The 68,763-nt window shown below is 45.8% G+C and overlaps 8 protein-coding genes across 11 annotated transcripts; 3 read left to right on the plus strand and 5 right to left on the minus strand.

Moving 5' to 3' along the window:
* Positions 1–392: 392 nt before the first annotated feature.
* On the minus strand, positions 393–1,256 carry LOC129595761 (uncharacterized). The gene is made up of 2 exons (XM_055492865.1): positions 627–1,256; positions 393–557 (listed from the first exon to the last, which is right to left on the minus strand). The coding sequence occupies exons 1-2, from the start codon at positions 1,254–1,256 to the stop codon at positions 393–395; spliced, it is 795 nt and encodes a 264-aa protein (XP_055348840.1).
* An 8,776-nt stretch (positions 1,257–10,032) lies between these two features.
* LOC129595797 (uncharacterized) lies at positions 10,033–11,822 on the minus strand. The gene is made up of 3 exons (XM_055492907.1): positions 11,521–11,822; positions 10,457–11,326; positions 10,033–10,401 (listed from the first exon to the last, which is right to left on the minus strand). Exons 1-3 carry the CDS (start codon positions 11,707–11,709, stop codon positions 10,198–10,200), a joined length of 1,263 nt encoding a protein of 420 aa, XP_055348882.1. The 5' UTR covers positions 11,710–11,822; the 3' UTR covers positions 10,033–10,197.
* A 2,791-nt stretch (positions 11,823–14,613) lies between these two features.
* LOC129595799 (uncharacterized) lies at positions 14,614–16,329 on the minus strand. The gene is made up of 3 exons (XM_055492909.1): positions 15,983–16,329; positions 15,024–15,914; positions 14,614–14,962 (listed from the first exon to the last, which is right to left on the minus strand). Exons 1-3 carry the CDS (start codon positions 16,172–16,174, stop codon positions 14,807–14,809), a joined length of 1,239 nt encoding a protein of 412 aa, XP_055348884.1. The 5' UTR covers positions 16,175–16,329; the 3' UTR covers positions 14,614–14,806.
* A 905-nt stretch (positions 16,330–17,234) lies between these two features.
* On the plus strand, positions 17,235–36,942 carry LOC129595777 (uncharacterized). The gene is made up of 4 exons (XM_055492887.1): positions 17,235–17,317; positions 34,496–35,167; positions 35,225–36,118; positions 36,637–36,942. The coding sequence occupies exons 2-4, from the start codon at positions 34,508–34,510 to the stop codon at positions 36,727–36,729; spliced, it is 1,647 nt and encodes a 548-aa protein (XP_055348862.1). The 5' UTR covers positions 17,235–17,317; positions 34,496–34,507; the 3' UTR covers positions 36,730–36,942.
* LOC129595762 (uncharacterized) lies at positions 18,084–19,431 on the plus strand. The gene is made up of 3 exons (XM_055492866.1): positions 18,084–18,712; positions 18,776–19,344; positions 19,392–19,431. The coding sequence occupies exons 1-3, from the start codon at positions 18,290–18,292 to the stop codon at positions 19,429–19,431; spliced, it is 1,032 nt and encodes a 343-aa protein (XP_055348841.1). The 5' UTR covers positions 18,084–18,289.
* Positions 36,943–37,709: 767 nt separating the features above from the next.
* On the minus strand, positions 37,710–39,900 carry LOC129595763 (uncharacterized). Its single transcript, XM_055492867.1, has 3 exons — positions 39,079–39,900; positions 38,134–38,982; positions 37,710–38,069 (listed from the first exon to the last, which is right to left on the minus strand). Exons 1-3 carry the CDS (start codon positions 39,763–39,765, stop codon positions 37,848–37,850), a joined length of 1,758 nt encoding a protein of 585 aa, XP_055348842.1. The 5' UTR covers positions 39,766–39,900; the 3' UTR covers positions 37,710–37,847.
* Positions 39,901–45,384: 5,484 nt separating this feature from the next.
* LOC129595742 (probable cardiolipin synthase (CMP-forming)) lies at positions 45,385–49,646 on the minus strand. 2 transcript variants are annotated; one of them, XM_055492841.1, is made up of 8 exons: positions 49,465–49,646; positions 48,967–49,298; positions 48,162–48,299; positions 47,418–47,547; positions 46,878–46,963; positions 46,390–46,458; positions 46,229–46,320; positions 45,385–45,687 (listed from the first exon to the last, which is right to left on the minus strand). In XM_055492841.1, exons 2-8 carry the CDS (start codon positions 49,243–49,245, stop codon positions 45,594–45,596), a joined length of 888 nt encoding a protein of 295 aa, XP_055348816.1. In that variant the 5' UTR covers positions 49,246–49,298; positions 49,465–49,646; the 3' UTR covers positions 45,385–45,593. The 2 variants fall into 2 exon arrangements, with proteins under 2 accessions (XP_055348816.1, XP_055348815.1); XM_055492840.1 differs by having other exon boundaries at positions 48,967–49,646.
* A 323-nt stretch (positions 49,647–49,969) lies between these two features.
* Positions 49,970–60,029, plus strand: LOC129595773 (uncharacterized). 3 transcript variants are annotated; one of them, XM_055492882.1, is made up of 12 exons: positions 49,970–50,693; positions 50,769–50,958; positions 51,134–51,877; positions 52,254–52,936; positions 53,255–53,932; positions 54,093–54,333; positions 54,814–55,427; positions 55,532–55,732; positions 56,271–57,913; positions 58,056–58,296; positions 58,728–59,549; positions 59,622–60,029. In XM_055492882.1, exons 9-11 carry the CDS (start codon positions 57,161–57,163, stop codon positions 58,766–58,768), a joined length of 1,035 nt encoding a protein of 344 aa, XP_055348857.1. In that variant the 5' UTR covers positions 49,970–50,693; positions 50,769–50,958; positions 51,134–51,877; positions 52,254–52,936; positions 53,255–53,932; positions 54,093–54,333; positions 54,814–55,427; positions 55,532–55,732; positions 56,271–57,160; the 3' UTR covers positions 58,769–59,549; positions 59,622–60,029. The 3 variants fall into 3 exon arrangements, with proteins under 3 accessions (XP_055348857.1, XP_055348854.1, XP_055348855.1); XM_055492879.1 differs by lacking the exons at positions 53,255–53,932; positions 54,093–54,333; positions 54,814–55,427; ... (3 more) ...; positions 58,728–59,549; positions 59,622–60,029 and having other exon boundaries at positions 49,986–50,958; positions 52,254–53,133; XM_055492880.1 differs by lacking the exons at positions 52,254–52,936; positions 53,255–53,932; positions 54,093–54,333; ... (4 more) ...; positions 58,728–59,549; positions 59,622–60,029 and adding an exon at positions 52,010–52,244 and having other exon boundaries at positions 49,986–50,958.
* Positions 60,030–68,763: the final 8,734 nt, after the last annotated feature.

Raw genomic sequence — 68,763 nt, forward strand, 5'->3', positions numbered from 1 at the left:
TACCGTAATTCCGCACTTCGACGTGCTGTTTGAAAGCTTTTGCTACGAGGAAGCCAAGATGCTGAACATCCGCGTTGCACGGTTGCGTTATCCTAAACTTAAAGAGTTCTTAATATGAGCCTTGTCCTAACGCAAAAGTGTTACATCAAAATAATTTTTATGCACACAGGATAAGGAAAATCTAGATATGGCCACGACCACCACGAAGAAAGTTGAAAACAGTTCAGTCCAAATACCAGACCATTTCTCTGCTATAGCTTTGCCCACATGCATTTACCGGAAGCAATCGAAAGCAAAAACATCCTTGTCACACATTAAGTCATCCACTGGTGTCTGGCAAAAACTGAAAAAATAACTGTAGCGTCATTTTGTGCGCAAGAATTGTGCGTTCATCATTCAGCTTGTCCTGCGACGATATCCGCCAGTCGGATGAGGGCATTTAAAGCAACATGGGACAGCTTCTCTAACTGCAAATTTCCCAGGCCTTCGATGCACCACTTCGTCCCACGATAGTGCTGCGTGGGTCGTGGATCAGCTGTCTGCGTCGCACATAGTACCTGAAAATTCACGCCATCCACCGTCATGTGCTTTATTTGCCCGAAAGACGATACCAGTAGCAAAATTACCTTGCATGCAGCAGGAGCAAGCAGATCCTCGCCAACCGCATTGCCCAGCGTAGCCAACCACCGCGTCAGCGCTTGGCGCTGCTCTAACGTGGGCAAGGGCAAACTGGCTTCCAACGCATCCCACACCGCGACTTCCAGATTATTCGCTGTCTCCAGTCCCGCCATAGAAAAGCAGCTAATAACTATAAATGGCGACTGCTCAGTATCCGGCCAGCCGCTGACACGGTCGATGTGAGCAATGCAGTTTTGCAGGCGAATTCGGTCGCATGGAAGGCTCCGACATGCTGCGATAAAATCAATCAGGCGGATAATATTATATTTATCGACGTGAACGTTGAACTTGCGCGGCGCTGGTTTGGGCCCATGCTGCACGCAGTCATCGTGCTCTATCTCTGAGTCGAAATTCAAACCGAGCTGGAAACTGCAGCGGAACCCGTCTAAATATAGTGCCGGCAGTCGCAATCCGGCTTTTTGTTCTGCAACATAGTGGATCATGTCCAGCACAATATGGATATCGCTAGTTCGCAGCGGGGATCCGCGATCAGCCACGATGATGCACTTTGTCGAGGAGCTTAGACATTTGAAAATGGGTGCCACCACAAAATAATCACGGCGGTCAGAATTTTCCATCTTTTTGGATTCCGCGGTCGTGATTATAATACTATCAGTCAAGAGAGGTGAGTCCAGTAAGCAAGAAAATGTTACGCACACACCCCGTAGTTCATTCTGTGTCAATGTGTCCAACTGGGAGAAGACCTCCAACCATAGCTCTCCGGACAAAGCATTCAAAACATCAAGTGGTTTCTCTTTTCCTAGCTCCAAGTTCGCTGGATTCGGCATGGGAAGGAAACGAGCAATACATTTCATTAAACTGTCATCGAATCCTTCTTCTGAGAATCCCTACAAATTTAAATCAAGCTTAGCGTTAGCGCACTTAAAATAATGATGAGATGCAGTTCTACCAGAATCTTGTCTTGGAGACATTCGCTGTTTGGATGACAACGCGGATGACTCTCAATGTACCACAAACGCCCATCCACAATCTCCACGAAAGCAACTGACCGCAGCATACCTGTATACTACCCATAACAAGTTTTCCTTTTTCGACGAGGTTCACCAGCGTGCCAGCCCACCAATCGCTGGGTACTCGCCGGCGGATTCTGTCGCTGAGGACAATATCTGTACAGGTCCTCACGGTGCCCCAGCGCACGACAGCCACATCGTACGAAGTGTGCACTGCCCCGCGCGCCAAGTTAACCATCTCAGCGGGATACCACTTCCAGGCACCGGAAACCGCCTCGCGCATCAGAACCTCTACGGGAATTGTGTCATTTGTCTGGTTGGATCTTGCGTACTCTTCGGCTATACCCTCTCCGTACATTAGCTCTGTGGCAGCAGGGCTTATGTCAGTAGTTGGAAGAAACACAGGGCTGCCAAATGGGAAGAATCGGCGTCCTTCAGTAGATAGCAAGTCCACGAAGAACCCGTTCTCGGTAACGTCGACCACTCGTCCGTAGCGTACCATGCCGTCATTGTCCAGAATATCCACACGGTTTATCTGTTCAACTCCGCTGAGCATTGTGGAGGACACCTGATAAACGGGTAACGAAACAGGTAACTAGTTTTCAGTTTCACAATGATTTGCAATGAGTGAAACTGGGAAGAGAACTTTCGGCGGAAGGACCAAATAGTTCAACCATATTCACACAGTCTTCCACGGACCGTCTTGAACTGATGTTTCTCTTACTGCTGAATTGTTGTGATTCCGAAATTCAGGATCCGCTCACCTTCAGAGTGCACACTGCACAATAAGCAGAGAAAAGCAGCTTCAGTAAATGGAAAATCGCTACGATGTAGAAAGGTGGCAGACCTACTCTTACGTGTTGTTGTATTTGAATGCAGAACTGAAGAGCAGATTAACGGGATATACTTGTTTGAAACATGCCACTATTTATGGCTACTTTGAAAATTTTTTCTGTGCCTTGTTTTGGTCCGTTTTAGAAGTGTATAGGCTCATTAGAAAGCTAAAAAATCGCGCTTTTTAACAGACAGATTTTCAAAAGCAGCGCTAAAAGCACAAATGTTAGAAACATTTTATGTTGCGTTTTGCCCTTAAAATCCCATCAAGCAGTAAATAAACATCTTCAGGTTTGATGTTTTCAGTTGAAACATAAAATTATTTTACATACTGGGTTTATTTGAAAAAACTTTGAATTAAAGCTAAAAGATGTGAATTTTTAAACATAGAACTAATTGTTCCCACCGATAAAACCACTGAGCGCTGGAGTTCGAAGATTCTATCGCAAAACCAAAGTAAACCCAGTATGTGAATAATTTTCTGTTTCCAGCGGTACAGAACATCCAATTCCATTGCGGCAATGGAATACAAAACGCGTAGAACTGTCCAAATATTATTCCTAGTAAATTAGGGTCTCCGTGTTTCGAAAATGGTCCGCTGCATCGGTGCACGAGTTTGAGGAGACAACCACGCTACCTGCAGGCTGCGCATGGCGTTCATGAAATCGCAGCCTGCGCACGGTCGTAGCGCTACGCAGACACGCAGCCCGCGTGCGGTTGGGTACACTTTGATTCGAAATGTGGTGGCAGCTACGTGAATCGAACCGTGCTGCTGCACCCGTGCGTCATTTTAGACCCCCGGTACTTTTTGGTTTTAGACAGATTTCTGTTTCTGTTCAGTTTCTATGCTTTTCAAAAGATCTCTCATTTTAAAGAGCATTTTTTTCTATTCTACAAAATGTAGTTACTGTAACTTCTCTAGGAATGAAGCAAAACAAATAGATCGCCTTAAGTAACTGACAGAGTGCGAATACATAGTCAACAGACTGAGCTGCAGCCTGAGCATGTCAAGTGGCACAAGTATGTCGTGTTCCCGGCCACCACGGGGATGTCATTCACCGAACCTTTTTTTAGTTTCTGACAAAGTGCGTTAACTGTGTTGCCGTTAATTATGTTGTACGCAGGCCCGTCATGAGACCTGTGCAATTTTCAAAAAAAACTCCTCCTACAGTTTTCATCGGAAAATTGTTCTGAATGCACCATTGGATTCGTCGAATTCTGAACAAAACGGTTGAGGCCGATTTTTGAAATTCGCATTTCCCCAGACCGTTACTGCGGTCGCCATGTCGACAGCCAGTTCTTAGGGCATTCCCCTGGCCCCAAGGGCAGTCAAAGACACCTTCTCGAGCCATTTTCAGTGATACAATTAGTATTTCAAGCGCAAATGGTTTCTCTATTTCTGAGGGGTCAGGGGGAAAAGCCCCAAAACTTGGGTTGTGACATAGGCGACCGCCCGGGTGGACGTGCTTGGGGAGGAACGAATTTTGAAATTTGGCCTCAACCGTTTTGTTCAGAATTTTACGGCGAGTTCAGGAATGTTTTCAGAAAAAATATGCGATAAAAACTGCAGGAGAAGTATATTTTTGAAAGTGCACGGGGGAATTCCCCAGAAGTCAGGCTGTCGAATTGGGGACCGCCCGTAGTGAGGTCTAGGGAAATGTGAATTTCAAAAATCGGCCTCAACCGTTTTGTTCAGAATTTCACGACGAATCCAATGGTGTATTCAGAAAAATTTTCCGATGAAAACTGTAGGAGGAGTTTTTTTTTGAAAATTGCACAGGGGTCTCGCGACGGGCCTGGTTGTACGTGTTCTGGCACAAATGTATAACGATGACAAGTTTCGCTGTAACTCCAACCGCGGCCGGAACGGATAATAATAATAATACCGACAGCAATCAGTTGTGTTGTCGACGTGGTTTCTCTCGATCGTGCGTTTTGGTCGGCACCAGACCTGGGCAGTTATGGAAAATTGACCCGCAGTTAAAGTTACGAGTTACAAGAAGCGTGCGAGTTGCGCTAAGAGTTAAGTTACTTATGCAGGAAAACCGAGTTCCGAGTTACACCGCGAGTTACGCTACCATAGACAATATATAGAAATTTTATGAGAGTTAAGTTTTCTTCTGAGTGGAGTTACGTTCAAGAGTTAAGTTTCAACTCAAACATAACTCGCGCTCAGTTAAATAGTTAAAACTAACTGCCCGGGTCTGGTCGGCGCCGATGCATAAAAAGTTACTCATGATCGATCGGCAAGTCTAAGTGCGGAAATGCAGCAACTTTTTGAAACTCGAAAACTAATATCGATTGTGCCGCTCGATTGAGTTACCGATATTACACGTTATTTGCACGTGCAACACCGGATATCGGGGTCAAAATGTACAAACTTTTGTAGAGTGATCCCATTGAGACTGGACTTACTGTGATTTCCTGTTTGAACAGTTACCCACCGTTTGCGCACGACCACCATTCGCCACCTGCTTTACCCCGTTTCCAGATAATTCTGCCGGCTTTCGTAGATCTAATGCACAACGTTCTGGCCTTGCCATCGACATCCGCTAATCTCAGTGTTATTGCCCTGCGATCCCGATATTTTCGGATCTTTGCTGTGGCGCAAAGCAAAGCAAGCAAAGGGCCCAAAGTCCGGGAAGAGGGAAATACTGCAAACTTTTGGTTTGCCGATTTTCATACGCTTGAGCGAAGACACCATCATAATTTATATGTAATTTTCTGACAGTACGGTCTGTACAGATTTCAAAAACCAGGAATCTTTTTACTCGTACATTAAGCAGAAATTGTCTGCTTTCCCGTGTTATTACATACAGAAGTAGTTTTCCCAGACGTAGAAGACGACGGCGACGACGTTTACATACACAAGTACTTCTACTAGTAGTACAACGTTAAGCTCCCAGTTCTGTTGTCCTTATCACAAATTCAAAGAAAGATTGTTTGAGCAGTTTCCAGTCTGTCCAACGCCTGTGGTCTTTATGTTGTCCTGGTCGCAAAATCAGTTTCACGAACTGGATTTCATCTTCGAGACAAAGTTTCCAAATAATATAAATTTATTTCGTTAATAAAGTCCAGTTCGGCAATCCCGAAGGTCAATTTCAAATCGTGCAACGGCCATTTCTTACCATTCAGGTCACATCCGTGTTCCTCTTATTTTTAAGGTTTCTCCTTCGAACGCTAGACTTCCTGTACAAGTTGACGCATAACATGTGTGCCTGATCAACTGTTCAAAGAATAGATGAGTTGCCATAGAGCTCGTGACGTCACGAACCGGAAAAAAAACCAAACCTCGGCAAAACCGACGGCGAAATTACCCGAAGCGCCAACAGAGATAATCAACTGCTCCAAATGTAGGCATTTCTAACCGGAAATGCGAGGCAGCAAGGGTTCCTAACAAAATCGCTTATAACTGTAACTTTGGTGCTGTTGGAATCTGCGCTTCTATGTTCCCCTTATACAAATCACCTAGTATCTAATTAATTTGGCACAATGCGCTTGTCGAAACTCAGTTTTGAAGGCAAGCAATCGAGGTACGAACATGGGCCGTATAGCGTTGCGGCTTACGGGCGAAATCGTTTCCGGTCCATCTATTTTTTTCACGTGATTAGAGATCACCTGTGGGCTGTGGCAGCTCATCTATTACAGCATGAGTATTGTAAGGTGTACCGCTTGAGATGGAAACTTCATCTGAGTCACCCGCGATGTATTCTAGCGCATTCATCTATTTAAACTGCTAGTGCAGTCAAGAATTGTGCGGATAGTCATTATGCCGGAATCATTCACGGTGGTCATTTTCAACAACATCGGCATCAGCAGTAGTTTTTCAGACCACCGTACTAATTGCGCAACTTGGAATTGCTGGTTAAACATTAACGTAGCCTAAACTGCCTAATGACACGGGGATTTCATCCAATAGGTATTTAATAAGTTGCTGGAACTCCATCAGATAAAACAATGCTATCGTTTCTCCTGGGCTTGAATCGTAGACAGAGCTTTATATTTAATTAGACCAACACAGATAAGTCACGTGATACACATTGTATGCCAATAAGAAAATTTCGATGTTTGACACAAAAAGCCATTGTGTACTAAATCTTTACACCAAAACCGAACGCTTTACTATTCCATTTCCTCTACGAAAAACTTTATTCTGTCATAGGATTACATCATTACAGGCAAAAACTAATTACGAGCATCTGAAATAACAATAAAACGTTATCGATACCTGGTGGCATTTGACGTCCATACAAACATCAACAGCAAAGGGTGCTGTAACTAGTTCTTTAGATTGATTAAATTGAAGACGAAAAACAAACTCAGGTACATCAAAGTATCAAAGTATGGCACATAACCAATGATATCTCATATTTAATCCGCATTAGAACCCCCAGGCATGACGAGAAAGTGCATCGCAATCCGGGACAGCTTATCCACCTGCAACTCGCCCAGTCCGTCAACGCACCATTTCTTTCCGCGATAATGCGACCGTGAACGCGGATCCGCAGTCTGTGTTGCGCACAACACCTGCCAAAATAATAAATGGAGTGGTCTGGCCGTAGCTGTTTGTGCCCGGTGAAACCGGTTGTTTAATTTGTGAGCTGTGAGCAAATATTCTGATTGTTATTTTATCCGAATCGTGTACGCTAGTACTGGATTGCATGAATAATACTTGCATTTCAGGATAAAACTACCCTTTCGACGCTTATTATCGCTCACGACCCAATAAAAAGTGCTTTCGTGGTCATACAAAGGTCATTGCAAAATCGGTAGCGAGAAAAATAAGGTTCTACCCAGTGAGAAAGTGAGCACCGGATTCTTTAAGGAAAATTTTATAGGTTTTTTGTTGGAGAAATGCACAGAAAGAAAGACAGTAAGGGGCTAAATTATCGAAGAGGAAGAAACGCAATGAGACCAGCACTGCATACACACACCAAGAAGTATTCCGGTAACTGCGTGGCCAGACAGGCCAGCGAGTAAACGCTTTCTGATTCGTGTTCAGTGTCCAGTGTCGGTCTCCAACAGTCAACTGCCTCCTGCACTAGTGTACTGTAACTAACGATTGCGTACTGTAACTAACAGCATTAAATAATGTGTATCTCACCTTGCAAGCCACACTCCTTAAATCCGATTCCTCTTGTGATCTTGCATCCTCTTCAGCTAAAAATGCCAGGATCTCCGTCAGTATCTGCATCTGGTTGTTACTGATTCCCGGCAAACACATTTCCAGAGCATCCCACACTGCGCCCTCCAGGTCATTGTTGTTCAGTAGTCGAGCCGCGGGGACATTGATAACCAGACTGGGGTAGTAATCGGGGACGACATACAGTTCCACGGTGCAGCTGATCAACTGTATCGAAGTGCACGGAAGAGCCCGGCAGGCTGCGACGAAATCGCACAAGTGAACGTTACTGTATCGCCTGTAAGGCTGACTGTTTACGCTGTTGGGATGCTGTCCACAGTCAGGCGGGTCCAGTTCGTCCAGAGAATCATATTCTGCGTTAATTTGGAAACGGCACTGGAAACCCACGAGACAAATCGCTGTTAATCGGATTCCGGCGCGCTGTTGCGCAACATAGCGTATCATGTCTGCGATCTTTAAGAACGTTACGTCCCTTATCAGCCACCACCAATCAGCGATAATGATGCGCCGTGTCGACGCGTGCAGGCATTTGAAGATGGGCGATGCCAAAAGATACTCCAGCCGGTCGGGATTCTCGAAACTTTCAAAGCTCGTAATGATAATGTTTGTCGTCAACAGAGGCGACTCCAAAATGGAATTCCTCGTTGGACAGACCGTGCGCAGCTTCGTCTGCATTATCGTGTCCAGATGGGAGAACACTTCCAACCATAACTCCACCGGCACTGCGCATACGCCGGCCGGACTTCCGGACGTTTCGGATCGCGGTATTGATGCTCCGATCACGCGCGGAAGACGTTGGATCAGCTGGTGATGAAATTTAGCAACAGGATGCTGCAAATACAAAAACATTTACCAGCTCCAGTCATCCCAGAGAGACGTACCATGTTTACCGCTAATCCTGCAAAATCGCCGCTCGATCGCCGCTTCTCCAGATAACAGAGTCGCGTATCCTTCACCTCCACAAATGCAAGTGGACGATGATGCAGCACACGGTCAAAACGCCACGGCGCACTGTGCAACAACCTCGGCAGCTCATTCGGCGATGACAACGCGCACAATTCATCCGGCAGCTTCACATTCCGTTGTACAAATGTCCATTTCTCAACACGTTTTCTCCTCAAATCAGGAGCATACACATACGAGAAAGCAGACGTTGATGGAACCCGGATGCGCTCACTAGGAATGATATCCCATCGAGCAAACTGCTCGCCCCATCGGACCACTGCCATACAAAGCGATCTTTCTGTGAAGAGGTAGATTTTAACCATACGAGCTGGAAACCATGTCCACGGAGCCGACGGCGTCTCCCGCATTAGAATTTCCACGGCGATGTTGTCTGCCTCCTTTCCGCACCCCGCAGCACCGATACTTTCGGTGATCGAGTGGCGTGAAAATTCACATAAAAAGACGCTGCTGCCAAAAGGAAAAAATCGGCGCCGTCCGGTGGGGCAGAGGAAGTCAACGAAAACCCATTATCCGTCACTTCCACCACGCACCCGTAACGAACTAGACCATTGCCAACCACAACATCCACACTGTTGATTTGGTAGATTCCGTTAGACATGGTTGGGGTTTAGTTGGAATAAATCAACAATGAAGCTTCTGCTTTACGCAAAACGGAAGATCTAAAATCTGCACTACAATTCGAGATAAGTCAATGCTCAGTGTGGCTTTTTTAGGATTGCTGAAATGTGAAATGTATAGTTTCGCAGTCTGTAATGCAAAGCTGCTTAACCGTGTTGGCTTTATCCCCGAGTGGAAATATGTAGCAAGTAAAAATGTGTGGAAGCCTGTCTTGCAAAATACGGTATGTACAGCATAATATACAGTAGCATTTCATACCGAGAAGCTGGATCTTGCATTGTCTTTATTAGGCTTTATAGTTTTAGATGTTTTTCCTCTTCGGTACGTTGTACAATAGAACAAGTCACATAAATTGCACTCTGTTAACCTGTGCCAGTAATCTTTGGCACGCCCATTATTTGCACCCCGTATGTAAAATGCATGCCCCTGGAGGTGGTACCTGGAATGTAGCTCGATGTTTAGTGATCTGCATGGGGTAACTAACTGTAAACAGCACCCGCTCGCGGTCTGGGCGCTCACTTTTCGTACTTGCGGGAAGTCGGACAAAACACTGCATGAAGCGCGCTGACCTGCTCATAAAATCTATACGACGCACGGCACTGCCGAAAAATGTGGAACATTTCACACTCATCGGCGGCTGACTGTAAAGCAGTAAGCACGATGAAGCAACAAAAACAGTGAAAACACACATTTTAAATCGTACGTATCTTATTATACGGTAAAATAATATGTACGAGTAGCGATGATTTATAATCAACGTAGTGTTACGTGAAAGAATATTATTAAGATTCGTGAAAAAACTGAGGTACTACCGATTTGCATCGTTCAAACAATAACCAAATAATTCCTTCAGTAAAATGTATGCCAGCTGGAGCAGTGTAATAACTGTAACGGAAAAAATGCCGTAACTGTGTAAACTGTAAGTCTATAACTGCTGATGCAGCACAAGTACAGCAAAACTTGAAATGCGCTACTGTACACAACAAGCTACTCTCGCCGGCAAATTAAACTGAAGGGATGCCTTTTGTCCGCTCCCTTATTACATGCCAGGAGAACTAGAAGCCCCAGTGCAGTGCGAGACAGCTTTTCCGGTTGCACATTCCGCGATCCATCAACGCACCATTTTTTCCCGCGGTAATATGTCGACGGACGCGGATCCGACGTCTGCAAGGAGCACAGTATCTGCAAAACCTAAAAACGAAACCAATGCTTGCAGTGCAGAACCACGTCAATTAAAGATCATTACCTCGCATGCCGCGTCTTGCCGTTTCGCTTCATCTTTCGATGAAGCGATTTGCTCGTTGGCAATCCAAGCCAGGAACTTTGACAGCGTTTGCATTTGCTCGTCACTAGTGGCCGGCAAATTCATTTCCATCGCTTCCCACATAGCGCACTCTAGGTCATCGGTGTTCATCAGTCGAATCACACGGGCATCGAAAAACAGAGATGGCAGGCGTCTGTCAGGCGTTCTATCATGGATGAAAAGCTCATGTGTGCAGCGGACGTAGTAAACCCGGTCGCACGGCAACCAGCGCCATGCTGCCATCCAGCTGTCGGAAAGCCCTTCACCACGGTTAGGCAAATTGTTAGAGTCTTTAAAATGCACTCCACAAACATCTCGTTGAGTGTCTTTATAATGAATCGTTCTGGTGGCAAACGAGATGCAAACAGCAACCAGATAAATCGCTGTTAATCGAATTTCGGGGTTGGCTTCCGCAACGTAACGAATCATGTCCGCAATTTTCAGGAAGCCCTCAATCTGGAGCCGCTCGCATCCGTCAGCAACAATGATACGACGTGTGGATGCGCTTAGGCATTTGAAGATTGGAGATGTCAGAGGGTAATCCAGTCGGCCACGGTCACTACTGCATTCTGAACACTGGGTACAAACGTTAGCAGTTAACAGAGGTGAATTTAGAACATGGTTCCACATTAAGCAGACAGTGCGCAGCTTGGCCTGCGTCCTCGTGCTCAGGTGGGAGAACACTTCCAGCCACAACTCCGGCGGCAATCCAGCATAAATTACCGTTGCCTTTGAAACTTCGGAGGCCTCGGACGTTTTGGTGATACTGAGAAGGCGTTCAATCAGTTTCACATGGAACGCATCGAGTTCTGCCTGCAAAAACCTTTGGTAGAAGTTCTCCGATTCTGATAATAGCAGTGGTTACTGTGGCCAGGTCAAAACCCACAAATAAAACGCTTACATAAAATAACGAAGTAATAACGAAGTTCACTATTTAAAACAAAATAATAACGAAGTTCACTATTAAAAGCTGATCATTTAGTACATCAGTATATACAAATACTAACCGCAGCTAATTCGGGTACTGTCTGATGATCGACGTAAAACAAACTTCCATTCACAATCTCCACAATCGCTCCAAAGATATTACGCGTTCCCAGGTCGGAAAAACATCGCACCTTTTCGCGGCCCAGCTGTTTACGCAGTTCTTTGGCTGACATTGACGGAAAATCATCAGGCAGCTGCATTCTCCGCATTACAAAAGTCCGACTTCCAACGAGCTTGGCGCCCGTACCGTTGGGCACGGGCCAGCGTAGACGCTCAATGGGAACGATTTCCGAACGAGCATAATTTTCGCCCCATCGGACGATAGCCGTATAATTATACCATCCGCGGCTTTTTCTGGTGCAGCGCGCTGGATTCACAACCTCAGCCGGCACCCACGTCCACGGATCCGAAAGGTTTTCGCGTTGCAGCAGTTCCACCGGGATATGACGTTCTGGTTGTTTTTCCCAGCTACACACCAGTTGACCTGGATCAACATTACGATCCATTGCGAGAAGGAAAACCCCGCTGCCGAAAGGAAAGAAGCGACGTCGTGCGCGGCTGCACAGAAAGTCCACAGTGTATCCGAGGTCAGTCAAGCCCACCACTCGTCCATAGCGAGCCACTCCATCGCTGTCGACCACATCCACACTGTTTGTGCGATAGACTAATCTCAGCATGGCTCTGCAACATATGTGTAGGAAATGCGACGCTAACACAGTTAAACATTCGTACAAAACTTAAGCCAGAAAACTTAGACATGTATCAATAAGTCTCGGACGCACAACAGTATTTAGCATACTAACGCTTAAACGCAGAATTAGAACAACTTCACGAATTTTTGAAAAGTTTCGCTTTGGCGTTTGTTTAAGTTGTTTCAATATAATCAGGTCGCGACAGTACCACAGGAACGATAACGATGTAATTAGTGCGCTACCCAGATAATTCGAAGTGGCTATGTTGAAGCAGTGTTTGCAGTAAAACAGCCTTAGCTATTTTGCCGCACTATGGCCGGCAAAATAGACGGGTCGGCCTACTTTACCACTGCCCGCCCTTTGCCTTTGCCTTTACACTTTGCCCTTTTCAACTTTAGCTTCGACTTTGCCGGCGAGATTACCTTCACCGTCCCGGATGACCTTTGGAAAAAAAGGTTGCAAAGCCCGTCCCGTTAATTAACCTTTAAAATATTAGCGTCGCCACTTCACCGTTTGAAAAATGCATCTTTCTGTCGCTGTTCGATGAGTTAAAATTAGGCATGCAATTACTGGCCATTACCATTCATATGTACGAAAACATAATACTACTGTATGATTGTATCCACCCGGTAGACCTGCACCACAGAGTCTTTTAGACGGAAAAGGACGCGCACGCTGTTCGGAGGCCGGTGCTCAACATAGCGTATGCCGCATGCGATGCCCGGTCGGGAGCAGGCAGCTGCCGGATGTGAAAGTGGTGCCAGTCTATCGGACGCATACAGTACGAGTGCAATACTATGTTATTGTGCAGCAGTGGCGTTTTAAGCAATTTTATTGCTGATTTTACTGGCATTGCACCATTTGTGGACCCTCCGGTTGTCGAGCGACAACGTAACAGAAGCACGCGTGCGGTGGCCCATGCCACAGGCTGTTTTAACGTAAATCTTTGAAAATTCATAACTTTGTTCATTCCTCCATTAAATTTTTATGCATAGTCTTTGAAAAATGCAGAATAATACACAGTATCAGGCAAAAGAAATGCTTTTTAATTTTTCTTTCAGGATTGTGCGCTGTTAGCCTGCGCGGCTAGCATAGCCGCCTATGGAGGATTTCCCATAGGCGGCTATGTTAACCGCAGAGGCTCATACTGCATTACCCTAAAGAAGAAACAGAAAACATTTATTTGGGGCAACAGCCTGTGGCATGGGCCACCGCACGCGTGCTTCTGTTACGTTGTCGCTCGACAACCGGAGGGTCCACAAATGGTGCAATGCCAGTAAAATCAGCAATAAAATTGCTTAAAACGCCACTGCTGCACAATAACATAGTATTGCACTCACAGTACCTGTAACAGCCAGTCTTTGCCGTTGTGTGGTCTGCGTACAGTATTACAGTTTCATACCATAAAGAATCTAACTGCCTACCAACGAAACAATTTCAGTACAGTACCTTACTCTGTCTTAATAGGATACGCGATACTAAACGGACTGTTGTAAAATGTGGCCTGTGGGTGTCTGTACCTTTTTTCGTGAGGATCGGAATAATAAAATTGCATTATATCTGTATATGCATTTTTAAATTTTATGCTTCGAACAGCAGGAAGAATCTCTGTGCTGTGGTGATAGTCGCATTTTTCAAACGTGAAGTGGCTCATTTTTTTAAGGTTAATTTAACGGGATAAGCTTTTAAAACGGTTTTTTCCAAAGGTCACCGGGCACGGTGAAGGAAATCTTGCCGGCAAAGTCAAAGCAAAGGAGAAGACCCGGACTAACACTGCGATGCATTCCGAGGAGGAAAACCTTGCTGTCGAAAGGAAAGAAGGGCCGTCGCGCGCGGCCTCACAGAAAGTCCACAAAGAACCCCAGATCAGTCACATCTACCACTCGTCGTCACATATACCACTACTCCATCGACCATCGCAACCCACTACATCCACACTACCTGTCTGGTGGACTCCGCTTATAAACATGCTTAACCTGGTATCGTGTTCATCGCAATGAATAAGCAATTAGTGTCATTTGAATTTTGGATACAGAAAAAGAGACCAATTTACGAAATCGTTAGCAGGACGCAATTAAATTCATTCCATCGAATTTTGCTGTGGAGCATGGATTTTTGGTTTACGGGAACAAAAACCTTGTAACGAGTGAATGCGAATTGTGTTGCATGCCAGCTCATTAATATGGAACACGCTCAAAATTAAAAAAACGGTTTCCGATTTTCGTATCCAGAGTCTAAGTAACGTGTGTGATCATAAACGTGGTTTTGACCACAAAGCAAATTTGCACGTGCTCAACTACGGGTAGACTGCGGTACAGAATGCATCAAAAATTTGCCTAAACGGGAGTCCAAAACTCATCATTCAGGATTTCAGTAGTTCACGAAATTTTGTAACCGACAACCTTCCGTAATCGGTAGTTGAATTTAACTAAAAAAAACAAGATCCGCTCTGCCATCTTTGCTAAAATAATACGAATATCGACACGACTACTTATTCAGCGGAGTTTTTGCAGTAACTAAGTTACAACAGAATTAGTAAGAACAACAGTCAACGTTGTAAACAAGGAGCTGCATCTGAAACCCAGTCGCTGACAGCATCCCTCCCACGGCCAGTTCATTTTTTACCGATTTCGGCCAGACGGATAAGAAAATGCACAGCAATGCGGGACAGTTTCTCTAACTGCAAATTCTGCAGTCCATCGATACACCACTTCTTCCCACGATAGTGCAGCATCCCTCGCCGATCCGCTGTCTGCGTCGCACACAATACCTGCAGAATAAAACCATTCATATAGCCCGACGGAGAATTGCAGCAAAATAAAGTACTGTACCTTGCAAGCAACTTGAACAAGGACGTTTTGGTTAGCCGCAGAGGCTACTGTTGTCAGCCACTGCGTAAGCATTTGCTGCTGCTCCAAAGTGGGCGTTGGCAAACCTATCTCGAACGCTTCCCACACCGCGCATTCCAGGTTGTTTGCTTTCTCCAATCGAGCCATAGAGACCTTGCTGGTGAACTGCGGCTTTAACATGTCCGGCCACCCGTTCACGTGATTAACGTGGACACTGCAGTTTAATAAGCGGATTCCATCACATGGAAGATTCTGACATGCCGCAATGAAACCATCGAGGCGAATTACATGCAGTTCATCAATAATCCCGTTGAACTTTCTGGGTGCTGGTTTAGGCCAATGCTGCACACATTCGTCAAGATCCCACACAGAATCGTAACTCAGACCGATTTGGAAGCTGCAGCGAAAACCCTGAAAGTACAGTGCTGGCAGGCGCAGTGATGATTTTTGCTCCGCCACATAGTGGATCATGTCCAGCACTTTATAGATATCACAGTCGCTCAACAACGGCTTGCGATCAGCCACGATGATGCGCTTGGTCGAAGAGCTTAGACATTTAAAAATTGGAGTCACCACGTAATAATCTCGGCGGTCATAATTTTTCATTTGACTGGATTCAGTGGTCGTAACAACAATGTTGGCCGTCAGGATAGCGGAGTCAAGTAAGCAGGAAAACGTTTCACACACAGCCCGCAGTTGATTCTGCTTTAGCGTATCCAACTGCGAGAAGACCTCCAACCACACCTCCACGGATAACGCGGTCAATACACACTGTGCTTCCTCATTTTCAAATTCCACGGTCGCTGAATGTGGCACGCGAATAACACGCGCGAAGCATTCCATTAAGCTTTCGTGAAATTTCGTTGAAGTGGCCTGAAAAATAAAGCGAGACATTTAACTAGAGAAAACACACTGCGACGATTAGAGGGCGTATTTCGTACAGTACAGCTGTCAAGAACTTGGTCGGCGGCACAGTCCCGTCTAGGACGCTCGATAAACCATAAGTAATCATCCAGAATGTCCACGAAGGCAACTGACCACATCTGTAATTCAGTGTGATCCATCCAGCCACCCGTCATCTGTCTACGTATTTCTTCAGCCGACATGGAGCAATACATTTTCGGTAACAGCATGCTACCCTTAACAAACGTCCCTTTCTCAACACGTTGAACACGTTCGGTGAATGCGGCAGCTTGTTCTGCAGACGCGTCACCGGCAGTCCACCAGTCGTCTGGTACTCGCCGACGCACTCGGTCGGCAAGGACAATATCCGTACGCACCGCTGCAGTGCCCCAACGCACGATACCCACGTTATAGGATTCGTATTCTTTACCGCGAGCCAAATTAGCCATTTCAGCGGGGAACCACTGCCACGGACTAGAGGGGGTTTCACGCATCAACACTTCCACGGGGATGTTCAGGTCCAATGTGGCGTACATGTCGGCCACACCTCCAAGTCCGCCCATGGTAGTTGTGCCCGTGGAATGCAAGAAGACGCTGCTGCCGTACTGGAAGAATCGGCGGCGCTCGGTAGATAAGAAGTCGACGAAGAACCCAGTGTCCGTAACATCGACCACTCGCCCGTAGCGTGCTACTCCGTCGCCGTCCACAATATCCACACTATTTATCTGATCGATTCCGCTAAACATGCTGAAGGGTATCTGACACTGACAGACGATCAACCGTACACGTAGGGCTTACAACGGCGCACTGGAAGTAAAACGTATGATATTATGAAACCAACTTTACAGCGTCTATTGGAAGCGTTCGTACTGAAAATCAGATGAATCAATGACATCAGTCAGTGATTCATCTGATTTTCATAGTAATAATTATTTCGTTTCAAGTACTGTTGTTCCGCTTGAATGATCCTCAGAAGTTGAGAACTTACCATAAGGAGACCACCTTTTTGTACCAAAGTTATGCTCCAGGGATAAAGTCAATAAAAAGCCGAAATCACCTACAAAAAGCGAAAACACAACGAACCTCACGTACAACGAGCTGAAGGCTAAAGCGTTTTATTTATCTGGCTTCGTGCTTCATCTAAGAATCAAGTCTCAGGCTGACTAGATCGCAGAAGTGCAGACTGCAGACCAAGAAGCGCGCTGTTTGCTTGATTTTCTCCTTTGCCGAGTTGGCTCTGCTTCTGACGGACAAATTGGTCAAATTGCGCCAACCTTGTTTGACAGTTAATTTATTAAAAATTGCGTAAAGAATCGTGTTGCTTTTATTCTCGGTAGATCGAAGTGGAGCTGAAAGCCAGCAAGCAGTTGAAGGTAAAAGTTTGCGTCACTTATGCCTTCGATCTTTAGCACTTTTAGTACTCTCACAGTCAGGAACGCTACTGGCTGCCATAGCGTCCACATGTATCGTATCTGAAGTTTGAACTTCATTTGTCGTTTCCCAGGTATCGTGTACAATTTCAGCGGAACTGGCCAGATGAACAGCGTGGATATTGTGGGCTATGACGGTGTTGTGAGCGGAGAAGCGGCTCACGTACAGCGATAAAGTCATTCAAAGGATTTCAACGTATTGTGCCGTGGTGCAGTGGTACTGCCTACGCGGATCTAACGACGTAGCCGGGGTTCTATTCCCCCATCGGCGCCTTTTTCAGCAGTTTCTCGGTTTCCCTCGGATTGCGCCCTGCTGATTTGGTAGCAGATCGTGGTTGGATCACGGACCTATGGTATGAGACTAGTGCGTTAGCCTTCCTTGACGAGCCGGGAAAAAGAGAAAAAGAAAAGATGCGGTTATCGGGAAGCCGCTGCGGTTATCGGGAAACCGCTTGAAAACGGATAAAAGGATGCGGTAACTGCAGCCGCTTAGGAGGATCGCTTAGTCTTGCCACGAGGACGTGGCGAAAGCTGCAAAGGGGGCGTGAGGAGAGAAGCGGCTCACGTACAGCGACAAAATCTTTCAAATGATTTCAACGTATTGCGCCGTGGTGCAGTGGTACTGCCTACGCGGATCTAACGATGTAGCCGGGGTTCGATTCCCTCATCGGCGCCTTTTTCAGCAGTTTTTCGATTTCCCTCGGATTGCGCCCTGCTGATTGTGTGGTACGCTACGGACGAGTGATCGATGTGACTGACATCGGGTTCTATGTGGATTTGTTGTCTACCGAGGGACGCCGATTCTTCCCCTTCGGCAGCAACGCCTTCCGTCCGCCCACTGCCCCGAACCGTGAGTGGGGAGGTCTAGCCAACGAGTATGCTAAACCGGACCTGACCATCCTCGTGGAAGTGCTGATGCGCGAAACGCCTAGCGGCCCATGGAGATGGTATCCTGCTGAAATGGTTAATCTGGCTCGCGGTGCACAGTACGAATCGTACAACGTGGCTATTGTGCACTGGGGTGCGACGGTGGCGCGTACGGATATCGTCCTCGGCGAGCCAATCCGCCGCAGAGACCCGAGCCATTGGGGGACAGCCGCAGCAGGCAAACGCATTGAGAAGGAAACATTTGCTAAAGCTGGCATGCCATTACCTAAGGCTTACTGCTCGCTGTCGGCAAAAGAATTGCGCCGATTGATGCCGAGTTACCGGTTGGATTGTGCTGGATGGTGGATGTGGTCGTTTGCCTTCGTGGATATTGTGGACGATCATTTATGGTACATCGAGCGTCCTCGGACAGAACGCGCAGCCGGCGGAAATTTTTTGGATGAACTTTTGGTAAGAATGTGCCTTTGGGTTGTTTCAACAGGCTTTTCTAGTCCCTTCGCGCTGATTGTGTAGGATTTTTCACCAGCGGCGCTTCACAGCATATTGTTTGACCATTTTGCACGCACCTTTCGACTGCCAAAGCCAACGACCGTAGAATTGGAAAACCAGGAATCACATGATGTTTCGACTGTGTTGTCTGGGGAATTATGGTTGGAGGTCTTCTCTCAGTTAGGTACCTTGCCACGAACTTTACTGCGGACTGTGTGCCAGATGTTTGCCTGCTTACTGGACTCCCCCACTTTGAGTGCAGATATCTTTATCACGACCGCTGACTGCGACCAAATGGAAAATTATGACCGACGGGATTATTTTGTTGTGGCACCAATTTATCAGTGTCTGAGCTCGTCGACAAAGCGTATCATCGTGGCGGATCGAAAGACGCTGCTGAGTGATAGCGATATTTGGAAGGTGCTGGATATGATCCACTACGTGGCAGAGCGCAGACCACAACTGCGACGGCTAGCACTGTATTTTTTCGGATTCCGCTGCAGCTTCGAACTCGGTTTGACTTGCGATTCTAGGATGGAGCACGGCAACTGCGTGCTGCATGGGCCTAAACCACTGCAGCAAAATTTCAACGGGTACACCGACGCATCGGATGATATTCGTCTCTGTGATTTCGTCGCAGCATACCAGAAGCTTCCCTGCGATGCGATCCGCTTGATTAACTGCACCATGAACGTCAACATGTGGCCTAATACACTGCATCCGCTAGAGATCAACCACCTGTCCTTAACTCCACTGGAAAAACCGAATAACCTAGAGTGCACGGAGTGGGAAGCTTTGGAGACGAGTTTACTCGTGCCCACGTTGGATCAGCGGCAAATGGTATCGCAGTTGTTGACGAAGCTGGGAAATGCCGCGGAGGGCGATCCCCTCATGTCATTTGTCTGCAAGGTAATTTGTTTGTCTAATGCCATTTTGTGGCAGCATTCTACCGTGTGAACAAATAGTCTTCCGCAATTTTGTCCAACACATCACCCGTAAATGCAGCAACATAACAAAGTGATATTGCGGCGCAGTATGCGGCAAGGCAAGTAAGGTTCAAAGACGGCTTTGTCGCATAAAGAAAACAACTGAAGTGTACGTTGCCGCAAAAACAGGGATAGAATAACCTCTTCAAGTATTTTCTGTTGCTGTCGGTCCTCGGGGCAACTTTATTAAACGGCCTTCATTTGCAGGTGTTGTGTGTAACGCAGACAGCGGATCCGCGAAAACGTTACACTATCGTTGGAAAAAGTGGTGCATAAATGGCCTAAAGGATGTGCATGTATTGCTGTGCACGCCCTTGTCCCACTGGTGGAAATTGGCACAGGATGACGTGAGCAGGAGACTTCTACAATCTTACACTGCAAGCAGATTTTGCTCTCTGCATAGTTAACCTCTTGGGTTAAGGGTAGAATTGTCATTGCTTTTTCAAAACTGGTTTGAACTTTTCCGGGAGAGAATGTTTTACGCACGCCTGTACAAGTTCTTTTTTATAATTACTGGATTAAGTGGGTTGAGTGCAGGAAGTGTTTCTGTAACTTTTGATTGAGTGCTAGATGAGTTCATCTACCCTGCATCGATATACGTAGCGTAGCCCGTAGGATATTACTCCACTTTACCTTTACCGTTGTGAAAACATACATTTGCCTTTACCGTTTTCATTTGCCGTTATCTGTACATTACAACACCAGGTTAGCGCCAACACATTGCTGTTTTCAGTCTTTTCAATACTGTAAAATTATGCAAACATGTTAACAGGTGACTTCGACGTGTATTACGAAATTCAAGTCTAATTACACAGCGGGTGCACCGGCACAAGGCACCGGAATGTTTAGTAAACCCCGAAAAGTTATCGCTGTCGCTGACATTCTTCACCTCCAGTCAAACCTTTTAAAATAAGCTCAAGGCTCGGGGCAACCGTTTTCGTCTTTAATGGAATTTTATTTAATGGAAATGGATATTTAACAAAAAATGTAATTAATTTTCGAATAATAAAATTTTTTAAATTAGCAATTTTTTTAAATCGTCAGTTTAATTTTGTTGGTTTTTGTTGAAGTTGAATTACATATTTATTTAAGTTCAAATAATATATATTTAAAAAATAAATTTTTAACTTTCTGTACTTGGGAACTTTGGGGTAGATTTTTCGTGACAGTGTGACAGCTCCTCCCACCTGTATGACGTCAACCACCAAATAAAATGTATTTAAAAATTATTTATTTTAATTTTCTATACTTGTGAGCTTTGGGGTACATGAATAAAAATTTGCAAGCAATACAAATGTCTAGAGTAGGAATTGACTAATGACAATGTGTAGAAAAGGCGTTAAACTGTAGCTGCAAATACTTCATTCATGATTTTATTACTATACAGATTATTAGTTTACGGAAGAACGTGGCCGGCGACCTTCAGTTATGTGTTAATGAATTTTATTTTGAAAAAACAAAGATCACTTATACCATTTTTGCTAAAAGAATGCTAATATCGGTACTAATTATTTATTCAGCAAAGAGTCTTCGTACTGTAGTAACTAAAGTTGTAGAATCAGCAAAAAGCAGCAGCAAACAGTTGTAGAAAACAGCAGCAGTCAGCTACGTAAACAGGGAGGTGCATCGGCATCTCGTTTGAAACTCATTAACTAACACCATCCTACTCTGCGCCCGTTAATTCTGTTACGATTTCAGCCAGACGGAAAAGAAAGTGCACAGCAAGACGGGACAGTTTCTCCAGCTGCAAATTCTGCAAGCCACCGATGCACCACTTCTTCCCACGATAGTGCAGCGTCTCTCGTGGATCCACTGTCTGTGTCGCACACAATACCTACAGATCAAAATAGTAGTTAATATTGCTGGAGAAAGAATAGCAGCAAGACGTATTACTGCACCTTGCAAGCAACGGGAACATGAACGTCTTGGTCAGCCGCAGTAGCTACCGTTGTCAGCCATTGCGTCAGCATTTGCAGCTGTTCCAAAGTGGGCACTGGCAAACCCATCTCCAAAGTTTCCCACACCGCGCATTCCAGGTTGTTTGCTTTCTCCAGTCGAGCCATAGAGATCCGGCTGCAGAACTGCGGCGGCAACATATCTGGCCACCCGTTCACGTGGTTGATGTGGACAGTGCATTCTAGCAAGCGGATGGCATCACATGGAAGACTCTGACATGCCGCGATGAAATCATCGAGGCGAATAACATGCAGATCGCTGGTGTAAGCGTTGAACGTCTGCGGCGCTGGTTTGGGCCCGTGCTGCACACATTCGTCTTGATCCAACACTGAGTCGTAACTCCGACCGATTTGGAAACTGCAGCGAAAACCTTGAAAGTACAGTGCTGGCAGGCGCAGTGATGATTTTTGCTCCGCCACATAGTGGATCATGTCCAGCACTTTATAGATATCACAGTCGCTCAACAACGGCTTGCGATCAGCCACGATGATGCACTTGGTCGAAGAGCTTAGACATTTAAAAATTGGAGTCACCACATAATAATCCCGGCGGTCATAATTTTCCATTTTACTGAATTCAGTGGTCGTGACAACAATGTTGGCCGTTAGGGTAATGGAGTCCAGTAAGCAGGAAAACGCTTCACACACAGACCGCAGTATGTTCTGCGTCAGCGTATCCAACTTCGAGATGACCTCCAACCACACCTCCACGGATAACGCGGTCAAGGCACGATGTGATTCCTCATTTTCAGACTCCACGGTCGCTGATTGTGGCACGCGAATAACCCGCGCAAAGCATTCCATCAGTTTATTTTGGAACCTCGTTGAAGTTCCCCTGCAAAATTAACAAAAAGGACAATCAGATGAGCACACTGAAACGATCAAAGGGGGCATTTCATACCGCCGAGCGGTCGTTGAGTGCACCGTACTCCCTGGGACGCTCGATAAACCACAACCGACCATCAACAATGTCCACGAAGGCAACTGACCACATCGACAATCCAATATGATCCAACCAGCTACCCGTCATCATTCTACGTAATTCTTCGGCCGACATGGTGCAATACGCTTTCGGTAACGGCATGCTGCTTTTAACAAATGTCGCCTTTTCAACCCGTTTGGCTGGTGTGACTGTTTGCTCGGCTGCGGGTGCGTCCACGGTTGTCCACCAGCTGCTTGGCACTCGCTGACGGATTCTTTCGGCAAGGACAACATCCGTGCGCACCGTCATCGTGCCCCAACGCACGATCCCCACGTTATATGATTCGTACTCTTTACCGCACGCCAAATTATCCATTTCTGAGGGATACCACTGCCATGGACTGGAGGGAGTCTCACGCATCAGTACTTCCACGGGGATTGTCAGTCCCGATGTGGCGTACAAGCCGGCGAGACCTCCAAGTCCACCCATGGTTGTTGTGCCCGTGGAATGCAAGAAGACGCTGCTGCCATACTGGAAGAATCGGCGGCGCTCGGTTGATAAGAAGTCGACGTAGAACCCGTTGTCCGCAACATCGACCACGCGTCCGTAGCGTGCCACCCCGTCGCCGTCCACAATATCCACACTGTTTGCCTGATCAATTCCACTGAACATGCTGAAGGGTACCTGGGAGACGATTCACAGAACATGTAGGGTTTACAGTGGAGCTGTGTAAGTAAAATTTAGGAAACCAAGTTGGCAACGTCTAGATGAAGCGTTCGTACAGAAAATCAGACACAAAACTGACATAGCAGTAATGATTAACCATAATTATTAGGCTATGGCTATTTTTGCCGCAGTATAACAATAAGGGTCTGAATAGCCCTCAGGCTATTTTGCCGCACACTGCGCCAGAATAGCCAGTTGGCTATTTTGCCGCACTACGGTGGGCGAAATAGCTTGTTGGCTATTTTACCGCACACTGCGTTAAAACAGCTCGTGAGCTATTTTGCCGCACTATGGACGGGAACAGCATAATTATAATGCTGCGTGCACGGCGAAACACGGGCGTTGGCTGCGTGCACGGGTGAATGCACGGGCGTTGGCTATTTGCACGGGGTTCGGGCACGGGTGTTGGGTGCGTGTACGGCATTTTAATTTTGTGTTTTTTTACGTTAACGTATTGGCTGATTTGTGTTAGAAATTATATTACCAATATAATATACACTCATGATGTGTCATGTACTTGTGAACTATGACCATTGTCTAACTAGCTGATCTATGAGTGTACGGTGCACCCAGGTCACCAATCCCCTTGTTTAGGTGCAGTAACTTACTAATATCGAGAATGTACCGTGTGCTATATAAGCAACCAGCTTGTATAACGTTGGATGAACAGAACATAACAGAACTGACACCAGTGTGTGCGACGCTTCCGGTTTCTGTTCCCGTGACTATAATAATCTCATAATATAAATTCTGAATAAAATATATATTTTGACGTGATAACATCTTGTGGTTCCCCACGTTTTATTCAGTCACAGCAGGTTTTTCTACCGGTTTTCTGACATATGTTTGATTCAGGTGGTAATGGTGTCAGCTGCATGCTTTCATAAGCAGCTGCCAGGTAAGTTTGCAACGGTTCCAGCTCAAAAATGGCCGTTCCAGGATCCATCCCGAAAACGACCGCGGTAGTCACAGCTATCGCATTTCACTTCGCGCTGCTTTTGGCATCTCTCACTTCGATTTTATGCCCTTCATCAAGTTTATAATCTTCTTCCAATTTTGCAATATAATAATTCTGAAGCAAAAGAAATCGCCCGTGCTCGCAGGCAACGCCCGTGTTTACCCGTCCACGCAGCATTGAAAAGTATGTCGGGTTATACCACAAATTACGTTGGCATCGAGATCTTGTCGCCTTCGCCTTAATTGCACCTACGATCAAAAGTCGATTCCTTTAGACTGGAAAGTAATGTTGGTGTTACTTGAATTTTAGGCAAAAGTAAAAAATGTTTTTTATATATCCTAGATTTTTTGCACCGAGCGCGAAGCGCGAGGTGCTGCAATTAACTGATCGTCAAGAGCATGAATTTGTCTGACGCCACGAAGAGCGTCACCGCTCACTTTTCCAATTCCAGAAATCCGGTACCACTACTCAGTGGTATTGGCGCTCGCGCTCGTGCAATAATGTGGTTCACAACCACCGCTATTATTTTTTAAAAATAATTTTGTCCGCCATAGCGAACTAACACCAGACAGATATCAGTCATTCATTATGACATTTGCATAGTGCGCGTCTGTAACCGTCGAAAACGACCGGTCGTCTCAGACGACCGCCGGTCGTTTTGGACGGTTACACACGTCTATAGCCAGCGGACACTTTAGTCAGACCGCACAACAAAACGGACGGAACACCCTCCGGACAAGCATTGATAGGCCGCTGAAGAAAGGCGAGCACCACACACGCACGCTCGGCAACCCGGCGTCCCGGTGGACACTGCAGATCAAACTGAGCCGGTGAACGCACGATCCGGAGAACGGGTAGCGGAAACCGCAGTGGGTGGATCGTAGCCAGGCACGACAGCCAGATCACCCGGCCCGGATGGAACGGACCAGCTTACACCAGCGGTCACTCGGCAGAGTTCGACGGAGAGCTCAGTCGACCGCTTGACGGGCAAGTCAACCATTCCGTCGCCGGTCGACACTGTTCCAGCCGGAATTGTTCCAGTGTCTCTAGTAGACGGCAGCCCGGAATCGACACCGAAGGCGGACAGAACTCGACCCGACCGGTATTTCAGACGCCGGAAGGACAGCAGTTCCAGAAACTTAGCTAGCCGCCGGAATAGATCACCGATGGCACGATAAACGGACAATCGGCCCATCAAGTTAGCAGCCACCAAGAACAGGATCGACTGGAAGAAGGCAACCTTGGCGGGAAAGGAGGCGATTATTACCACCCGGACAGGAGAATGCGGGCATGACAGAAGGCACCGGCCGACTCCAAAAACGAGTGGACACTTTCTCGACCGAGAGCGTCTACCTTAGGCAGGAGTGCAGCAAAAGAACCGAAGTGATAGAGATGCTACAGCGACAGCTTCTGCTGGCAAAAAAAGAAGGAACGTGTACGAGGAAAAGCTCAAAAAATCTCTGGTCGAGTCAACCGAGTTCATCGCATGAACCATCAAAGTTCTGAAGGAGCAGAGGGATGTATCTTTGAAGTAAGTCAACCTAGAACAGGAACTGGGAACAACGATACACCGGACGGAACAGCTTGAGAAACGAGTAGCCGGCTTGGAGACGAATCTGACGACAGCCCGGCGTCGCGGAGTGCTACTCCCCGGCCCCTTGGTTCGGTGGGATTGAACGACACGGCGTCCTGGACTATCGATGCGGCGAGACGGACAAACCTACCGAAGCCGGACGGACATTCGAGACAGACCGGAACAGATAAGAGGCCTCAAGATCGAACGCCGCAACCGCACGAACCCATCCTGAGCGATAAATCTAACCGGTGGAAGGAACAGGCTGAAACGAGGAACCTGATCGACGTGGTGGACGATTCCGGCACATCCGACAAGATGAACTTTCGATTTCAGCCCGGCACGGCGCCTCAGGGATTTGCCGGTAATTTGCTGCCAAACCAGTCGGTCGCGTCAGTGCCGCGACTCTTCTTCCGTCAATTGCTCCGGCGCCGTATTTATAGCGTATCGTCGAGGCCGGACCAATTTATGTCGGCGGCAAGGATCATCCTCGTTGTCGGCCATCGAAGTCGTGGACGCCCTTGTCCGGCTATCACTTTCCGACGGGTTTCGTTAACGTTGGTCCTGGGTCCGATGTCATGTATGCGCCAGCGTAGGCTGCCGCATCGTCCGTTTGGTCGGCAGGGTTCGTTCTCTTGGTGTCGTGTAACCGCGGCAGGCCATTGTTCTCCGACAGCTGGCAAATGTGCCAGGCGAGGCTGCGCTCCGACTATGACGGGCTGCTGTCTTTGCTGCACTAAAAACGTGGGCAATACGGTCGGCTGATACATCTGGCCGACCGGCTGTCCAAATTTAATGCTCCAGTATTGCATCATGCTGGGCAGCTGTCCCAGCGAGAATCGCCGGGACGCGAAGCGCCCTGGTCGTCGGGATGACCAGGCCGATGCCGACCGAGACTAACGACAAGACCGGAAAGAGGAACCGAGAGGACGGGCCGATGTTTATCTGGAGTCGACATAACGTTAGCAAATCGAATAACCTCGGGCGATTGCTGATATCGGCTAGCCGGATGACGGACCTCCCGTCATGTTTGACGGCGATATGCAAAAACAGGACGGATGGTATACCAGCTATGCCGCATACACAAAGACACGAATTAATCGGTAGCGCAGTAATCGCTGAGTTATGGTCGTACGTGAGCGGGCTCCAACCGGCTATGTGGCGGAGTCGCGGACTACTACTAGGAACCGAAGTCAGAAGAACAGAAGGACGGTTGGCCGTTCGATGTCTGGATGGCCATGTTTACGGCTCGATTTGCCGACCAGAAAAGTGAGGTTCGTACTGGCCTGTGCAGGCGACATAAGGATTCGCGTACTTGCATTCATCGGACTTGCATTCACCGTAACCTGGATGCCTTTCGGCCAAGCGTTTGCATCCGTGCAACAGTACGTACAGCCCCAACCGAGCCCGACAGGTGCAGGCAGTTATGGTAGAGACACTGGAAGACACGGCCGGAACTTCGGCGGAAGGCCGGCTGTGGAGAGAATTTCAGCCAGCCGCTATGTAGGGGCCGCGGCAGTTTTGGCAGAGGTTAGCTCGGCCAGAACTTCAGAAACCTAGTGGGGACGAATCGGCCTGGCCCGGCACGACGCTGGGGAACGGAGATGACGAATGGATACAACAAGCAGGGAACGGAACATGCACCAACGGACGGAAACCTGAGCGATCACCTGTTAGTGCTGTATGCCGGGGAACCGACGACAGACAGATCAACAGGTTGAATGGATCACCGCTAGCCCGGCTGTGCCTAGCCCGGCTGTGCCTAGCCCGGCTGTGCCTAGCCCGGCTGTGCCTAGCCCGGCTGTGCCTAGCCCGGCTGTGCCTAGCCCGGCTGTGCCTAGCCCGGCTGTGCCTAGCCCGGCTGTGCCTAGCCCGGCTGTGCCTAGCCCGGCTGTGCCTAGCCCGGCTGTGCCTAGCCCGGCTGTGCCGTTCCCGGCTGTTTTAATCGACAGTGGTTTTAATCGAAGTAAACAGTGGCCCGGCTACCAAACGTTCAGAAAGTAAAATTGTTCGCGGCTCAGCTGGTAACGAGAACAATGACCCTCTGGTAGATTCTCTAACTTTGAAATCTGCACCGCACCGAGACTATTGTGTGCGCGGTTTGCCACGTGGCTACACAGCTGAGTCCCTGAAATCGTTTTTGGAAAGTAAAAACGTTAAAGTGCGGTTTGTTGACGTGCGAAACAGGGCGAACGATGACCTTAGGCGCACTACGTTTGCCCGGGTTGGTACGTTCTTGGAATGTGAGAATGCGATTATGAATGCACAAATCTGGCCGAGTAACATTTCTGTTAAACTTTGGAAATATTTTCCAAAGCCAGCGGGCGGCCAGAATAACGGTAATAACGGTAATTTAAACTCAGATCACTGAAATCTAAAACGAACATCAGATGTAATCGTAAACGCCTGTTATCTCAAGCAGCCATTAAATTGTGTAATATCAACGGAATTTCAACTAAATCAGAAGAAGTAAAAATGTTTTGCACAGGTCAAGATATTGTAGGTCTGACTGAGACCAAAGATAAGCCTGGGTTGCCCGATAAGCTATTTAGAGACGGCAGAATGTTTAATGTTTTTCGTCGAGCACGTATCGGTAGGTCAGGTGGTGGTGTTGCTCTAATTGTCAAAAAATGTTTGGCTGGACAAAGACGGTCGGACCTTGAGAGAGATGACATTGAATTTGTTGCGGTTGAGATTAGCAGTATTAACGTAATTGCTGGTGTATTTTATGGCTCCCCTGATAAGATTGCGGAAATACTACCACGTTTTCTTGAACATTTGAGCGAAAAGTTTGTCGAAAACGATATGCAGCGGCTTCTACTGATGGGAGATTTTAATTGTCCCAAAATTAACTGGCAAGCATTAACGTCAAATACTGTGCATGGACAGCATTTGTTAAAATCGTTAAAAGAATTTAATCTGAAACAAATTGTAACTTTTCCGACTCGTATCAACAGTGTTTTAGATTTGGTTATCGTTCCAACTAAATGGTACATCGATTATGTCGGTGCTTGCAGCCCACCAGCAAGCACTAACGATCACGATGGAATATCGTTCAGTGTTCTTTTACCGAAAAATAAATCACAAGAATCTTACAAGTTTGTATGGAAAATTTCGCCAGAAAATGTTTTGCCCTTCCGTAATGCACTTTTTGAAATTGACTGGACTGTAATTTTATCAAATAGAAACTGTACTGAAGTGGCAGTTAAAATTGAGGACGAAATTGTTGACAAAGCTTTTATGTTTTTCGAAAGAATAAAGCTTACTCCAAAGCGATTTGATATTACGTATCCTCTTCCTTTAAAGCGTGCGATCCGAATGCGCGATACCGCGCACAAGCGTTACGTAGATGCAAGTACCGGTGAACGTAAGACGAAGTTAAGAAGCAACTGGAAAAAACACGCTCGAAAATGTGATGTACTGATAAGAAATTTCATGAACCGAAAGTTTCAGGATATTGCAACAGCTTCGCGAACAAACCCAAAAAAGTTTTGGTCGTTTGTAAGAAAAAGTGTGGATAGGGATAGTATGCCAATACTACGGTATGGAAGCCATGTTGCGACTACCAACGGAGAGAAAGCAGATGTTTTAAATTCACACTACGTCAACACCCTTGTTCCGTGCTCTTCCCACTGCTCAGGAAACATAATAACTTGCAGAAACCGTTTAACAGAAAACATTTTTGTAACTGACAATGATGTATGGAATGTTTTAAAAGCGGTAGACGTGTCGAAAAGCAGTGGCCCGTTCATTCTCACGAATCAGTTAATAAAAGCATGTGGTTCCGCCTTAATAACGCCGTTAAGAATTTTATTTAATAATTGTCTTTTCGAACGAAAATTTCCTGAAACTTGGAAGCTATCCTTCGTCACTCCTATCTCAAAACAGTCGAGTGACCTTACGATACCAAAAAACTGGCGGCCTGTCAGTTGTCTTCACCCCCTTTCAAAGGTTTTAGAGACAATCATCAATGATAAACTGGCGTCGCACTTGACCGCTAACAGGTTGATCAGAAATTATCAATTCGGCTACCGAAAAAAGCACTCTTCTGAATTGTTATGCCAGATCCTAGTTCAGAAAGTTATGAACTTCATTGATAATGGAATCGATGTTGATTGTGTTTTTCTGGACTGCAGTAATGCTTTCGACAGAGTCGACCATGCAACTGTAATCACAAAGCTACGTAATCTGGATGTGCATGAAAATTTAATAGACTTGTTAAGTGACTACTTGCAAGGCAGATCCCAGGCTGTGATCATAAACGGTATGATTTCCTCTGTTAAGAATGTCACAAGCGGCGTACCTCAAGGGTCGAAAATAGGCCCGCAGATGTTCTTATGCATTACGAATGACATAGATGATCTGCCTGGTGACAGCAAAATACTTGTTTTTGCCGATGATATGTGTGTTTTGCAGAAAATAGAGTCAGTACAAGACGAACAGAATCTGCAGTCTTCCCTAGATACAGTCTCGAAATATGCTGCCGATCATCAGTTAAAATTTAATCCTAAAAAATCGACGCATATCCGTTTCACGAAAAAGCGCGCTAAGTTGCAAGGTAGTGTGTACTTTATCAACAACGAGAGTATACCGAATGCGGAAAATGGAAAATATCTAGGAATCTACCTTGACCGCCACCTAAACTGGAAATACCACAGCGAAAATTTGGCAAGTAGGATAAGGAAACGAATCCGGTACCTGAACGCTCTGTTTTCATATCAGAATAGTGCAGCTAGGAAAAAGTTGTACGATTCGCTCGTTAAGCCGATCGCTGATTACGGTAGCACAATCGCATTCTGTCAGCAGAAGTTGTTAATTGACCTCGTTGAAAAATGTCAGTATCGCTTCCTAAAGACTATTCGTTTAGGACCTTGCAGTTTCAATACCCCGAAGTGTTACGACTGGCTAAGTATAACTCGCTGTTGCTTAACCGCATTAAAAAGTCACTTCTTCTCGTGTACAAAATCGTTTTTAGCCTTGTCCCTTACGGCGAAAAGTTTTTTAAGCTTCGTGAAAAGTTTGCTGCCGTTTCTCAATGTGTTGCAGAAAGAACGCGCCTTGCCACCGCCCTGGACGAACATCCGTATGCAGTGGAACCCTCAAGGACAAGTTCAAACGGACGGACCTTGCTAAGTGAAAGGAGCTTCGCATTCCTTATGTCGCAGCTTTGGAACGAGCTGAAACTTCCTCAAGAGTCGTATTCAAGCATCGCCTGTTTCGGCGCCAGTTTGGATCGCATCAAATGGACGGAATTACGCTGGACTAAACGTTTCCTTAATGCTGAGCACTATCCTTTGTTGTAAATTTCTGATGAACTGTTGACTGTTTTGTTATGTGCCGTGCTTTCGTTTATATGAAAGCACATTCTCTTCTGGTAGTCTACAACCTCGTGCAGGATTGTCCTGATTGTTGTAGACGTTAAGCTGATTAAACAAACAAACAAACAAACACCATTGTATCCCGCATATCCGGATAGCCTAATTTTGGTTGATGTTTTCTGACTACATGTGCTGTTTTGGGTGTCTATTGTTTGTGGTTCCTTGAGCCAGTGCATGAAGCGGGTCGCTTGCTGGTCTGCGGCTATCCGTGAACTGACTACACTGTTCTCTCTGCTTAGGTCAAGAGTTTCCTGTCTGACTGATAGAACAGCGCAGTAGTGTTGCTCATACATATGCTCATCCAGGAAAGAGCATCCCTCTTCCGTCAGAAAACTACAAAGCCTGTAATAACGCTCTCTAACGGACTCAGGTTCGGAGGAAATGAGATCTAGAGTGTAGTGCGCCGGACTGCTGGCCTGTTCTGTTGTTGTGCTCACTCCAGTGGCTGTATACTGTCTGTGCCTGTGTCTGCGGCTGTCTGACTGACCACGGAAAGAGAGTTCAAGGAAATCTCTCGGTATGCCTGCTTTGAGTCATCTCTTGTTGCTTGTAACAGATGCTGCTGTACACATGACAATGGAATGTTGTTTGCCGATATGTGTGCTATAATTTTTTCACAAAATGCCGTTTTTTCTTCGCTTTGTTAATGTGTAGACTGGAACATTCGCTAAGCCAGCGCAGCTCAGACTTTGACGAACAGTTCAGAAGAGACCGGACTAGAATCTTTTCTGAAGATTCCATGGATCTGCTGGATTGGAACGCTTAATGTTTTCTCATGAGGGAAGATCTGTCTGTGCTCTTGAAGTTAAATGATACATAGGATGCAAGAATCCCAATGGCACACAACAATTTTGCTACAGTATGTACTGTACTCGTATATATGTACTGCAGACAAAGGTCAGGGTGTGGCAAAATTATCGGCAATGCCAAAACAATATGATCTATAACATTTTTTAAGAGCCAAACAGTAATTAATGTATTCGCGATTTTAATTTAGTAAATAATTTCGCTAATGTACTTCCAAAATTTGCCGTTAATATTTGTGCACAAAAGTCGCTTCAGTTATGCAAACGACAGCGGCAAAAATGATTTGCAATTCAGATCTCTAATGTGGCCAAAATTTTTCACTAAAATCGAAAATTCGCAACAGTGTTATCGATGATCACAAAAAGGAGAAGCTCACTCTGAACGACAACTGGCAAATGAGGGTGGCGGCCGGCTCCCTGGTATCCTGTCGGGTTTGTTCGGAAAAAAGGAGCGCCATGTACCATCAGTCGGTTTGACTGCTGTTCCAGGGTTGGTTAATCCACCTTACCACGATCTGTCGGCTGTTAGTGTGGGAAAGGCTGGCACGGTCGGCAGCGATGCTGACCGGAAGCTGACTACCGTTTACAGGGTCACAATGATGGGAGATGCACGATCATCCCTTGGCGGTTAAGCAACACAATAGAAGGTCATCGCAAGTGTTTATTAGCAATTACAACGTTGCAAAATTCAGCGAGCAAAGCAAGCTGAGGAGCAAGAACGCATAAGCGTGGAACAAGAAGCGCGGAAGGCGCGTAGCAAGAAGTGCGTAAGCACAGGGCAGGAAGCGCGGAAGGCGCGGAGCAAGATTGGGAGCAAGCTGCAGCAAGACTAATTTCAAGATGTTTCTGACCGTAAGATGTGGTCGGTAAAAGTAGAAAAATAGGGATTCTGATCTTCATAACACAACAACCAATAGACAGTAGAGAAGCGTAATTAACACTACTACTGGCGGTACATCTAATTTCTATCGCTACAGGATGTAGCCAGCAGGTTCTTATGAACCTGCTGGCTACAGGTGAACCTACGGGTTTTGCTCGGATGAAACCATTAAATACAGCGCTACACAACCATCTGGCTCGGTGCAGATTGCTCCAATGGGCATTTTCGTGCTGCTTGTTTGCTCCAGTTTATTGATTCCTCAAGAAAGCTCTTTACAATCGTTAGCCTCTATGTTGTGCTGCCGATAACAGTAGAAGTACTGAATGCCGGACTAAAACCGTCGGCGCATGGTTGCTTGAAAATAAGTTTTAATTCGACTAACGGCTAGTATGTAGAACAAGAACATAATAAAACCTAACAAGATTCCCTCGGAAATTGGAATATAACCCAAGAAACTTAAGAATTACATAAGAAGGCCAACGAAAAGTGCATCTTTTGGAAGGCGAAGGCGAATGCGCACCGCTCAAAAGGCAAAGGCGAAGGCGAAGCCACTCATACATAGCCTAGATTAAAAGTGACACATTTTGAGTTGGACTGTCTCGTTGCGCTGTAACGCTCTGTAAGATTCTGTTTGCAGTAAGTAACGCTGTTTCACAGAACTTCCGGCATTTTTCCGTACAGAGCTCACTGAAAGTGCGCGGCGAGACAGGCTGCAATAATGGTGTGGCAAAATAGCCAACTGACTATTTTGTCGACCATAGTGCGGCAAAATAGCTGAGCATCTATTTTAACGCAGTGTGCGGTAAAATAGCCAACAAGCTATTTCACCCACCATAGTGCGGCAAATAGCGAACCGGCTATTTAGCCGCAAACACTGCGGCAAAATAGCCACTTCGTAATTTATTAGGTACCTGTTGTCCCGCTTGAATGATCCGCAGAGGTTGAGAGCCGCTAAGGAGAAGGCCTTTTTGTACGCAAATTATGCTCAAAGTCGGAGTCACAGGTAAGATTTACTGTATTAACTCGTAAGTAAACAGCCGACATCAAGCGAAAACGAAGTCTAAACAACGGACATTTATGAATCACATGCAACGAGCTGAAGGCTAAAGCGTCTTACTTGGTTGGCTTCGGGCTTCATCTATAGACTCAGACTCATCATGGCGTTGCAGGGACGCAGACCAAGCAACTGAAGCAAGGTGCGCAGTGCGCACTGTCTGTACGATTTTTAGCTCTATTTTTTAACGGTAAAATTACTTACTTAAATCGGCCATTTTATCCAGTGCCAACAGCTTGCAACTGACAGTTAATTAATTTCTTAAAAACTGCGTAAGTAATCGTATCACTTTTATTCTCGGTAGAATAAAGTTGCGTTGCTGAAAGCCATCAAACAGTTGAAGGTAAAAATTGTGCCACTACTGCCTACTGCTCACTACTGCCTTTGATTTTCAGTACTTGAAGTGCTCAAAGGATGGTTACTGCCTCAGTCTGCCTGCTATAGTATCCGTATGAATAGAGTACTCTCAAGTATCGTACGTATCTGAATCTTAGATCGTTTGCCAGGTATCGTGCACAATGTTTAGCGGAATTGACCAGACGAACAGCGTGGATATTGTGGGCAAAGACGGCATGGTATGCTACGGACGTGTGGTCGAGGTTACGGACAATGGGTTCTTCGTCGACTTCCTATCTTCCGAGCGCCGCCGATTCTTCCCGTTTGGCAGCAACGTCTTCCTTCCATCCTGGACCGTAGGTCCTTTGTGTGCAATAATAGCCGACGAGTACGCCAGACCGGACCTAGCTATTCCCGTGGAAGTGCTGATGCGTGAAACACCCTCCGGTCCGTGGAAGTGGTTTTCGGCTGAGATGGTTAATCTGGCGCGCGGGGTACCTCACGAATCATACAATGTGGCTGTTGTGCGCTGGGGCACGACGACGTTGCTCACCGATATGGTCCTCGGCGACCGGATTCGCCAGAGAGCACGGAGTCCGACAGACGCCTTGGTCCAACGCATCCAAAAAGGTACATTTGTTAACGGTAGTACTCCGTTGCCGAAGACATACTGTTCCATGTCGGTTGAGGAAGTGCGCAAGCAAATGCCTGATTGGTTCGATTATGTTGAATTATGGAGATGGTCGGTTGCCCTCGTGAACATTGCGGATGATCGTTTGTTTTTTATTGAGCGTCCTCCGGAGAAACGTCCACTCAGCGGAGCTGGTATTGATGGACTGCCGGTATGAATTGCGCCGCAAGGTTGATTCGTTGTGCTTGACTTGTTTCTTGATATTTAGGAGAATCTGCCAACTCTTCACGACAGTTTAATGAAATGCTTCGCACGTGTTATCTGCCAGCCACATTCAGCGAACGCCGAGCTGGAAAGTCAGGAATCACAGGGTGCTTTGACAGCGTTATCCGAAGAGGTGTGGCTGGAGGTATTTTCCCAGTTGGATACGTTGACGCAGAATTCACTGCGGGGGGTCTGCGTGACGTTTTCCTACTTACCTGACTCACCTACCTTGACTGTAGAAATCTTTATCACAACCGCCGAATGTCAGAAGATGGAAAAACTGGACCGACGCGAGTATTTTGTGGTGGCACCCATTTATAAATGTCTGAACTCTTCGACAAAGCGCATCGTCGTGGCTGACCGAAAGGCGCTGCTGAGTGAAAGTGATCTGTGGAAAATGTTAGACATGATCCACTACGTGACGGAGCAGAAATCTTCACTGCGACGACTGACACTATATTTACAAGGTCTTCGCTGCAGCTTCCAACTCGGTTTGACCTACGATCCGGAGATGGAGCATGACAGCTGCATGCAGCATATGCCCAAACCAGTGCGACAGTTTAACGGCTACACCGATGAACTCGATGTCCTTCGTCTCGTTGATTTCATCCCAGCATGTCAAAAGCTTCCGTGCGATGCGATCCGCTTGCTTCACTGCACTATGCACGTCAACCATACCAACGGGTGGCCGGATGCCAACGGGAGGCACTCGCGAATTACCAGCAGTCTGACTATGACTCGATCAGCGCAGCTGAATAACCTCGGATGCGCGATGTGGGAGGCGTTGGAGATGGGTATGCCTGAGCCCACGCTGGAGCAGCGAGAAAAGCTGGCGCAGTGGCTGGCAGGTTTGGGCGCTGCGGCTGGGGGCCATCTCATTATTTCGGTTGCATGCAAGGTAATAATATTTCGCCCAGTTGTGCCGCAGTATCTACTGTGCGTCGAAATAGCTTTCTGCTATTTGTTCCACACTGGGTCACAACAGTCTCGCATTTAGCGGGGCTGACGGTCAACATTTTGGGTTTTCTTAATATAACTGTACTTCGCAAATGCGCCGGCGTGTATTGTGAAACAACGATGGTAAAGGGTAACAAATTGCGGAAAGCTGGTTACCCACTAAGCAGCATAAAAAGCACCGCTGTGTAGCACAAGGGTTTCTTTGAACATACAAAATTTAGAAAGCCTTAACTTCCGATTTTAGAAACTATTGACAGCTACTTAAGTAGACAGTGTTTAGGTTTTATGCTGCAAAACAGCCAAGGGCTTTTCCGCGAACCTTAATGCGGCGGAATAATATATTATGCACGCGTAAATAGTGTTTTGCCGCAACAAAATCGCGGCATAATAAACACTTCGAATGTTCTCCGTCGCTATCGTCTCTTGAGCGATATCATAAATGATGGCCTTCATTTACAGACGTTGTGTGCGATGCAGACAGCGGATCCGCGAAAGACGCTGCACTATCGTGGGAAACGGTGGTGCACTACGGCCTGCAGAATTTACAGCTAGAGAAGTTGTCCCGCGTTGCAGTACATGCCCTGATCCGGCTGGCGGAAATCGTTTCCGGATGACGGGGAATCGGAGCAGAAGACTTTTGCACAAAGTGCCGATGGGATTCTGTATTCCGTTGACCTACATTGTTCAGCTTTGGTAACATCGCGCCGAGTATTCTTGGCTGAACTGCCTGAATAGGCAGTACGCTTTATTTTAGCCAGCATCAGTAGGATTGATTATGCTTTTTCGAAACGTGTTGTACGTAGCCGTTTCCGTTACAGTTGATTGACGGTTGTCTGCATTCCACGTACTTTTGTAGAGTTATCTCACTACATATGATTATTATAATGCTACTACTGTGTTTTGTCTGCTTTCCGCAAACGAGTAACTTAATTAATAAATCTGCGGGTGACAATGCTGTGGTTTCGGGTTTTTGACACCGATATCGGCAGAAGTTTTTTCGATCTGACCGAACTGCAGGATGATGTTCCCGCATACGGGACCGCTCTCGCATCCAAGTTACATTTTACATTTTCACACTTGTGACCTGTGCATGTTCTTATAAACTTTTACCTGAGATCTTCAGATTTTAAAGTCTTTGATAAATACGAAGAAATTACTAGTACTATCATAAGAGATAAAACAACAACGGAAGTTAAAGGCATTCAAGCAATGGAAGAAACGGAACAACGTTTGGTGCAACAGATGTGGACAAGGTTGATGCAAGCTGTAGCAAGCTGAGTACAAGACTGAATTGTTTGGTTGTAAAGAAGGACTGTCAGCCGGTAAAATGGACGGAATTTCACAGCCAGATGGAGTGATCAATATAAATGGGTGGTGTTATCGGTTGTCTAAATACTACCGCTGTAATATCGCGATCACCACCATGAATAATGCATTGTAAAGCACTGGTGACCATATCTGAAGAATTCATCCCGATTCCAAATTAAAAGTCGATGATACAGTGCACGGTGCACCACATAAAAATGGAGCAGATGAAGAAAAGTAAGTACAAGATTCAATTAATGAAAGAGCTACATGAAGCGAATTAAAATCCAAAACATATCGTCCGCGAAGGAAAACATAACGCTGACCCAACTTTACCCCCACAAGATAGTGTCCAAAGTGCTCCCCTACAAACACTTTGAGCATGTGTAGTAGGGCTTCACGAAAGGTACGTTCCCGTCAACAATCGTATCCCAAAAGTATGTTTTCGCAGTTGCCTGAGCAGATGTAGAGTAATCCGCGACAATTTCTCCAACTGCAAACCTTCCAACCCATCCACACGGACACCACTCCTTCTCGCGGTAATGCGACGACGGACGCGGATCGCCCGACTGTGCCAGACACAGTATCTGCAAATTATAACCGAACTGAATGGTCATACAGTGCGAGGAAAACGTGTCGGCCGTTGTCTACCTTGCAGATGGCTTCTTCCATCGTTTCCTCTTTAATGGAAGCAGCGATTTTCAAACACTGCTGTTCACTAGGCATACGTAGCGCCCCCTCCAACGTTTCCCACAACGCGCAGTCGAAGCCATCATTCAGCTCTAATCGCGCGGTGCCGATGTTGAACTGGAACTTAGCGCCAAGATGAGTACCCTCCTCCGCGTAGAACAGCTTGATAGCCAGTGTAACTCGACAATTCGACATCTGGATGGCATCGCACGGCAGACTGCGGCACATGGCAATGAAATCCTCCAGCCAATCGTAGCCGCGTTCCGTGTCCAGCATTGACTGATCAGGATCATACGGATGCAGGCCGCATTCGTCCATGTCAGCGTAAACGATAGCACGGTCTTTGTTAATCAGCCAGTTAAGCCGGATGCCGTATAGGTGGACGGTCCGCAGTCGGATGCCGGTGTGGCGCTCAGCCACATACTGGATCATGTCGCCCACTTCCATCGCGTAGTCTTCGCTCCACGAACAATATCCTCCGTAAACATTTATCACCACGAGCTGCGTGCCGGGACTTAAGCATTTGTACACCGTCGCCAAGCAGAGAAAATCGGCCAGTTTACAACTGGGGTTACTGTTGCGGATGACAAGAGTGGCATGCAGCGCTGGTGCATCAAGGAGTCGGTTCCAGGTGGGGCACACCGTGGGCAGCTTTGTTTGCGTCAGTGTATCCTCGCAAGAAAAGACCTCCTGCCATATTTCGTTCGGTAGTGCATTCCATGCCACGACGTCCTCGTTTACCGCAATCTGCTTCTCTCGAAGAGACTTGATCGTTGTGAGCAACTCCCCGTGGAAGGCCTCGATTTTCTCCTGAAAACCATTCAGAACATTAGGGCTATAACTACGTCTCTACAAAAATAAAAACTTTGCCGTGGAGAAGTCAACAATATTAATTTTTCTTTTTACCAACAAGTTACTGCCGCTGACCAGAGCAGATTTGTCTTCCTGACCGAGCTTGCACATGTAATGCAACTGGCCATCCACTATGTCCACCACAACAACGGGCAGAGACTGGAAACAGGAGTAGATCTCCAAACGGCAGCCGTTCAGCCGTTGAATGAGCACTTGGGCATCTTCACCCGACAGCGACCGGAATTCTTCACCCAGGTCCACACTGCGCCGGATAAAGGCTCCTGGGGGAATCTCTTTGCATGTGATGGCGTCATTCTTCCTATTACGTAGTAGGCGCATGTGTTGCATGGGAACGATGTCGAAACACGGCAATCCGTCGTCCGGCCGCTGCCAGTTGACAACAGCCGCTCCGTACAGCGTCTTACTGCGTCCCACACACTGCATTTCTCCCGGCAGCCAAATCCACGGACCCGCTGGGGTCTCCGGCACCAGCACCTCCACCGAGATCGTTGACCGTTGTTGGTCTACCACTTGGGCATATAGTTCGTCCAGGTCCGTTGAGCACGTTGGACAATATGGAAAGAAGACGGTGCCGAAAGGCGCAAATTCACGTCGGCGAGTGGGACACAGCAGATCGACGATGAGACCATCTTGTGTCACGTCCACAATGTGTGCGACGCACATCCGCTGATCGCTGCCTCGAACGGATACGGCGGTGTCGAGATTCATTCCGCTGGGCATGACTGATGAAGTTTTGTGGTACTTTATCCAGAAACGTAGTTCGGCAGCCCGCAATGTCCACAACGGATTACACACAAGTTACACAACTCAGAAGCACCGAGATTTGTAGCCAAAACGAATTTTTATTCGGAAAAGGGAATTCGACTTGTTGGTGTATGTATGTATCATCAAATCTGTACCTGTCGCGGATCGACGCTTACTGAGCACTGAGCGGTATCAAACCGCGTCAGCCGTGGTGTTGCTGTCTTCTCTGTTAGCCACGAAAAGAGCTATAGTTAGAAAGCCGGCTTAATACTGTGTGTCCTATTGTTATTTCAAGCTATATAAAAATCTGAAACTTCCTTAAAACTTCCAAATCCTTTTGAATGTCCGGAATGAGGACTATCGGGGCGTGTCGATTCGGGTTGTCTGGCCCATACAGAATTCAACCAAAACCCTTGGTACACTCCCTTGTTTCGGTGAGCAATAACCGCTTGAAACGGAACGTGAACAAGTTCATAAGAACATCTAAATAATTCTTCTATGTAACAGTAAAAAATGGTGAGAGCCATAAAGCACTTGCCTGCGCTCCATTTCGACTTTCTCTGTATTCGTAAGTGTCATATTTCCTGTTGGCAGGATCTGCTAGACCGGTAAACTTTCTTGGGCGAGCCCAAATGGAGTTTCCGATGACAGTCTTACAGCATCGGCCAATCGCTACGATATGGTCTAAATCGCTATCATAAAGCTCCAACGGCAGTTCTTTGCCGTCCTCACGAGAGTTGACGGTTTTCGGCTTCATCTGTTCCATTACTGACGGCAGCGCTGGTGTTGCGGCCGGAAGGAAGGCCGGAGTTATGCGATGATGGGGGATTGAGGACGCAACGGTTATCGTCGCTTTCTCTGGTAGGATGCTTGGGTTTTAATCACAAACTTGGGAGAAAATGAATGCCAGGCGCGATAGAGCCTCTCCCACTGCAAATCTTCTTGACCGTAACGGCAGAATTTCTTCCTGCAAAAATGCCGCTTAATGTCACTTATGGATTTTGCTCTATAACCTTTATGGGTAGCATACGACTGCAATCAACATACACCGGTTAGCAGCTGTGGTCATAATTATCTTAAAAGTTATACAGTATCTGGTTGCTCTTTATGTTGACAGGAGCTCAGGACATTAGTTTTCCCTTTACAAACACTTTACGACAGCCTCCTTTTTAACGTTTCCAGGTATCGCATATTAATATAATCCCACAGCAACGATTGTGAGACGGCTACACCTTATTAACTCCTGTCTCCCTCGAAATTCGTTACCCACACGGATAGACTTGTCAAAATTCCTAATAATAATTAGTAGGAATTCTGAAAAGTCTATCCGTGTGGGTTACGAATTTCGAGGGCTTGGGCAAATTTCGTGGGCTTGAGCATTTAGAATTATTCTTAATGCCCAAGCTAATGAACCAATGCAGATCAAGTTTGGAAGATAAACCACAAGAAACTTTAACCGAGCACATTATAATGATTGTACTAGTACGCACGTATCTATTTGTACGAGTTCGAATAGATACGAGACACGAGTGACAAGTAAAACAAACCAGCAAATCAAAAAGAAAATCTATAGCAATCACAGAGTCGCAACTCACTCACAACTCGCAACATACTCACAATACGAAATTTCGGAAAATCAAGAACTTTGCCAGGCAAAATCACCAGCTATTACAATTTATAATTCAAGACCTGGAAATAAAGAAAACCTGATTTTTTAAGCTATTAAACCAGGTACACCCTGGTTGATCTTCATAACATAAGCACTATTAAAATCATGCAAGTAGCCACAGACTGGGCAGGGAATCGTCAAACGTCGGCGCATATTAAAAGCTTTCCGGCAACTGGACGAGAAAGTGCAGCGCAATACGCGACAACTTCTCCAATTGCAAATCGTGGAAGTACTCCACGCACCACTTCTTTCCACGGTAATGCAACAACGGACGCGGATCCGCTGTGTGTGCCGCACACAGGATCTGCAAACAAACTTCATTTCAGCTTCTTTTGAATACAGATGCGACTGGCATCGGAGTGCGTGCACGCAACACTTATTACAACGACGATTAAAAGTACAAGTAGCCCGTTGTACCTAACACGCAGCTCTCTTGTAGAATAATTTCTCTAACATCGGTTCGAGCATGTAGGCCTCCGGTCCAGCAACAATCCAGACGAGAAACATGGCCAGTCTTTGCAGTTGTTTTTCATTCGGCTGCGGAAGACTGCCTTCCATGGCTTCCCACAATGAGCACTCCAAAGCAGCATCGATTTTCAGCCAAACCATGGAGACACCGATACCCATTCCTCGCTGGAAAAATTCCAGCGAATTGCTTCCAGATAAGAAGAAAGTGCTGTTCACCAGCTGTATCGAATCGCACGGAAGACGACGACAAGCTTCCACGAAATCGCGCAGGTAATACATTTGCTCATCATGCAGTGTGTGTTGCTCGACTGTCGGCAAATGCACCACACAGCACTCATTCACGGTATCGCGAATGGTGCCGGGTAATACGTAACACCAGAAACCGATCAAGCACAGCACTGGCTTTCGATCTCCTGTAATTCGACCCTTCAGGTAATGCATCAACTGAGACAGTTTCAAGAAGTCGTTTCTCTTCAGCAATCGCCAGCGATCGCCCACAATGATCCGTCTTGTCGACGAGTGCAGGCACTTGAAAATGGGTGCCATCAGAAAGTAGTCCCCCTGCTCATTTTTAACGGTCTCAAAACCGATAATGCAGATGTTGTTGGTCAGTGTTGGCGAAATCAAGAGTTGGCTCCATGGGTAGCAGACAACACGCAGCTGGGTCTGCGTTAGTGTGTTGAGATGGGAGAACACTTCCAGCCACAATTCTGACGGCAGTGAATTGATATCATCCGCACTTTCAAAGTCCGCGGATAAGCGAAATCTTTTCTTCTAAAAAAAATGACTCCCAAACCATGAATCATCGAAGTAAAACGATATTTTTACCGGGATTTCGAAACGGATGACCAGCTTTGCTCCTCTTAACAGCATAGGCGGCAACCAATATTCAATAAAACGCATTTGTCCCTCCACAAGGCCCACGAACTCCACAGGACGATGGTTGGGCACGCAGTGGAATAGCTCCAACTCCTTGTCGAGTACCTTGCGCTGTTGTTCGGCAGACATTAAGCAGAATTCGCTTGGCAATTTCACAGTACGTTTTGCAAATGTCCATCTACCAACCCGATGTCCTCTCGACACACTATCATCCCCGTCTACTCGCTTGCGAACTCGCTCTGTGGGGACGATATCGCAGCGACCGTACTTATCGCCCCACAGAACTATCGCCACTTTGTAAATCACGCTGACTGTACTGTGGGACAAATTTACCATCTGACCGGAATACCAGGTCCACGGACCGGAATAGGTCTCCCGCATTAGAACATACACGGGGATAGTCGGCTGCGTCTTGGTGAAGTCATCGTCCGTCATTAACTGGTTATTTTCATGGTCGAATTCGTAGACACTGCTGTAAAATGGGACAAATCGGCGTCGTCCACTGGGGCAGAGGAAGTCGACAAAGAACCCGTTAGCAACCACATCCACCACGCGTCCGTAACGAACGAGACCCTGGTCAACAACAACATCGACGCTATTAACTTGGCGGATTCCGCTAGACATGGCTTAAAATTGGAAAAAAAGTGCACAATACAGGATCACGCCAAAGATTAAGTGCTTAGGCACCGTTTATTATGGTTATGAATGAACTGTGAAATTGCAAGTTTCAGACTGACGATGGTAATGAAAAGAATACTAGTAAGTAGTAAGTCAAAATGCCTTACTATTTACATAATGGCAAGAAATAGTCATTTTGCAGGTTTTTAGTAGGACTGTTTACATTGCCACAGCGGGCGGGTGCAGTTGTCTGAACAAGCTAGTGATGACTAACAACATTAACGGCATGATATTGACGCGGATGACGACCATTACCGCTTTGATAAGACTTCGTCCTAAAGAGTAAGGATTATAGTGTTAAAAGCGGAAAACCAGTCACACTGAATAATTCCAGAACAAGCAACAAAGGGTGGCACCTGAAAAAGCGATAGAGTTTCGGAATTGTGCATTGCGGTTTCGTGGGAGGACTTCATCTTGTCGTTGAGTTCCGAAAACCGGCATCATAAAGTTAATCTAAATTAGATTGTGCGTTAAAATAAAAAGTGAAAGGTCACGGCATCACGTCCTTTGCCAAAGCCTTTGGTGTAGGATCACAGCCATTCCTTTCCATAATTTCTTTTAAATGTTAACTGGTACAGTAATTCTGGGGAGATACGAGTCTAGTGGGAAACTCGTATTAATCAAAGATTTTTGTTGGCCATTTCATTTGAAGAATGGATGCGCCGGTAGTTTTCAACTCTAGTTATAACTCATAGTCTTGTCAGCTGATAAGGTTTTAGCACACTGTTTATTATAGTGTCCGACTTATAGTGTCCGAGTTTATTATAGTGTCCGAGCTATTAGCGTAATGGAAGGTGTAAAAGTGGTCACTAATGATAATGTTCTACAAGAAATCTTGCTGCTCTTACAGTTAGTTGCCGATTTGAAACCTAAAGAATCAGCCATCCGAAGGTGTGCTGTTGTCTGAACTGAATGTAATGCCATCACAGCATACAAATATAAAATGCGTATTGCGTACAAATAACTACAGAATACTCTACTCTAGTGAACACTGAACAGCAACTGTAAGTGTTCAAGTGATCAATCAACAGCTCGAGATGCCGCAGACATTACTGAGAGTAGTTTACGTACCCGATTAAATCAGATCAATATCAATATACACAGTACAGGTTTCTGTGGTAAGCGCACTAGCCCAGATGTCAATGGTCGCACCGGCACTGACCAACACCACAATGCACCAGTCCCGGCCGCTGTGGATTATCCCGAATTCCAGGAAGACCCACCTGGACAGATAACTGGAAATAATTCCTTGCTGTATTTGTCCGACCCATCGGACGATTACTGGTCGCTTTCTAGATCTGTGGGTACCATCCAAACTGGGGGGATCATACGTCGCCTGTGCGATAACAATAACGACACGGCTTGTAACACTTACTGTCAAGAAAAACACCGAGACGGCAATGGTATATGCGCTGGATCACCGGCGAAGTGTTTGTGCCACAGCCCATAACCTCATGAAAAGGAAAAGATAACCGAGCGCCAGAAACGGAACCGGTTAGGGCCTTTTTACTGTTCTTAGACGGTCTTTGCGCTGTTTTCTTATAATACAGTATGCGCGTGGACTGTTTACGGTTAAATGCGAAATTTCTAATTTAAATAGCGAGATGGTTTATTATACATGTTCATTGGTGCGTTACAGGTCGTTATAGCAAGCACCTGATATATGATAATAATTTTCGGCGTTATGCTATTTTCAGCATCAACATTTATCATTTTTACAATAAAATTTCAGTTCTGAACGTAATAATTAATTTTGCTAGTGTACTCTCGTGTGAAATTTCGGAAATAAAGAGATGGTAGTCTTATGCGACGTGCGTTAACCCTTGCGACACACCCGGACGCAAACAAAATTCGCCATTTCCGATTTCGCTTTGAAGAAGGAACACGAATATTTTCAAAAATCATTAAACTGGTTTATTTCTGTTTCTAGACTGCCCGTAAAGGTTGTGAGCAAGCCAGTCACAAGTAAGAGATAAAAACAATTTTTCATTAGATGAAGAACATGATCACGCTAACAATCGCCGGAAAGACAAGTAAAAAAAAATCGATAAAAACAACGATAGATTTTGGTGGTTATGTGCAGGTAGAACGATTGCGCCAACAAGTCCGTTTAGGAGGGCGGTGTGCGGCGGAATAATTTGTAGGTGTCCTTCTGGAACATGTAGCCCAATCCGGATGCCAGCGTGCTGGCGGCCACAATGTACCTGTAATAAACACTGTTCAGCCCAGGTAAACATGTCACTCGTTCACGGGAAAAAAATTAAAATACGAAAACCATAAATCGGGCATCTTCGAATAAAATCAACAGTAAAGCCGATGAACGAAACACCAGGAACTGTGATTAGTAAAACAATTAAATTACTCATGATTAATAAACAATTCTTTAATGTTAATAAGACGAATAAGTGATCTTCATGAAATTATTTAATGTTGATAAAACTAATATTAAAGCGATCTTCATAATAATAAAAACAATAAGAAAACAGTAAAAACAAATAACAAAAGCAATAAGAAAACCTTAAAACAATATTAATCAACTAAATTTACCAAGAAAAATAAGGAATATTTTTTAATATCTGCATTCTATTATTGCCTCTTCGCATGATTTTTTATTTATCGTGTTTCAAAGTTTTGAATGCGCTACAAAGAAATTGATCGTTCACGATCCCAGGAAACTCGTACTGAATAATGTTTCCAATAAGTTATAAATTTACACTAAAATAACAAGCTGCAGAGCCGACGTACCATAAACCGTGCAAAACCGGATGATCGACGTAATTGAAAACTGGTGCGGCTAAAGTGACGACAACCAGGAGCAGCTGCAATCCGGTGTTGTACTGCAGGAACGAAACAAAAGTTTCAGCTGATGTTAGAATTTTCACAATTAGGTACTTCTTTATAAATACCTTGCTGATAGTCGTGGGTGACAAATTGGCCGATGCGTATGTCGCATCAAAATATTTGGACAGGGTAACCTGCAATAAACGAATAAACCGTGAATTTTGCGAAAACAATATCGAATTATTAAAGTTTTTAGGCAATAAATACCTACAAATATTATAATCTGATATTTTTTCGCAGAATTATTGTCACACGTGGACTATGCAAAATTACTTGGAAAAATTACGTAAAAAAGATAAAATATATACAAAGCAGAAAATAAAGCAGTATAAAAAAAACTGTATAAAATTTGTACTAAAGTTTTTGTTCCTAACAAAATTAATCAAAACCAAAAATCACACAAAAAAGACGCGCTAACTTGCACAACAATTGCAAAATTTACAGCACAATTCAAGACACCATAGTACTTTATCGAAACCAAAGCAAACGCAAAAATACCTAATGAAAATAAAGACCAAATGCTATTTATGTTCATGTGCAGTTGATCACTCACCGGTGGTGGTAGGGAACGGAAGCGCACCACACTGGCAGCCGCCACTAAGCAGATATCCCGAAAGACGATCAGTGCCGTCAAGGGAACTGCAAAACAATTCCCGATAAATATTTTTCAGCTATGCGCTCTTGTCTCGCTGTGAAGAAAATGACAACAAAAACCTACAGTACGGTTAAGAAAACAAAGGCATTAATTAAACACTACAATATTCATATTAACGTAAAAAATGATCATTAAATTTATAAGGAATAAACATTCTGATGAAACACAGAAATCTGGGTTTTTGGCGATTCTAACACGTCATGACTACGTTTCGGACCGGTTTCGGGTAAATAAAATAGACCAAAAATAAGTATTTATCAGCCTGAAGTTCTTTCCCATAATTTTTTAACTTGAAAAATTCCCCCGACAAATACTGCCAACAAAATTCAAAATAAAACAAAATAAACAATAGTTACACTATTATCAATATAAATAAACATATTTAGTAAACGCCGTAATATTGTTGTATCTGTAAGAAGAGCCGTTGTAATGTCTAACCGGGAATAAGGTGCACCGCTGTCAGTGTTAGGAAGAGCGTGGTGATTAACAATTTATCGGCGAGTGGATCGAGAAAACTCCCGATCATGGACCGCTGACTGGGAAAATGACGCGCAATAAAACCATCCAGCTATGAACACAATAAAATGCACATTTCCACGTTACGCGATACACTAATAAAAATAAAAACGGGAGGTAACCACAAAAAAAATTTAATACGGAATGCCTGCTGTAATTTGGCATTCAGTGCATACTTATATATGTACTGTACATACTCGTAAGTACCAGGAGAACAGCCAAATACAACTAAAACTGGAAAGGACTGAAGGGCGTTAAGCCCACATTCTACGATTTTACTCTGAAGCAGCAAGAAAATTGTGACATACTGGCTTCACCTTCAGATTACACAAAAATGGCATATATACGACAACTACGATGAACAACCGAAAAAAAACTGTTTAAATGCACATGAAACTTATTCTGAAAATAACAACGGTTTACCTATTACTTCCCGAAGAAGTTGAACCATTTCAAACCGCTTAAATATAAAAAATTACACATAAAATAAAAAAACAAATACATTATGTGAATAAAATGAATAAATAAAATATGTACTTATATGTACATACATACGAATACTGTAATTACAAACGCCAAACAATGAACACGTCGTTCAAGCCATAAAAAAATGGACAAACTAGAAAACAATTCCAGTAATGGCTCAGAAAGAACAAACACACTTACCAGATCCGTTGCTCCCGCCACGGCAGCCGTCCCACAAGCCCACGAGAAATTCCCGTTGAGAATAAAATATCCAATCACCGGCGTCAGACCGATGCGTGCGACGCACAGCAGGTTGGGAATCGTCACAATGTTTTCCTTCTACAAATAAATCTATTCTCCAACAAGAATATTTTTCTCCTAATTTCTCTGTATTTGATCTATACTGGTGCCACGCACAAATGTTTTCTTTCTTCGATACGAAAACAGGCAAGTTAATGTTAATCCTGTTGAAAATTACCTAAAGCGTTCGATGGAAATTGGAAAATACAATTTTGTAATGAAGCTTAGAAAATCCAATCCATTCCAATTCTTATCCTATCAAATTCTTATTGTTGCTTAAAATTTCAACTGAAAAATAAAAGAATCACGAAAATTAATTTGTTAGATCCATGAGAAATCAAGTGAGTATTAATTATTACGACCATGTCTTAAAAAGTAAAACGTGTTAAAAAAATAGGAGTAAGAAAAATCACTGAAAATAATTATAAAAATTATTTATACAAATTGAACCAAAAATAAGAAGGACGAAAACATGAGATAAAATATGAAAAATTAGAAATTTAAATGTAAACTTTAAAAAAAGAGAGATTAAACTCATTAAAGAAATTTAATTTTTTTAATTTCAATTTGTTTTTGTTTATACTGTCATTAGTATTGTGTTGTATCGCTGATAAAAACGTCAAAAATAAACGCGCCATGCTTGAGAAAAATACAGAATACTAAAAGGTTTCTGTTGCACAAACGGATGATAAACTCACGGACGTACAAAAGGCGCCGTCATGCTCTTGACGCGATCGAGAACCTCCGCGCGTTTAGCTGTGAAACGCTGTCGTGTATCTGTCATTCTGGCGCGGAGCTCAGCCCGATTCCGCCAGGAACGCGTGCGATAGGAGGCGCTGGACCCAGGAAACACAGCGAGGATAACGCAGGGATCACGAGGATACCAGGGCGTCCCGGGGAAGACCGGATGGCAGCGGAATAAACCACGGGAAATTACCAATCCGGAATGCACCCGATGCATCGTGCATCCACGGTCTCCTATCATCAAAAGCGCCAGGAGCGTCGATCGGGCTTCCACTGATTACGGGGTGGGATTAGCTATACAGCACAACCCGTCATACCCACGCTGCACGGGCAAATTTCACGGCTTAAATCGCATTTTACGTTTACCAATTTGCATACAGCAAATTTTCACTTAATTCAGGCTATTTCTCCACCAAAATTTTTTTTATCATAAAAACTCGAAAATCGTTCTGCGCTCCACCTGCAAATATATTCTCCATCAGTCCCCATGCTAAACACAAACCACCCCCCCCCCGCCGCAGGGGCACCCCAAAAACCACAACAAACCAACATGGCAAATCAGAGCTCTAATTTGTATACATTACTTTTAGCCTTCTGTAACACACTTTTTAACTGATTTTTAATTTTAGATATTATTAATTAGTTGTAAAATGTTTATTTACTCCGAAATATGAATGTTGCCCAAAGAACTCCGAATTTTTGCGCTGGTGAAGTATCGTGAATTTTGCCCGTGCAGCGTGGGTATATCAATGTGCATTTTTCCGGTAAACCAACTCTGTGGTCTAACTTGATAACGCCGCTACAGTAACCGATTTCAACGAAACGAACAGTGACGAGTGAATTTAATTGGAAATCAGAAATATTTTTTATGGTGAATGAGGTGAATCAATACTGATTATGTACTGCAATCTGCATCAAATGCGCTTTCCTAGCACGGTACACAAAATTTATTTGGCTGCCGCCAGTTGGGGGATGTCGCAGCGACAAACCATTTTTCCCCGATTCTAGTGTCTTCCACCACGATGTGATAGCTACCCAAGTGGAAAATTAAGTAACAGAAGCCAGAAGGCTCCAACAGAAGCCAGAATGGGCAGCTGAAGCAAAAATTAAGTTTTCGAAAAATTGTTTTCGAACTTCAGTCTTCACGGCGCATGTGTTGTTTATCCCATGGTATTTCTTTCATAACTGTTCATCCTATCGACAATGTGGCATGAAGGCGAAGTCTACCGCCCCAACAGTGTGGATGTTTTGGGCGACGACGGCCTGCTTCGTTACGGACGAGTTGTCGGTATCGCTGACAGCGGACTTTTCATCGACTTTTAAGCCCCAGTCGACGGTGGAGCTGATTCCCTTCGACAGCATCTACCTGCCCGCTGCGACGAAGCCTCTACAGACTCACGGCAGCGATCAGCCTCAGATTTTCGCTGCCGCCACGATCGCTGTGGAAGTGTTAGTACGGGAAACTGCCTCGGGTCCCTGGATATGGATCCCGGGTGAAATGCGCAGCCTGGTGGACTACGAAGTCCCCAGTTCGTACGGTATGGCAGTGGTCCAATGGTGGAATAAAATTAAGTGCCAGGATATTGTTCCCGTGGAGCGCATCCGCTGGAGGACCCCCGGTCCGGGGGGATGGTGGGGCGCGGTGGGTCGACCGGTTCCTCCGCAGTTCGTATCCCTTCTCGCAAAAAAGTGTGTGAAGATGTTTGAGGGTGCCGTAATTACTCAGCCTGTAGCCGTAACCAGAGGGGCTTTTTTTATCTGCAGTTTTGCGTTGCCCGAAGGCTTCGAATGCTCTGTTGTGAAAAGTAATCTGCAGTCTGTAAACTGTCTACTGTCCTCCGACTGCATGCCTTTTTGTTGTATCGACATGGCGTATGGACGGTTGTGGCGTATACAACGTCGATCGTTGGGCGGTGAATATGATACCCCGGAGGCCCATGATATTCGTGTGAATGTAAGATGTGGGTGATGATACATGTCGTAAATTGCTGTTCACAACTTGCAGATTTGGTTACAAATACTTCGAACAGAACTTATAGCTTCCCTGTCATGTATTATGGGAAACAAACTAAAGAAATCGCTTCTAGATTCCCAAACGGTCAGTTCGGTAATTATTTCTTTTTGCCCAGGAATTACTGCAGTCACTGCGGTCGCGTTACCCCAGCAGATGGACGCTAAATACACCAATGCAGATCGACAGTTCGGAGTCTTCCGCAACGTGGGTGGGCGAATTCCCTGCACTCTCAGTGGAACTTTGGCTGGAAGTGTTCTCCCACCTAGACACTCGGGAGCAGAACAGATTCCGTGTGGTCTGCTCAGCATGGAACTGCATTCTAACTACGCCGATTTTGACAGCCAGCATTGTGCTGGTAACAGGTGACTGCGGCATGTCGGAACTACTGGGATCGGACGACATTGGCATAACGTTCGACATCTCGAGTATACTTGTCCGTTGGCTGTCGTCGACGGTCTTCCATAGTCTTCGCCCATCCACGAAGCACATTATTTTGTCTGACCGGCAGCGAATGCTGTACACGAGCGATTTGTTAAACGTGGTGGATGTGATGAACTACGTGGGAAAACATAACACCGGCATCCGGTTTTCGGCGATCTACTAGTATGCGATTTCTCCGCTGTGCTGTGTTGTGTCTCTTTTCATCTATGGCTGCCGGAGCTAAGTTCTGCTCACGCCGCCTTTATCGCATTTCTGGGAGACGGTTCAGCTGCAGTTGGGCGCTGCTTTCGGATGTGCGCTGTATGATGTACTGGAAGCGAGTTTGTCGGTGCCGGACGAGATGCAGCTGGGGAAGTTGTCCAACTGGCTGAAGGCGGCCATGCATGATGGGAGCGTCGACAATGATAAACTTTGCCAGGTGAATCTGCGATTCTACTGCAGTATCAAATCTCAGTTTATATATTTTCACCCTTTTATTGTCATATTGGTTGGTACAAGATATTCGATAGTTCAAAGTTTCACGCAGATAACCAAAACAAATATCATTTAGCAATAAAGCAACATTTTGGCGCCGCAAAAGAAGTCATCTGCATCATTGCATGAACATCAGAAAGGGGTGAAAAATGTGCAAATTCTAGATGATGCCAAATCCAAAAGTCTTAGCTTAGCGGATTTGTTGTTAACGCCCAAAGTATGGAAAACAGGCTAAATGCTTCTGCTCTGTGGTGGTGGTATAAATTTCGTCATTAAAATTAGTAAGGTAGTACAAATTGCCTTATTTTCTTTATTTGCAGTATTACAACGGAAGGCTGATGATGGGCCTCCGTTTACAGTGGATTGGCTACACGCCGCGCCACGACGCACAATTACCGAAAGTGGTGGTCAAAGATGCAGACGTTACACAGTTTAGGGAATTACAGGAATCAGGAAGACGAAAGGTCATTCCGAACGAACGATCGAACGAACGAAAGAAAGAAAGCTTTCACATCGAAGTTTATTAGCAATTGAAGAAGTCCGGGTGGCCGCGAAGCAGCACCGTGCCCGACTGATTTCCGTAAACTGATTCTCATCTCCACAGAAGCTAGAAATTCGGAACACAGACCGCCCACAGGCTGCCGATTACATCATCGGCTTTATCACTGACCAATCAAATAAAACATAATTATTTGAATTCATAACACTCTTGCTATAGTATGTTGGTAAACCTCATAATTTTCCGGTTGGAGTGGACGAATTGCTGTACATAACGGATTATGTCCCTTGCAGGTTCTGTGTCCGACGCAGACAACTGATCCTCGACCGGCGTCCAACTTCCGCGGGAAGAAGTGGTGCGTTGATGGGATGAAAGACGTACAGTTGGCAAAATTATCTCCTTTTGCGCTGTATTTTCTTCTGCCACTGATACTTCCCCTGGTTCAGTGATGTTTACTGTGTGAGGACATGCTGGCCGCCGACACACTGGCATCTTGCATTGCTCGTATGCAAATTATTTTTATAACATTTTCAGGGTTTGGTAAATTGCATTCAGCTAGATTTTTTGCTTCATTTTTTCGCATTTGTGATACTTTTCCGATAAGGTCCACCGATTGTGAATCATTTAAATAAATATTTTACTCCATACTGTACTTATCCGGTAGTAGTATCACTACTACGGACAGTAGCCATCGGCATCGAAATACGTATGCAACAAAAAGTGCAAGCGCGTGCACACCAAAACATTCAAAATTATTTAAGAAACAGCTCATCAGCTGACATACGAGTACTTTAGAGATGTATGTCGTACAGTACTTTATAGCTGAAAAGTTGCGCTACGGACGCGTGGTGGATGTCGCTGACACCGGGCTCTTCATCGACTTTTTCTGTCCCAACCGCCGACGGGAATTAACTCCCTTCGGTAGTATTTACCTTCCCACTGCCGTGAGACCGCTGGATCTGGATAAAATTGAGGAACTTCATACTGGGTCCGTGGAGGTGCTGATCCGTGAAGCTCCCCGCGGTCCTTGGATGTGGGTCCCCGCTGAAGCCAACATTCTGGTCAGCCACGAACATCTGCGCATGTACGGTATGGTGGCTGTCTCCTGGTGGAATAAAATGGAGCGGCGCGACATTCTGCCCCTGGAACGCTTACGCTGGAGGTACGCGCGACCCTCTGGATTTTGGGGCGTTTTTGGGGCAGTTCGTATCCCGTCTCATGGGCCGTTTTATGGGGAATCTGGAGAATAGTGTGTCTCAACCCGTGGCTGTGGAAAAGGGAATGTTTTCCAGGTGGAGCGTGCAATTACCGGAAGAATACGAGCACGCAGAAGTCTGGAACGACCATACACGCTTGAATTTTAAACTGATGTTTTCCCGCAGACCCTTCTGTTGTGTGGGTATTGTGGATGGACGTTTGTCGTTTATCGAACGCCGCTCATCAGCTGACCAAGGGGCGTCCGTAGCGAAATTCCGGGCGTTGCATTTGCCGGAAACTCTGGTGAGATTCTTTAAAATACAGTCTTCCAATACTTCTATCCGTTGCAGGGAGAAAAAATTGGCAGGTTTTCTGATTTTTTGCTAATGTGCCGGACACTCATGGATAAAGTTTTCTTCGCTTGATTTGTGCTTTATCCGTAATATTCACACTTATTTGGCAGCATAGTCATGCGTTTCTGGATGAAATGCAACCACAATACCGACGTAAGCTGATAGTGATTCCACCCGAGCATACCGCCAGTCCAGCGGATGCTTTCCGTGCGCTACCGCGGGAATTGTGGATGGAAGTGCTGTCCCACCTGGACACACGGGAGCAGAACCGACTGCGCGCGGTGTGCTCAGCATGGGACGGCATCGTGGATACGCTGACGGGCAACATTGTACTGTGGATGGGAAACTGGGGTACGTCGCACGTTTCACCTGTTTTCATCAATTTGTATCTGTTAACAAGTTTGGCCAGGAACTGAGGGCTTGAAACGGTAAAGGTACAGGAAGTGCGCACTAAGCGCAATATTGGCATCAGAACGATGCCACTACACTAGCGTTATCATCGATTTTATGCAGTACCTGCAATATTAATGCAACTGCTGCTGTAAGTTTACTAGGAGTAAAACATCACCGAAGTTATGATAAATATGGATATATAATATCTGACGTGCACCAGCCATGACTAATTCATAGTCAGGCAAAAACAATTGCCGTGGCCCGCCGCGGTATGGAGGTTGTAACCCATGAACGTGCGCTCTTCGCTGTCTTTATGAGTGCAACATACTTACATAGTGTAAGTATGTTGCGCTCTCTTTATGCCGCCAATTATACGCCCACAATTTCTCGACAAGCTTGTACATTGCTGTACTGACAACAACAGAATTTCTCCATCAGGTGACCATGCTCGTACTATTCACCACGGCATGATGTCGACGGTCTTCAACTGTCTGAGCCCATCAACGAAATACATTTTCCTGGCCGGTCGACATTCAGCAGTGAACGTGGAGGATGTCTTTAAGGTGATGGACGTGATCGACTACGTTAGCAGGTGTGATACCGGAACGTGGTCCGGGATCCGCTTCACAGCCATCTAGCTGGTGGATTTCCCGTGTTTTCTGTCACTGGGCAAGCTGGCAGCGGACGGTGGACAGTGCGCTGTGCATCAGCCGGACGAATTCATGCTGCGCCCCGTCAAACGCTTCTGTAACATCGAAAGCTTCCTCAGTGAATTCATGAAGATCTGCGGCGCTCTGCCGTGCGATAGCCTCCGGCTGGTCCGCTGTCCGTTCACTCTGTCTGCTCGAGTTAACGAAAATCGCCTCTTCCTGACATCTGCACAGTCGCTGCTTTCGATGACGTGCCGGTTAACGTTGGGTGAGGGTTTCGGCTGCGCGCTGTGGAATGCGGTGGACGGAAAATTGCCCGCGCCGGACGAACAACAAATGAAAAAGCTGTCCCGATGGTTGGCTGTAGGCAAGAATAAGAAGCATAGGAAAACCGTGCGTCAGGTAATAATCCGATATTGTGCATGTATTTTCTTGATTTTTCATTACTTGTAACATGAGTAGTCCCTATTGCCAAAATATCGAAATGCGAAGACCTTTTTTTGCAGATTTTATGTGCGACACAAACCTCTGATCCGCGATCGTCGTCCAACTTCCGCGGGAAGAAGTGGTGCGTTAATGGGATGGGAAATGTGCCGTTGGAGCAACTTTCCCGTATCGCGCTGCATTTTCTTCTGCAGCTGTCGGATGCGTCAGCTCGGTGATCCGCAACCCGGTGTTGACTAGCCGGGTGCACTTTGCATTTTACTGTAAGGGATACCATTGTAACATTTTTGGGAATAATTCTGATAAATTGAATTTGGTTAGATTTGTTGCATTATTTGTTTTCTCGTTTGTCGGCATTCGTTTCGGATGTTTTTTTATCGTGTGTGCCATGCAAATTAACTTGGTAAAGTCCTTATTGTATATTGTAAAATCCGTTTTCATACTAAGCTTCTTGTTTTTGGTAGTACTCCGTACTCGTACTATTTAGATACTTCATAATAACAACGTACTAAACGTAGCAACGAAGCACACGTTTCGGATATTAATAAATTTATTGATAATTAAGAATGTGGCACTTTGAGGGGTCATCGACGTAGAGAGTGTGTTTGTAAATTGATGTTTGGTTTGCCCCGAACGGTAGAAAGTTGGGGAAGTTGTTCCAATGGTTGAAGACGGCCACTAATAACAGCACCATACGCCGGGTAAATTTCCACGCTGTTTTGCCGTATTGCATTTAAATCTGCACATTTTGCAGATGAACTTAACGAAGCAAACTGCGTTAACTCATCGTGTCGTCTGCAGGTTCTGTGTGCGACACACATCGTTCGCTGATCGGCGACGGTCATCGGCCTACCGCAGGTAGAAGTGGTGCGTTGATGGACTGCAAATGTGCAGCTGGCACAATTGTCTCGCATCGCGTTGCAGCCAGTGCCAGCCACTGATATGTGTCCCCTGGTTCAGTGATGTGTTTTTGCGTTTGGACGTGCTGGCCGTCGACACACGGGCATCTTGGATTTCTCGTATGGAAATTAAATTAATATTATTGCAACATTTTTGGTATTTGGTAAATTGCGTTCGGCTAAATTTTTTTCCTTGTTTTTTCGTATTTATCTGCTATCTTCTCCGCTAAGGTCCAACGACTGTCAAAGCACCGAGGAAAATCACTCATGCACCATTAAATTTAATTAAATATTGGGCTTTGCTGTAAGTACTTATCGGGTGTTGTCAGTCTGTCAATACTTTTGACCGTAGAGTCGCCATGGGCATAAAAATACCGTTTGTAACAAGAAGTGCACACAACTTGACAGTCAAAAGTTAAACGATGCTCCTGCAGATACATCTCATCAGCTGACTTACAGTACTTATTACAGATACTTCACGGCTGAAAAGTCGCTACGGAAGGCCATGGTGAAACACTTGTTGAGAGTTGGAAAGAAAAGTCAAAAGCTGGCACTCACAACGGTATAGTACGGTCTGCCCACCACCACGGTGTGTTGGCTGCAAAGCAAAAGCAGTCTGACTGCGAACGAGCGAAAGAGAAAATTCCCATTGGCTGGATTAAGAAATTTCGTTACTTACTGAAATTTTCGTTTCGACTTCTGAGACATATGTGCAGGAACTAGAAATCGTTAAACGTTCTTTCTCAGCTAATACAGCATCTTTGTACGGAGAGCAACCGATTATCGACTGCCATGCAGTGGAACGATATGACCGTGATCTACCAGCCCAATAGTGTGGACGTCTTAGGGGATGACGGCGTCCTGCGCTACGGACGCGTGGTGGATGTCGCTGACACCGGGCTCTTCATCGACTTTTTCTGTCCCAACCGCCGACGGGAATTAATTCCCTTCGGTGGTGTTTACCTTCCCACTGCTCTGGAACCTCTGGATCTTGATAAAATCAACGAACCCCATGCTGGTACTGTGGAGGTGCTGATTCGCGAAGCCCCCCGCGGTCCGTGGATGTGGGTCCCGGCTGAAGTCGACATTCTGGCCAGCCACGAGGATCTGCGCATGTACGGAATGGTGGCTGTCTCCTGGTGGAAGAAAACGGAGCACCGCGACATTCTGCCTGTGCAACGCTTACGTAGGAGGTACGCGCGACCCTGTGGGTGGTGGAGCGCTGTGGGTCGCTCTGCTGTTTGGCAGTTTGCAACCCGTCTCATCGGCCGTTTTATGGGGAATCTGGAGGGCGGTGCGTCTCAACCCGTGGTCGTGGCAAAAGGCATGTTTTCCAAGTGGAGCGTGCCATTACCGGAGGGATACGAGCATGCAGAAGTCTGGAACGATCTTAAACGCTTGAATTTTAAACTGATGTTTTCCTACGAACGCTTCTGCTGTGTGGGCATTGCGGATGGACGTTTGTTGTTTATCGAACGCCGATTATCAGCTGAAGAGACGACATCCGTAACGGAAGCCCGGGATTTGCGTTTGCGGGAAACTCTGGTAAAATTCGTTCGTTTCCAGTATCGCATTATTGAGAAAAAATTGGCAGATTTTCTGATTTTTTGCTAGCGGCCAAAAACTCTGGGATGAAGTTTGTTTGCTTGAGTTTTGCTTTGTCCGTAATATTTGCACTTATTTGCAGCATGATCACGCGTTCCTGGATGAACTGCAACTAGATTACCGACATCAGCCGACAGGGAATCCATCCGCGCATATCGACAGTCCAGCGGATGCTTTCAGTGCGCTACCGCGGGAATTGTGGCTGGAAGTGTTGTCCCATCTAGACACTCGCGAGCAGAACCGACTGCGTGCGGTGTGCTCGGCATGGGACGGCATAGCGGATGCGCTGGCGGCCAGCGTTGTGCTGTGGATGGGAAACCTGGGTACGTCGCAAGTTTCGCCTTTTTAGTCACGTTTCGCTGTTTGTATCTGTTTACAAGCATGTTGAGGAACTGAGGGCGTAAAGGTACAAAACGTGTGCACTAAGCGTAATACGTGTATTGGCATAAGAACGATGGCCACTACACTACAATTTTCGCGATGATAAATACTTTATTGCCACTTCTGCAGTATATTGCCACTTCTGCAGTGACTAAAAAGGCGAAACTTGCGACGTACCCTGGTTCTGATGTACAGTGCACGGCAAAAAGAAGTTGACGAGGCGCGACCGCACACTGGCCGGTCGATTTCAACTTCTTTTTGTCGTCCATTGTAAGTATGTAACGAGTAAAAACAGCAAAAAACATGATAAAATGTGGATATTTGAATGTTTGACGTGCACCAGACATGCCTAATTCGTGTAACGCGTAAACAGTGTGGCGTGGCCCGCCCGGCGTGGTATGGAGGTTGGCGTAACCCATAAACGTGCATTCTTCACTGTCTTTGTGCCCCCACAATTTCTCGACAAGCTGGTACATAGCTGTACTGGCAATTACGCAATTTTCACATCAGGTGACAATGCTCGTACACTTCAAGGCATGATGTCGACGGTCTTCAACTGTCTGCGCCCATCGACGAAACATATTATTTTGCCCGGTCGACAGTCGGCACTGAAAATGGCATAAGAACGATGGTCACTACACTACAGTTTTCGCGATAATAAATACTTTATTACAACTTCCGCAATATAATTTGAGCTTGACGTGCATGTGATGGATGCGATCGACTACGTCAGCAAATGTGACACCGGAACGTGGTCCGCAATCCGCTTGGCAGTCATCTATCTGGTGCATTTCCGTGTTTTCTGTAACGGGGCAATCTGGCGTCGGCCGGTGGCCGGTGCGCTGTGCATGAGCCTGACGAATTCATGCTGCGCCCCGTTAAACGTTTCTTTAACATCGAGAGCTCCCTCTGTGAATTCATCAAGATCTGTGGCGCTCTGCCGTGCGATAGCCTCCGACTGGTCCGCTGTCCGTTCATCCTGTCTGTCCGAGTTAACGGGAATCGCCTTTTCCTGACCTCTGCCGAGACGCCGCTCATGGTAACGTCCCGGCTGCAGTTGGGCGATGATTTTCACTGTGCGCTGTGGGATGCGTTGGACAAGAATTTGACTGTGCCGGACGAGCAACAAGTGAAAAAACTGTCTTGGTGGTTGTCTGCGGGCAAGAATAAAAAGCACAAGAAAACCGTGCGTCAGGTAACAATTCTCATTTTTTTAAATATTTGTAACACGACTAATCCGTATTGCGGCAATGCCGGGAATGCGAAGACGTCGGAGTGTGCAGATGTTATGTACGACACAAACCGCTGATCCGCGCCCGTCGTCCAACTTCCGCGGGAAAGAAGTGGTGCTGCGATGGGATGAGAAGCGTGCCGTTGGAACAACTTTCCCGTATCGCTCTGCATTTTCTTCTGCAGCTGTCCGATCCGTCGGCGCAGTGATGCTGTGGCAATTCATGCCGCTATTTGCTAGCCGGGTGCACTTTGCATGCATTTCACCATAAAGAACACCATTGTGGTATTTTTTGGATTAATAATTCTGATAAACTAAACTGAATGTGATTTGATTTGTTGCATAATTTGGCTTCTCGTTTTGTCGGCTATCGTTTCAGGTGTTTTTTATCATGTGTGCCATGCAAATTACCGTAATTTGGTATAGTCTGTAATTTGGCTTTATTATGCAAAATCCGTTTTCTTGTTAATCTTGTTTTGGTAGTACTCGTACTATTTAGATACTTAATAATAACAACTTACAAAAACAAAGCACGCGTTTCGGAACTTGTTAAGTAATCGATAATAAGTAATAATGTGGCATTTTGAGGGGTCATCGAGGTAGATAGTCTGTTAGTGTAATCTGCCATTTGTCGCTGACTTATTCCGCGCAACTCGCGGGATCTTCTAGAAAACAGAAATCACTTATTTTCAGTTTTAAGTCTGTCGAGTAATAAATGGGAGTGAACCGCTCGGGACAGTGGGAGTTTCTAATGGTTCTAGAAAAACTTTACGCAAGAATTGCGCATACACCGCTTAGCCCGCATACACAGTTTAGAATCGAAAAGCAGATGCATTTTAACGCGCACGAGCACTGAATATTAAACTTTGACGCCTATCGAGACATCGAGTAGTATCGACTATCGAGGCGTATTTCGGTTCAGAGTTTACTGCGTAAGCATGCATGGTTATGCGCATTGTAATTTGTATGTACCCGCGTTGCATTAGTATAAGAATTCATTTATGGCGAGTTATCGAACGTTAACCGTACGATACGGCAACAACCCATGAGTAATCACGAATGATGCATAGAAAAAACATCCAATAACGCGATAACGAAGCAACCGTTGCAGCTGCGATATTTGAGCGCCCCAACTTACGGTAAATTATACGTATCATGCGGTACGGGGAGCACTGTATAAGGAACGCGAAACGAAAATTAGAAAATTTTACGACTTAATTAATTTGTATGGCAGGTGAACAACGTGTTGTACTTTACTATGCGATATCACAATAGCAAAATATCCACATGACAATTTATGCAAATTAGCACTGAAATTAATCAATTTGTTTGTCTAATTAGATTGATTTCAGATTTCAGACTTAATTGTTGCCAAATAAAGAAGTCGCTCTGCTGGGGCTCCAATTAATAAATGAAGATTCATAATAATGGCAGAGGTTATTTTCAATATTAATTCTGATATTCCATAAATGAACTGCGTGTGCGACCTAAAACAACTGCAGATTGCATGGATAAGTCAACGATGCCGAATCGTAAATCTAGTCGAGACTAGATTTACCATACGGCAGACTTATGCAACGTTGCCTTAAAGTGGGCATGTGTTTACGGTTCCGTGCATCCAATCCATGGACGCAGCCTTATCTCGCAATGACACATGCAGATAACTCACACATGTCGAACCGTTCGACATGACGATGAATTTGTGTTTTGAATTCTTATAGTGTTTGTGAGCTTTATTGTAACAAATATCCATGGATCCTGTACTGTACTGTAATAATCCGAAAAATTACAACAAACTGAAACAGTAGCCACGATGCCCGACGGAGCCGAAAATCCACCAGCATGATGGACCGGTCGGTTCCACTGCGGGGTGTGGTCGTGTCGCACGCCGACATAAGTTGTGCTAGTCAACATTCCGCTTTGTAGTGACCGTTCTTTATAAAGGCTGGCAGTCCGATTAATAAACTCTGTTCAATCAGTCAGTATGCCAGGTCTGGATTAAGGCTTTGGCGGACTTCGGCCTGGTGGAACGCTGCCAAGGTGCGGGAGGAGATTACCGTTATTATCCAGTGCGGGAATTAGACCCTGCAAATTTACTGGCACGAGTCCTGGAAGCTGGCTGCCGACGTTAGGGTTGCAGGAGGCGGGAGGTTAGGAGGGTCAGCACTGCTGCACACGATGAAAAGGAGTAGAAGGGCCACACGCTCCATAGCAGCGGGAGTCGAAGAAATGTACTCGTTTAATTATCGTACAAGAACGCGCCAACAGAGATATTTGCCAACACCTGATGGTAATAAGACTTAATCATTCACCTGTATTCATGCTTTTTCTGCTTCTTTTATGCGAACACTTCTCAAAGGCGGCAAAAGCCACAGAATTGTGTACATATGTGATTTATGATTAGTAGATCACGAGTAACATGGTGAAGAGCGGCCTACTAATTTTACCGAGAATGACACTGCATTAAGTTGGTCTGCAGCTGTCACATTCTCCGGTCTAGTGATGCTCTGCTGGTGTCGGTATTTACTAAATGGATGCGTTTCGGTGTCACCGTAGGGAATATCACGGCAATATTTCGGAGTTTCACTGTAGTTTGATAAATTCAACCCCGGTAGGTTTGTCGCATAATTTGTTTTTTCCTTTTTCACTATCAGCTCTTTATTAATAATCAATGCACAAATCAGGTGGAAGAAAAATAAACACATTACATTATTCACAACAGCAAAACTTCGTTTAAACTATCCACTCCGTCCATCGTGCCAATGATAGATGCTGCATTTCCGCGCTGAATTTCCAGCGATAGCCGTTGACGCAGAATTTCATGCGATCGACGCTCTCCCGTATGCTGCTGCAGTCATTTGCCCAACCCTTTCACAATGGCGATAGCCGACGGGCCCACCCATTGACCCATCGTCTCAAAGGCGATCGGTTTGCGGTTTTTCCATTTTTCTGTCTACGATCTTCCTGGCAGTTTTGTATCTTGTTTTTAACCATGACAGGCTAATTAACTTTCCCAGGTCGCGATTTTCTGTGAAGTCTACACCTACACTGATGCGTCTGTAGATTTCGAAGCACATGGGAAAATGAATAATTTATTAAAATACCGGTATAAGGTTTTCATTTAAGTACGTACATGCATTAGGACGATGTACAGTACGTTCGTTTTTGAACCTGCCAAGCGCGATGCGCTGTTCAGTTGGACACAGGGTTCAATTTAATCTCCAATTGCACTTTTAATTTCGCTTAATGCTAAATTTAGCTTTTTATGGATTAAGAAGCGGGATTTCAGAGTTCTCGGTACACTGAGGTTTTTCTTCGTAAAAAACGGCGACATACAGTACCGTGTGCCATGAGGGCGGACTGAAAACTGCTGATTGGACCGTTTTCCCGGCCCTAGCAAATTTCGTGCGACCGGTTTGATCAGCAGATTAATTCGCGAAGTACAGCTTTCAGTCGAAGAAGCACAGCCATCACATAGCGCACTCGCACTTGCGAAGTTGTTTTTCTGTTCACTTTATATTCTTGCACGAAAGAATTTTGCGGTTCACACTTCGCAGTTAGTATTAGGGTATACTGTTGGCAGTAAAACTCCTTCGACATTTCGATTATAGATTTACACGCTTGTCGGTTGTCGAAACCATAACGTGCTTTTGCCATAATGGGTCCTAAACCGAAGAAGTTGAAGCCGTCGGATCAAGCAGACCCCAAATCCTTTAGGATCCAGCTGCGCATCGGCGGTTCCGAGGTGTCCGTGGACAAAGCTGCTCTGGCGGCCGAATCAGCGTACTTCGCCACCATGTTCGCGGGGAACTTCAAGGAGAGCGTCTCGAACGCCATCGAACTCCAGCAACCGGCCAACGTCTGCCTGCAAACGCTCGTCAAATTGGTGGAGAACGTGGGCAAGAAAGACTCGGAACTGCCCATTGAACAGAAAGACGCCGTTAAAGTGTGGATGGCTGCCAAATACCTGCAAATGGAGAAAGTGGAGAAAACGGCTGCCGGAATCTTGGATAAGCAGATGGAGCGACCGAAGTGTGCCTACCGCTTGTGGCGGTAGGCAAAAAAAGCGCAATTAGGAGCGCAACAAAAAGCGCAATTAGGAGTTTTTTTTTATAATGAACAGCAGTGGCAATAGTGTTTTGCAGTGAAATGCAGTTGGGATTAGCGTTGGTCTAATAAAACAACCTGAATCTGACGCGCAAAATTTTAGGGTTCTCGGTAGACAAAGGTTTTTCATCGTACTAAACGGCGACATACAGTACCGTGTACCACGAGGGACGGCTGCACGCTTGGTAGCGAAATACGATTATAATCCGGTATGCAAGGTAGAGTTGTACGACGTTCGCAGCAACACATGGACGGAGCATACCAGTTGGACGGATAAAAAGATATTCCATCACCGTTGTGGCACGATTGTCTTGGACTGGCACCTATACTTCACGGGCGACTGCGTAGATGCCGGAGGGTTTTCGTTCTACTAGCACAGCAATAGTCAGACGACGTCAGCATGCTTCCGTGTCTCACTGAGTGAAGACAGAATGTACCGTCCCCAACCGGAATCCATCGCGAATCTAAACGTAGCTCGTTTTCAGCATTGCGCCTTCATCAAAGACGGACAGATTTGGGTGTACGGCGGGACGACCCATGTGGGCGGGAACAATAAGCGCACGCGGGCGCTGACGTCCTTTGGTAGATTGACGAATAGCCAACCGGCAGGGATCACGAACACGTTTAGCTCCGAATTATTGCTGCGTTGGATACTTTTTTGTCATAAATAATTGTCAGTGTTAAATAAGCTGCATTTTTCTTTAACCCTGGTCTGCACTTTCCTTGTGTACACCTTTTTGTATTTTTTAAGTTTTATTTTTGTCTAGAATGTGATTAGCTCAGATAAAAGTTCTCGTATCCGCCGTGTCGGCCGGTAATAAACATATTCTCAGCGAGAATTTTACTCATTAACACAACAGGCCAAACTTCTAGGGCAAGTCTACTTGAGCGATTGATCGAGTCACAACGGTTACACCCTCAAAAGTTTCCGCTTAAAGATCAATTCTAACGTAAATACAGTACAGCACATCGATATTCGGTGCAGACGTACGTGTTTCCATTCGCATTTAATGCGCGACAGCTCAGCGCACGTTAAGTGTATTATTAACAAGTACTTTACATACTACTTATGCAATTTCTAGTTGCTTCGTTTCCAACTTCGCTTCACGCTAAATTGTACTTTTAACGAGTTAAAAGACAGGATTTGAGAGCTCTCGGAAGACAGCAAGTAATTCTTAACAAAATGGCTGCTGCCTGCTGTGGTACCTGTTTTAGTTTATCACGAGGGCGGGTTTCACGCTGGTGATTAGTCTATTTCCACAGCGCAGTCTACTACCATAGGAAGCTGACCGGCCGGCAAATCCGTTCACGCACTGCTTTCACTTTCAGCCAAAGAGTCACAGTCGCTAAGTTGCTTTATTATTCACGGCACCTCCTTGCACAAAAGCAGTGGACAGCTGGCAGTCTTTGTTAGCATAAACGTAGTGCGGTTAATACAAGTCGATTACAGGCTTGTCGAAACCTTACCAAATCCGGGTTCGTACTGACATTATGACCTTCTGATCTATCATGCCGATGCAAGTGTACCAGAGCAACTGTGTGAATGTTTTGGGCGATGACGGGATGCTTCGTTACGGGAGAGTGGTGGATGTCGCTGACGACGGGCTCTTCATCGACTTTGTATGCCCCACCCGAAGACGAGAACTCACTCCTTTTGGTAGAGTCTTCCTCCCCACTACCACAGATCCTCTGCACATGCGTTACTGCGAGCAGCCTCGTACTTTCCCAAGCGCGCCGGTCCCCGTTGAAGTGCTGATACGCGAAACTCCCTCTGATTCATGGATTTGGGTCCCGGGTAAAATGGAGAGGCTGGTGAACTATGATGTACCCACTATGTATGGTGTGGCGCTTGTCCACTGGTGGAATAAAAGGGAGTGTCAGGACATTGTTCCCGTGGAACGTATTCGCTGCAGGATTCCGGGCCCAGGGGGATGGTGGGGTGCTGTTAGTACTGTACCTGCGCAGCTTACATCTCCTCACTTTGACCCGCTGGAGGGGAATGTGAAGTGCGCTATCCTTAGCCAGCCTGAGGCCGTGACCAAGGGAATGTTTTCGAAGTGGAGCGTGGCATTGCCAGAAGATTGTGGTAGTTCTGTTAACGGATACTTCCTGCAGCGCTTGAACACAGAGCTGAGGATACGAGATCATCCGTTCTGCTGTGTGGATGTTACGGATGGGCGATTGTGGTGCATTCAACGTCGATCATCAACGAAGAACACAGCGGCAGTACCGGAGACGGAGTTCCGTTATGACGATATAGCCGATTATAAGGTAGGCAGTGGCACTGACAATTGCGCCGCTTTCTGTGCAAATCGGTTCGTCTTTGCAGGGGAGTTTTGACCGGGTACGACGTTCCTGGGAATTCTGTGCTCGTACGAATACACATATCCAGATAAATGTCTGCTGAATGCATCAACGCAAAACGATGATCCAGTGGACGAAGTCAATGCGATGCCGGTGGAAATGTGGCTGGAAACGTTTTCCCATCAGGACACATGGGACCAGAACAGGCTCCGCACGGTGTGCTTTGCATGGAACTCTCTGCTGAATTCGCCGGTCTTGACTGCTGACCTGGTGCTGAGGACGACTGGATATAGCGGTACGCTAGAAACCTCGCGTACATTTCTTCCTTGCATGATGTCGTCGCGTTAGAATGAAGCAAATGACCTTAATGATGTAACGAAAAAGGTCACGAAAGGTCATCAGAAGCGAATATCATGGTTAAGTATAAAGGTCACGTAACGTGTTAACTTGAACTGCATTCGTGTAATTGTTGTTTTCAGCGTTTATAGCACAGAATCAGAAGAAAGAAATCATGTGGAAAGTTTTTGGGGTTAAAATTGATTCGGTCTCTAAAGCCGGCCCCAAGGGAGTAGTTACGGCAGTTAGCCGGCTCTTCTCCTTAAGCGATTCAGTGTTATAAGTTGGCAAGAGAAACTACGGTAATCAAGCCGGATCTCTTGAATACGAAAGGGGGCCACAAGCGGCGAAAAAGAGAAAGACAACAGGTGGAATGTTAATGGGGTAAACTTAATGCGGCAGTCAGCCGGCCTTATTAGAGTTGCTACGGTAAATTATGCCGGCCATCTCTCCAAGCGATTCAGTGTCAGAACTTAACGAGAGAAACTACGGACATTAAGCCGGATCTCTCGAGACGAAGACGGGCTACAAGCGGCGAACAAGATTGAAAGATAGAATGTGGAAGCGTCATGAGGTAAACCCAATGCGGTAGTTAGCCGGCCCCATCAGAGATGCTACGGTAGAACTTTGCCGGCACTCTGGCCACTCGAGGCATATTGAAGTTGGATGTGCGACGGAAGGTCAAATCGAAAATTTTACCAGGGAGGCAAGCAAAGAAGTGCTTGATGGCCGCAGAAAATTGGCTAAGTTCATCCATGACCTTTAATGGAAGTTTGAAAGGAAGTTGGATGACCTTTGGGATTATTACCGCCCAATAGAGTCACCGTATCGGAATCTAAGTCGCATGACCTTTTGGGACCATTAACCCAAATGAGTCGCACATCCCGGATCATCTCAACAAAGGATGACCTTTACCAGGGAGGAAGCGAACTACGCTTGTCTACATGACGTCCCTCCATGACCTCCTATGGATCTCATTTTAAGTCGTACAATTGATACGCACCATATTCCAAAGATGAAGCAGTATTCCTAAAGTCGTACTTGATACGCACCTGATTCTCAAGCGGATTGTGATGAAAAGTCGCACTACGGATGCGCGGAATTGCTCAACAGAGCGGAATAGGCTAAAATGTGGAAAACGGTGGACAGGACCTGTGACCTTTACGAGTCAGAAATGGAGGATCCTAGTCTACATTTTGATTAATACTTTTGTTGATCTGTTTAACTGTTGATCTGTTTTGTATTAGAATTGATATGGAATAGTATTTTGATACAGATCTCTTTAATTCACATTGTGCACTTGGAATTGATGTGATAAAATGGAATAAGAGAATTTGATGTTTTTGAGCACGCACAGACACCGGCGACCGTCTTTTCGTGGATTCGGGAGTGTGTCCAGCCTCAACGGAGCTCGGCATCCCCCCAGAGGCATGTGAGACGAGGCTTCACTAGCGTTCACGCCCGTGGCGCTAGGCGCTACGCCTTTGGATTACGGTCTGTGTTGTGTCTCGCTCTGATTGGCCTGAGTTGTGTTAGTGGGCGCGGCATAGCACGTGCTGCGCACAGTGTGGAATTGGCTCTACGTTTTACGATCGAGCTGTGCCGATCATTGTTGAATTTCTGTGCTCCAGGATTGTCAAAATTAAGAAGTTAGCAATTTGCGGTGCGACGTTTTGTGTTTCCGCATAGCTCGCAATCCAGATCGCATTGCTCCCTCCACAGGATCTATCCCGTTTAGGTCTCTGTCTCTGGATCCATTCTGGATCTAGCATTAGAGTGCCATAGGTTGAAATGAACGATGTAAATTAATGTACAGATAAGATGAAAATTGTGACTGTGTCAGATAACTAGTTTTGAAATTTTTGGGTCTCAGGATTTACGTGGTTGAGCCGTTGTTCAAAATGACTCGTATAGTGAATATGGTCTGTTGTTGAGAAGGTCGAAGCGAAGTACTAGTATACGTACCAGTATAGGCATGATTGGGGAAGAACACAGCTGACCAGTGAGTCAGTGAACACCACCTGGGGGGGCTGTCACTGTCAACTGAACAGCTTTGGTGTTTTTCTGGACCATCAACTCACCAGTCCACGACGTAATGCTACGCGCGTTATGCATAATGCGCGATTGCACGGCATATTGGCCGTGCAATCGCGCACCATGCAGGCAAAAGCGAGCGGGAATTCCCCAATTAAGGAACGATTTTGCCGTACTGCAGAATCAGTTTCATAAATTGGGAAATTCCACTCGAAATATTTCTACTTTTACGTTAGGACTTTTACGTTTTACTTTTAGGAGCTGAAACCGGAAAAAGCACATAATTATTTTTTCCTGTTAACTTCAGTCGACAACTACCTTCTGGAGATGGATTCGCACATCTTATTCATGATGTCGCGAGGGATCTACCTGCCGAACAGTGTGGACATTGTGGGCG

This window comes from Paramacrobiotus metropolitanus, unplaced genomic scaffold (assembly GCF_019649055.1).
Source record: "Paramacrobiotus metropolitanus isolate TYO unplaced genomic scaffold, Prichtersi_v1.0 Parri_scaffold0000082, whole genome shotgun sequence".
Taxonomy (NCBI): domain Eukaryota; kingdom Metazoa; phylum Tardigrada; class Eutardigrada; order Parachela; family Macrobiotidae; genus Paramacrobiotus; species Paramacrobiotus metropolitanus.

Excerpts from the sequence above, each read along its gene's own strand:
- LOC129595761 (XM_055492865.1), bottom strand. The coding sequence starts at position 1,256 with ATGGAAAATTCTGACCGCCGTGATTATTTTGTGGTGGCACCCATTTTC. Across the intron at positions 558-626 it reads TTGCTCCTGCTGCATGCAAG|GTACTATGTGCGACGCAGAC; the intron begins GTAATTTTGCTA and ends GTGAATTTTCAG.
- LOC129595797 (XM_055492907.1), bottom strand. The coding sequence starts at position 11,709 with ATGCGGAGAATGCAGCTGCCTGATGATTTTCCGTCAATGTCAGCCAAA. Across the intron at positions 11,327-11,520 it reads CAGTACCCGAATTAGCTGCG|GCAGAACTCGATGCGTTCCA; the intron begins GTTAGTATTTGT and ends AGGTTTTTGCAG. Across the intron at positions 10,402-10,456 it reads GGCAAGACGCGGCATGCGAG|GTTTTGCAGATACTGTGCTC; the intron begins GTAATGATCTTT and ends TTTCGTTTTTAG.
- LOC129595799 (XM_055492909.1), bottom strand. The coding sequence starts at position 16,174 with ATGCTGTTACCGAAAATGTATTGCTCCATGTCGGCTGAAGAAATACGT. Across the intron at positions 15,915-15,982 it reads AAGTTCTTGACAGCTGTACT|GCCACTTCAACGAAATTTCA; the intron begins GTACGAAATACG and ends TTTATTTTTCAG. Across the intron at positions 14,963-15,023 it reads TTGTTCAAGTTGCTTGCAAG|GTATTGTGTGCGACGCAGAC; the intron begins GTACAGTACTTT and ends TTTATTCTGCAG.
- LOC129595762 (XM_055492866.1), top strand. The coding sequence starts at position 18,290 with ATGCGCGAAACGCCTAGCGGCCCATGGAGATGGTATCCTGCTGAAATG. Across the intron at positions 18,713-18,775 it reads ATTTTTTGGATGAACTTTTG|GATTTTTCACCAGCGGCGCT; the intron begins GTAAGAATGTGC and ends CTGATTGTGTAG. Across the intron at positions 19,345-19,391 it reads CTGCAGCAAAATTTCAACGG|CATACCAGAAGCTTCCCTGC; the intron begins GTACACCGACGC and ends ATTTCGTCGCAG.
- LOC129595777 (XM_055492887.1), top strand. The coding sequence starts at position 34,508 with ATGTTTAGCGGAATTGACCAGACGAACAGCGTGGATATTGTGGGCAAA. Across the intron at positions 35,168-35,224 it reads CTGGTATTGATGGACTGCCG|GAGAATCTGCCAACTCTTCA; the intron begins GTATGAATTGCG and ends CTTGATATTTAG. Across the intron at positions 36,119-36,636 it reads TTATTTCGGTTGCATGCAAG|ACGTTGTGTGCGATGCAGAC; the intron begins GTAATAATATTT and ends CTTCATTTACAG.
- LOC129595763 (XM_055492867.1), bottom strand. The coding sequence starts at position 39,765 with ATGCCCAGCGGAATGAATCTCGACACCGCCGTATCCGTTCGAGGCAGC. Across the intron at positions 38,983-39,078 it reads TCAGCGGCAGTAACTTGTTG|GAGAAAATCGAGGCCTTCCA; the intron begins GTAAAAAGAAAA and ends AATGGTTTTCAG. Across the intron at positions 38,070-38,133 it reads TGGAAGAAGCCATCTGCAAG|ATACTGTGTCTGGCACAGTC; the intron begins GTAGACAACGGC and ends TATAATTTGCAG.
- LOC129595742 (XM_055492841.1), bottom strand. The coding sequence starts at position 49,245 with ATGATAGGAGACCGTGGATGCACGATGCATCGGGTGCATTCCGGATTG. Across the intron at positions 48,300-48,966 it reads AGAGCATGACGGCGCCTTTT|AAGGAAAACATTGTGACGAT; the intron begins GTACGTCCGTGA and ends ATTTATTTGTAG. Across the intron at positions 47,548-48,161 it reads TGGCGGGAGCAACGGATCTG|CTGGATGGTTTTATTGCGCG; the intron begins GTAAGTGTGTTT and ends TTGTGTTCATAG.
- LOC129595773 (XM_055492879.1), top strand. The coding sequence starts at position 50,215 with ATGAAGGCGAAGTCTACCGCCCCAACAGTGTGGATGTTTTGGGCGACG. Across the intron at positions 50,959-51,133 it reads CCCATGATATTCGTGTGAAT|GAATTACTGCAGTCACTGCG; the intron begins GTAAGATGTGGG and ends CTTTTTGCCCAG.